The sequence below is a fragment of the Oncorhynchus mykiss genome, chromosome 4 (genome assembly GCF_013265735.2).
Source record: "Oncorhynchus mykiss isolate Arlee chromosome 4, USDA_OmykA_1.1, whole genome shotgun sequence".
NCBI classification, from domain to species: Eukaryota; Metazoa; Chordata; class Actinopteri; order Salmoniformes; family Salmonidae; genus Oncorhynchus; species Oncorhynchus mykiss.
Window position 1 is genome coordinate 4,114,356 of NC_048568.1, and position 72,089 is coordinate 4,186,444.

The following is a 72,089-nucleotide window of genomic DNA, read 5'->3' on the forward strand; positions in this document are numbered from 1 at the left end:
TCATGTTGGAGGGTGTTTCTACAGTACTATACTGTGGAAGCCCTTCATGTTGGAGGGTGTTTTGCCTTTGACACTTCAGCAACTGGTTACAGTGTGTGGCATGGAATGGAGATGGGTTGCATGGAAGTTTCTTTTTATAATGTGGAACTCGAATCTGATCTTATGTCTCATTCCGTTGTCATTGGAGTGAGGCCTAGCCTACCAGTGAAGGGGGTCTCATTCATATTGGGAAATGATTTGGCTGAAGGGAAGGTTGTGCCAAATCATGTCGTTTGTAAGGAACCCAGAATTGAGGAACCTGATGGGTTATCAGAAAAGTACCCTACAGTGTTCCCAGCATGTGCCGTTACACGTGCTATGTCTAAGAAAGTCGCCGGGGGCAAGAGTTGAGGATGTCTGCAACCCCACCATGGTCTGTCTGAGACATTTATGGGTGATCCTGATTTCGGGAAACCTCCTGAGTTGACCTCTCCTTTGAAAACCCAAAGGTGAGAGTTTGTAGAACCTCTGAATGAAGAGAGGATCCCTACAGTTGACACTTGGATGTCTAGGAAGCAGCCGATTGATGAACAGAGTAAAAATGTTTCTAGGAAGCAGCTATTTGATGAACAGAGTAAAGATGTTACTAGGAAGCAGCAGATTGCTGAACAGAGTAAAGATGTTTCCCTCTAGCCTCTTTTTGCTGAGATACATCCAGAGGAGGAGTTTAATTAAGTTTTTGTTGGTAATTTTGAAAGAGATGTTGTTCTAACGAGGAAATGGTGTTCTAACGAGGAAATGGTGTTCTAACGAGGAAATGGCATCCTAACGAGGAAACGGTGTTCTAACGAGGAAATGGTGTTCTAACGAGGAAATGGTGTTCTAACGAGGAAATGGTGTTCTAACGAGGAAATGGCGTCCTAATGAGGAAATGGCGTCCTAACGAGGAAATGGCGTCCTAACGAGGAAATGGCGTCCTAACGAGGAAATGCGTTCTAACGAGGAAATGGCGTTCTAACGAGGAAATGGAGTTCTAACGAGGAAATAGCGTCCTAACAAGGAAATGGCGTCCTAACGAGGAAATGGTGTTCTCTCGCCACTTCTGGGCAAGATGATTGGCCCAGTTTATCTCAAATTGTTGTTCCAGTTGCGCTTCGACAAGAGATACTGAGGTTGGCTCATGATGGTAGTATGGCAGGTCATCTTGGGGTCAATAAGACGTCCAAAACAGGATGTTGTGGCTCACGATGGTAGTATGGCAGGCCATCTTGGGGTCAACAAGACGTCTGAAACAGGATGTTGTGGCTCACGATGGTAGTATGGCAGGCCATCTTGGGGTCAACAAGATGTCCAAAACAGGATGTTGTGGCTCACGATGGTAGTATGGCAGGCCATCTTGGGGTCAACAAGACGTCTGAAACAGGATGTTGTGGCTCACGATGGTATTATGGCAGGTCATCTGGGGGTCAACGAGACGTCTGAAACAGGATGTTGTGGCTCACTGTAAATCCTGTGGCGTTTGCCAGCTTTCTTGCCAGGGAACGTCACAATGGATGTTAAAAAAACACTTTCCTACATTTCCACGCAGCAGGCCAAGTAGTTCTATGCTCAGGTGGGCTCCTCCACATTATCACGACAGAGAAACCAGACATGATCATTGCTCACATGAAGCACTCCAAACAAAGATAATGAAAAAATTGACAAATGTTGTAAATGATGGCTCTAAAATAAACCAAAACTGGTTTCTCACAAGTGTAGCAGGTTTTGAACAGATAACGTTTCCACTCCGAGAATGACAACGGTAAATGACTGTAATTAATACAGGCATTAGCAGAAATGAATGTAACCAAATGACAGGAAGTAACGGTACATTTACTACTGGTGACATTTGTAATGGGGAATTGATATAATAAACTCAATCTAAAGGCAATCAATTCACACAATGAAACAATGAAGGAGCAAGAATTGGTGGAAGCCAGCGGAGGACATTCTGAAGAGAGACTCACCTATATCTTCACCAGACAACCCTCCCCTTCTTCTTGACTCAACATTTTAAATTATATTCAAGAGACATTATCTTCACACATATTTGAGATAATTTTCACTGACAGCCGCAACTCAATAATCAGCCAGGCCTAATGCCACACACACTGCCCAAATAGGTATAAGCCAACAAGCAGTTGATTTGAACACAAAAAACACAGCATTTTTTTTTAAAAGACGCTAATTATCCCAGATTCCTCATTTGGGCAAATTTAATTTAATTTACTTCCGTATTGGACCCACCACTATGCCATTTCTCTCCTGTTCTATTGGACCCACCACTATGCCATTTCTCTCCTGTTCTATTGGACCCACCACTATGCCATTTCTCTCCTGTTCTATTGGACCCACCACTATGTCATTTCTCTCCTGTTCTATTGGACCCACCACTATGCCATTTCTCTCCTGTTCTATTGGACCCACCACTATGCCATTTCTCTCCTGTTCTATTAGACCCACCACTATGTAATTTCTCTCCTGTTCTATTGGACCCACCACTATGCCATTTCTCTCCTGTTCTATTAGATCCACCACTATGTCATTTCTCTCCTGTTCTATTGGTTTTCATATCAACTTTATTTTGTTGTCCAGAAGCCAAAGGCACAATCCTAGTTGTTGCAGCTTTAGACTCCCCCTCTTTCTAAATTTCTAACAGAGATTTTCATCTGTCAGATATGAACCTCTATCAGGTGGACTGTATAGAACGGTGTGTTCATCTCTGTCAGATATGAACCTCTACCAGGGGACTGTTTAGAATGGTGTGTAAAAAACAACACTATAGGAGTTGTCTCCAGATTGCCATGCATATTCATGTCATGAGGCTAGTAGCTTAGCATCTCTCTCCATTAGAGGTTGACCGGAATGGCCGATTAATTAGGGCCGATTTCAAGTTTTCATAACAATCGGAAAACAGTATTTTTGGTCACCGATTTGGCCATTTAAAAAATATATATATATTTCACACCTTTATTTAACTAGGCAAGTCAGTTAAGAACACATTCTTACTTTCAATGATGGCCTAGGAACGGTGGGTTAACTGCCTTGTTCAGGGGGCAGAACGACAGATTTTTACCATGTCAGCTCGGGGATTCAATCTTGCAACCTTACGGTTAACTAGTCCAACGCACTAACCACCTGCCTTACATTGCACTCCACGATAAGCCTGCCTGTTATGCGAGTGCAGTAAGAAGCCAAGGTAAGTTGCTAGCTAGCATTAAACTTATCTTATGAAAAACAATCAATCAATCAATCATAATCACTAGTTAACTACACATGGTTGATGATATTACTAGTTTATTTAGCGTGTCCTGCGTTGCATATAATCGATGCGGTGCGCATTCGCGAAAAAGGACTGTCGTTGCTCCAACGTGTACCGAACCATAAACATCAATACCTTTCTTAAAATCATTACACAAGTACAGTGGGGCAAAAAAGTATTTAGTCAGCCACCAATTGTGCAAGTTCTCCCATTTAAAAAGATGAGAGAGGCCTGTAATTTTCATCATAGGTACACTTCAACTATGACAGACAAAATGAGAAAAAAAATCCAGAAAATCTCATTGTAGGAGTTTTAATGAATTTATTTGCAAATTATGGTGGAAAATAAGTATTTGGTCACCTACAAACAAGCAAGATTTCTGGCTCTCACAGACCTGTAACTTCTTCTTTAAGAGGCTCCTCTGTCCTCCACTCGTTACCTGTATTAATGGCACCTGTTTGAACTTGTTATCAGTATAAAAGATATGACTAAATACTTTTTTGCCCCACTGTATACATTTTTAAACCTGCATATTTAGTTAATATTGCCTGCTAACATGAATTTCTTTAAACTTGGGAAATTGTGTCACTTCTCTTGCAGAGTCAGGGTATATGCAGCAGTTTGGGCCGCCTGGCTCGTTGCGAACTGTGTGAAGACTATTTCTTCCTAACAAAGACAGCCAACTTTGCCAAACGGGGGATGATTTAACAAAAGCGCATTTGCGAAAAAAGCACAATCGTTGCACGACTGTACCTAACCATAAACATCAATGCCGTTCTTAAAATCAATATTTTTAAACCTGCATATTTAGCTAAAATAAATCCAGGTTAGCAGGCAATATTAACCAGGTGAAATTGTGTCACATCTCTTGCGTTCATAGCACGCAGAGTCAGGGTATATGTAGCAGTTTGGGCCGCCTGGCTCGTTACGAACTAATTTGCCAGAATTTTACATAATTATGACATAACATTGAAGGTTGTGCAATGTAACAGGAATATTTAGACTTAGGGATGCCACCCGTTCGATAAAATACAGAACGGTTCCGTTTTTTACTGAAAGAATAAACATTTTGTTTTCGAGATGATAGTTTCTGGATTCGACCATTTTAATGACCTAAGGCTCGCATTTCTGTGTGTTATTATGCTATAATTAAGTCTATGATTTGATAGAGCAGTCTGACTGAGCGATGGTAGGCAGCAGCAGGCTCGTAAGCAATCATTCAAACAGCACTTTCGTGCATTTTGCCAGCAGCTCTACGCAATGCTCCAAGCATTGCGCTGTTTATGACTTCAAGCCTATCAACTCCCGAGATTAGGCTGGTGTAACCGATGTGAAATGGCTAGCTAGTTAGCGTGGTGCGCGCTAATAGCGTTTCAAACGTCACTCGCTCTGATACTTGGAGTAGTTGTTCCCCTTGCTCTGCATGGGTAACACTGCTTCGAGGGTGGCTGTTGTTGATGTGTTCCTGGTTCGAGTCCAGGTAGGAGCGAGGAGAGGGACGTAAGAACATCCAATAGTCAAAGGTATATGAAATACAAATCGTATAGAGAGAAATAGTCCTATAATTCCTATAATAACTACAACCTAAAACTTCTTACCTGGGAATATTGAAGACTCATGTTAAAAGTAACCACCAGCTTTCATATGTTCTCATGTTCTGAGCAAGGAACTTAAACGTTAGCTTTCTTACATGGCACATATTGCACTTTTACTTTCTTCTCCAACACTTTGTTTTTGCATTATTTAAACCAAATTTTATTTGAGGCTAAATTGATTTTATTGATGTATTATATTAAGTTAAAATAAGTGTTCATTCAGTATTGTAATGACCTGACTAGATCATAAAGGAACCATTGTCCAGACAGAGGATTGAGTTTATGAATTGCCGGTTTATTAAACCAACTTTACACAGGCTACTGTTTGGCCGTAGCCCACGCCAAATAAATGAAAGATAACCCACAAGCTAATCGTGACCTTCTCTTGTGAAGCCCAGACGTAAGAGAGAGAACAAAGGCTAAACCTGGTCTTAACTTCCAATGCTCCATCCCCCTGCCCAACCCCCCTCCACGCCACTCCACCAACCACCTAGATGCCGGGCATCAGAACATTCCAGGCATTCCCGTGATTGGCAGATAGCAGGTTTATTGGCATGTCGGACCCCGCGAACACTGGGTACTGGTAAGTACAACACAACCACCTACTAGCCTAACACATAACACACAGCTGTCTGTGCGGGTCGCTACAGTATTGCTGTAATTGTCATTATTACAAATATATATATATTTTTTTTCATCGGCTGATTAATTGGTATCGGCATTGAAAAATCATAATTGGTCGACCTCTACTCCCCATTGAATACAGGCGGTTGACGAAAACAACCCTCATAAAAAAAAATTAAAACATGATTACAATAATAAGAAGTATCCACCAATCCAAAGAAAGGATAGGCGGAAGCTAGACAACCCGCAGTGCCGCTTTATGGACAACGACTGCCCTTGTCAGGGCGGAGAGACTTCTTGTCAGTATATCCATAATCTTTGGTGTAGCCAACCCAACTCTCGCAAGGCACTATTGGGGGGCACGGTGTGTAGTAAATCATCACTACACGAAAATCATTACATGCCGTGCCCCCCAGTCTGCGGTCAGCAGATAGACCATTCTCAAATACACATTTTGAGTCACTTTTTGGAAACGGAACGGAGAAAACAAGGGGTAGCTTGTTCTCTACGTCGTCTGATTCTAGACATATGAGTCATCGTCCTTGTGCACCATTGTTCCTGTACCCAATCTTTTTTTATTTAACCTTTATTTAACTAGGGAAGTCAGTTAAGAACAAATTCTTATTTACAATGACGGCATACCCCGGCCAAAACCGGACAATGCTGTGCTTATTGTGCGCCGCCCTATGGGACTCCCAATCACGACCAGATGTGATTCAGCCTGGATTCAAACCAGGGACTGTAGTAACAAATCTCGCACTGAGATGCAGTGCCTTAAACTGTTGCGCCACTCTAGAGCCCGGAAAGCAAAGGTAACTGAACTAAATCACTATCGCCCTATAGCACTCACTTCCGTCATCATGAAGTGCTTTGAGAGACTAGTCAAGGATCATATCATGTATGTAATGTCTACCTTACCCGATACCCTAGACCCACTTCAATTTGCTTACCGCCTCAATAGATCCATAGACGATAGAATCACTATCGCACTGCCCTATCCCATCTGGACAAGAGGAATACCTATGTAAGAATGCTGTTCATTGACTACAGCTCAGCATTCAACACCATAGTACCCTTCGAGCTCTTCATTAAGCTTGAGACCCTGGGTCTGAACTTGGGACTTCCTGACGGGCCACCCCAGGTGGTGAAGGTAGGAAAAAACACCTCCACGTCGCTGATACCCACAAGGATGGGTGCTGAGCCCCCTCCTGTACTTCCTGTTCACCCATGACTGCATGGCCATGCACGCCTCAATAATCAAGTTTGCAGATGACACAACAGTAGTAGGCCTGATTACCAGCAATGATGAGACAACCCACAGGGCGGAGGTGAGGGCCCTGGGAGTGTGGTGCCAGGAAAATAACCTCTCGCCCAACGTCAAAAAAACAAAGGAGATGATTGTGGACTTCAGGAAACAGCAGAGGGAGCACCCCCTATCTACATTGATGGGACGCAATGGAGAAGGTTGAAAGTTTAAAGTTCCTTGTCGTACACATCACGGACAAACTGAAATGGTCCACCCACACAGAAACGTGGTGAAGAAGGTGCAACAGCGACTCTTCAACCTCAGGAGGCTGAAGAAATTTGGCTTGGCACCTAAAACCCTCACAAACTTTTACAGATGCACAATTGAGAGCATCCTGTCAGGCTGTATCACCGCCTGGTACGGCAACTGATACAGCCTGCAACTACCCCAGTGATGCGTTCTGCCCAATGCATCACCGGGGGCAAACTACCTGCCCTCCAGGACATCTACAGCACCCGATTTCACAGGAAGGCCAAAAAGATAATCAAGGACAACAACCACCCGAGCCATTGCCTGTTCACCCCGTTATCATCCAGAAGGTGTGGTCAGAACAGGTGCATCAAAGCTGGGACAGAGAGACTGAAAAACAGCTTCTATCTCAAGGCCATCAGACTGTTAAATACTGTTAAATAGCCATCACTAGCACATTAGAGGCTACTGCCTATACACATAGACTTGGAAACACTGGCCACTTTAATAATGTTTACATATTTTGCATTACTTATCTCATATGTATATACTGTATTCTATCCTATTCTACTGTGTGTTAGTCTATGCATTACTCATCTCATATGTATATATACTGTATTCTATCCTATTCTACTGTATCTTAGTCTATGCATTACTCATCTCATATGTATATACTGTATTCTATTCTACTGTATCAGTCTATGTCGCTCTGACATCACTCGTCCAAATATTTATATATTCTTAATTCCCTTCCTTTAGATTGTGTGTATTGTTAGATATTACTTGTTAGATATTACTGGACTGTTGGAGCTAGAAACACAAGCGTTTCGCTACACCGCAATAACATCTGCTAAACAAGTGTGTGTGCCAAATAGAATGTGATTTGATGTATAGAGGTTTGGTGTTGGAGATCATTCCACACTCTGTGTTCTACTACCCAGGTCTGGTGTTGGAGATCATTCCAAACTCTGTGTTCAACTACCCAGGTCTGGTGGTGGATATCATTCCACACTCTGTGGATCTCCTGCATGTATTTTCTGATGTTTAATCAGACCACTTGAATGAGAGTATCTCTTGTCACATTGATCACAGCTATAAGGTTTATCTCCTGTGTGTGTTCTCTGGTGTGATTTCAGGCTGTTTGACTGAGTAAAACTCTTCTCACACTGACTACAGCTATAAGGTTTCTCTCCTGTGTGTACTCGCTGGTGTACTACCAGCTGGCTTGATGTAGTAAAACTATCTGCACATACATCACAGCTATAAGGCTTCTCTCCTGTGTGTGTTCTCTGGTGTCCTTTAAGGTGTTCTATCTGAGAAAAGCTTTTCCCACATTGATCACAACTATAAGGTTTCTCTCCTGTGTGTGTTCTCTGGTGCTCTTTAAGGTGTTCTCTCCGAGAAAAGTTTTTCCCACATTGCTCACAGCTATATGGCTGCTCTCCTGTGTGTGTTCTCTGGTGTGAAACCAGGTTGGTTGACTGAGTAAAACCCTTGCCACACTGATCACAGCCATAAGGCTTCTCTCCTGTGTGTGTTCTCTGGTGTGATACCAGGTGGCTTGACTGAGTAAAACTCTTGCCACACTGATCACAGCTATAAGGCTTCTCTCCTGTGTGAATTCTCTGGTGTTTTTTAAGTTCTGATGAAGATTTGAAACGTTTCCCACAGTCAGAGCAGCAGTGAGGTTTCTTTCCTGTGGGTCTCTGATGGTGTTTCTTGAGGTGTCCTGATGTGGAGAGACTCTTCTCTGCCTCGTCAGCATCATGATGTTGTTGAGGCTCCCCAGAGGATCCACGATAGTCCCGTCTCTCTCCTGCGTGAACGTCAAAGTCAGACAGTTAATATAGTGAATGTTTAAATGTTTTTACAAACTTTGACAAATGTCTTCTAAGTCTTGTTTTAGTTTGATTTTGGTCCACTAGCCAGTGTGGTAGGCAGATGAAAGAATATACCAGCCACTGTAGCAGGCAGATGAAAGAATATACCAGCCACTGTAGCAGGCAAATTCAAGAAAATACACTCCACTGTGATTTTTTACCAGCCTCAATATTTTTTTGCCATGAATGATTACACCAAAAATTACAACAAGAAAATGAATGAGCAGCTTGGAAATGTTGGTAAAACAAGAAATTGAAGTAAGAAGTAATGTGGCCCGAGTCTTTTAACCAATGTGTTAAAATAAATCATTTAGATGCAATAGTAATGATGAACAGTGAACATCAAGAATCAACAAAGTGCCTCCATAACACATAACATAACACACTGTCCTGACAGATAAAATGCTACCTTATTATTATAGTTCAAATCAAATCAAAGTTTATTTGTCACGTGCGCCGAATACAACAGGTGAAGGTAGACCTTACAGTGAAATGCTTACTTACAGGCTCTAACGAATAGTGCGGAGGAAAAAAAGTATGTGTGTGTTTGTAGGTAAGTAAAGAAATAAAACAACTAATCCATAGATTAGGGCCTAATTAATTCATATCAATTGACTTCTATGAACTGTAACTCAGTAATATCTTTTAAATTATTGCATGTTGCGTTTATATTTTTGTTCAGTATAGTTAGAAACTGGGCAATTCCACGGTAACGGAATTACACCAGAATCTCATGTTTCACTTTAAAATGTATAAAAACAAAAACCATAGCTGCTTTAAAACCACGTTTGTGTACATCAGTTCAACCACTATAACGGAGTTTGTGCCCCGTTATTAAACATTAGTATTTACTGGTGTTAATCTGACCTTCTGTCTCCTCCTCCTCCTTCACTTCAAAAACTACATCCTCCTCTTTCTCCCCTTCTTTTACTGTAACATCCTCCTCCTCTTTCACTCTGAACACGTCTTCCTCTTCTTTCACTGTAACTTCTTTCTCTTCTTCTTTCACGGTAACAGCCTCACCCTCTACTTCTTGTTTTACTGTGACATCCTCCTCTTTCACGAAAACGTTCAGCCCCAGAGCTTCTTTCTCAGTCCAGCAGACTCCATGTTCTTTAGCAGGAGGGGAGAAGTTTAGTGAGCAACTCATGGTAGGGGATAATAGCTAGCTAGCATTAGCGTAGTGCTAGGCTAATTTATCAAGCCAACTAAATTAGCTGACTAACAACTACTTAAATATGAAATGAAAAGTAGATACAATATAATACTGGTAATTACACAGTGGCTATACACCGACACAGTCCAAATAACTTCAATGTTTCGGCTGTTTTGCCTAGCAAGGTACCAAGGTGTCTGACTAGCTGTTGTTGTTGAAGAAGCGTTCCGTCCACTAGATTATACGTCCCAGTGGCAGAATCACCTGAAAGACGCACGTCGCCATCTGCTGACTGGAGTTGGTATCACAGTTGAGAAAAAAGCGACTGCCCCTAAAAACCAACGACTCCCTTTGAAAACGGGCGATGTGGCATCAGAAACATTTATTATAGTGTAAAAATGTACTATTTCGCCCCAAAATAGTCATCCCATATTGGGCTGTGTATAACTATGTAAATGTCTCTCGGACAAGGTGACTTTTATCAATATACACTGTAAAAAGTAAAGGTTACTGGAGTATCCTTTAGGGGTTATTCAAATTAAAACTGTGGGGGAGCCACTAAAAGTAATTTGAATAACCTTTTGTGTGAACCCCTATAAGTTCCTCGAATAAGCTTATGGGGTTCATTTTTTTAAACCCCCCTGTCCACCCTTCCCCATTATGAAAAAAATATTTTAATAATAATAACAATATTGATTTAAATAATTAATTGTTAATTTAGTGGCACCACAAATCTGAATGAATATTTACAAAACAATTGACCAAACAAAACACCTTACAAAATTGCAACATTTCTGCAGACATCAGACCATAATAAATACTACATTTACTTTGTATAGTGCTTTTCATGACATTTACAACAAATTAAAAAATAATGATGTACAATAAAAACAACATACATTAAAAATGAATCATAGGTAAACTAACAATATTGTAGACTTGATGCTAAATACAGATTTTTCAGCTTTAGTGTGTATATCCTATCCACTTAGTTATGTTAGGAAGTTTGCCATCATTATGACCGGCCCTGGTAACTTCACCCCAACTTCTCTTATCCCCAGAACACCGTAACTTAAAACAACAAGTGTTTTTCTGACATTTTGGGGAAATTGAAGGGAAAATAAATAATACAGCCCTAGCAAAGCCCCAAGTCCCATGAGGATGTCCTCGAGGGCGTGGATGTTCCACCCATCAAAGGTCAGCGGGATTTCACTCTCATGATGAAATGGATTTCCGCCGATGTGTAGTAAAGCAGTGAAGAGCGGTGAAATCTGTGTCAACAAAAGTAAGAAAAGATGAATGCAGATTATATACAATTAACAAAGAACAGAACAAATGTTCAGCTGTAGTTTTATATAAGCATGCACACCTATGTTTATGAAGAAACAGATGATACATTGTCATAAAGTCCACATTGATACATTGACATAAAGTCCACTCGGGTCCTCATTGAAGAGGTAGGGCAAGAGCAGAATCGCTGCTGTGGTCTCCAGTCCTAGTAAAGTAAAGCAATGATCTTACTACACTTGCTAATTTTATTACAAAATACATTAGAAAAAGGGAAGGAATAAGAGCAAGTACCTCTTCTGTATTGTCCTTCAGGGACTGTCAAAATAGCAGGATGATGTCCTCACCCCTGCCTCACCTCTCTACCTCTGATAGTCCTTGAATTCTCTTTTTGTCTATATCCATTCCATGGACTTGATTCATTTCTGAGAACATCTGAAAAGATAATTTGCACACATTTGTATGCTAATAGAGTTCAGTTTGTATTGACTGCTATGTAGGTTAAATTGACACTTCAAATGCAGCTGTCCTACAACATATCTGTACCTTCTTGATCCCAATTGCATTGTGTCCATGTTCTGTCCTATAAGAATTTCAAAGGAAGAGAAAATGTGTCAAAGAATTACAAGCATTAAAATAATATATATATATTAAGTAAATATTGAAAGATAAATGGCATCGACATACAATTGAATGCAAAATAGAAGAACATATTGGAGAAAGCACTAGCCAATACAGTACTGCCACACAGGCCTAATATCACATTTCAAGATATCTTTGTACATAAATTGTTCAATATTTTATCAGGCTGACATGAAAGATTATACGCAACATTTTGCTGCGTGGCAATACTGTGTTTGGATTATGAAGGTAATTTATACAAAAGAGGAAGTCTATGCACTATTAATACCATTATGCATTTGAATCCCATCTACAGCTACCATCTAAACTGTTAATTTCCCTCCACAAGGGGGTGTACATGTAACGTTTCCAAAATGGGATAGTATTGTACATGTAACGTTTCCAAAATGGGATAGTATTGTACATGTAACGTAATGCCCCCTTGTAAGTTAATAGTATTGCATGCTGTAGCAGGCTATATAAAGAGGAAGACCTCCATTGACGATTCAGTTCGTTGTAACATCTCGTCTGGACAGGTCACCGTACTTTGTTAGTTAACACACCTAACCTTACCAAGCTTAACGAAGCTAACGTTAGCTAGTTCATTATCACAAAAGTGAGAACTGCTCTAGATTGGAAACATACGTTAATGAGTGTAAAGTCATGTCGGCTTTATGGAAACGATATACAATATATGGGAAATAATATAGTTCAGGAAATAATCCAAACCTAGTTCTGCCTAGTTAGGACATAATGTTAGCTAGCTATTATTATATAATATTATATCAATTATTTTATAATTTATTTCGATACATATTCTGAGCCAAACATTACCTTTTTAATTGTTGTCGCATCCAAACTTGCCACCAGCGTTTTCAGTTGTAATTGCGAAGTTTCCGGAAGAAGTCCAGCAACAACGGAGGTTCCTCGATGAACCCACCTTCTAACAAGTCATTTGAAGAACCTTTTGGGGTTGTTTTTCATTGACAAGAACCCTACGGTTCTTAGGGGATCTGAGAACAACTCCAGTTGAACCCTTCATTTTTAGAGTGTAGTCGGCTCTATTTACTCTCAGATTCAAATATGCTGATTAGCATCAACGATCAAGTCAGCTGCTGCTGCTCCAATACTGTATGAGGTGAGACGGTGAACTAACGTTGAACTGGGCAGTCAGTCATTCATTCTGTATTATGAGTCTGGTCTAACATTGTTACTGCGCATTGTGGTGGAAATTCTAACCAATCAGGGGAGACTTTGTCATTTCTTCAAACAATCAACCTTTATTTGATAATAATTGCAATAATGTAGCTGGTCAGCCCTACACTCTGGGGTGGAAGGCCGAGAGCTCGATGACACAAGGAGTTCAGAAGCCGTATATCGTCAAATTATCTTGTGCATATAGAAAACACATGATCTTGGAATGTGTACGTGTGTGGAGAACGAGACACAAACTAACTGTGAATTGGTCGTCTCGTTCTGTAGCAACAGCTAGTTATTCTAGTCATCTAGTGAGGTGTCAAAACAAAAGGAAATCACCCTAGACACAGTTCCTCTGAAGTCGATCAATGATTCCCTGAATTGGGCCAAGCAAGCGCCTTTGGCCTGTCTGCCCAGAGGGTGTGTGGTTGCACACCCACACAAACTTCTCAACCTTAAAAGAGATCCTTCAACACATTAGAAGTCATAAACTTAAAGAGGTTGACATAGATTTTTCCCTCACAACATTGGACAGAGATAAATAAGAACCAGACGGAACTGTGATGTAGTAGGGAGTTGTAGTTTCTCTAGAGATAAATCAGACCAGACTGAGCTGTGTGATGCAGTAGGGAGTTGTAGTTTCCAACAGGCCAATGCTCTAGTGCATAAATGTAATTAAGTACAATGACCATATTTCATTGCCTTGTCTGTGTTTCTGTTACACCTGCTATGTAAGAGAGACGGAAGAATGCACAATGGTCAATGCTATCTGGGATCCTTGGGACATCCCTATCCTAAACCCTACCTTAACCCTTTTAAATGTCAACTTCAATGGGCTAGTGATGTCCCAAAGATGTATCTCTACCTGAAAATACATGATCTAAGTGATGGATAGTTGGTATTCAGCAGTCATAAAGCCTAAATTACTTTAATGAACTACTAAAATAGTGATTAATTTGTCAGACAGCGTAAACAGCAGCTCTACACATTATTGACTGACTGATCCATTCATCTTTCCATCCCTTCTCAGCTTTCCTCTCCTCTGAAGACCCAGTGAGGGTGGAGCTCAGTCAGAGAGCTGTTGAGGGACTGGTTAGGAAGAACACTTCTACAGCCAGAGAGGTGAGAGGTCACACATGGTTTAGATGGTCAATATTTGTGTTCATCACATAATGTAAGCAAAAAGGAGAATGTTCCATCATCTGTTTATTTACATTAGTACAAATTATCCACTGATATTGGTGTAATTTCTCACCCCTTTTGGCTTTATGAAAGTTAATTTCCTCTCAGGCACACACATTTGTTCTTTGATATTATGAAGGTAATTTGTGTATAATGTACTTTTCCCCACCCATTCACCCCATCTATTTACACTGCTGATGCATATTTGGTGGCCTGACTGCATCCAGACTATGTCAAAGGCCCATCCTGGTAGATCTGAAACTAATGCAGCTTGGAGTGGTCGGATGACAGAAGTCACATTTAGGCCGTAGATGTGCCATATCCATTACTTTGAGTGTTTTATGACTAAATGTGTTTCTGTGTTGCAGGGGCAGTCAATAAATGGAACGGCAAGGCCACAGAACATGACATAATCAGAGCTGTGGGAGACCACCTCAAGCCCCTGGTAGAGCCGGGGGTGGTGTTTACCACTCCACCACGCCTTCAGCAGGCTTGAAATGTGGGATTGATACTGTTTTTCATACTAACATGGACCAAGAGTCTATTGATTGGTTAGTCATTGGGTTCATTTGACTTACAATATGTTCAAATCAAGCTTTATTTAAACAGCACATTTCAGACATGGATGCAACCCAATGGAAACAAGAAAAACAAAAGAAAAACCCACACCAAACTTAAAGACAGGAAGCAACCGCGCTATACGTGCTAAAGTCCAACCTCAAAATCTAAATGGAAAAACCAAAGCCTGTAACTACCTTCCCTCTTAAGACAACAAATATATCCTATATTTTTGTTGGACAAGTTTGCTTACCACCAACTGAAAACAACTTCCATTTCACATTCTAATCAACTACAATGCTTCACTTTCACCAATATCAACATGGTGTCTACTGGCTGTCAACAATTAAAAACAAGATAAAAACACGCACTTCTAAATAATACAATCGTATCTTTTCTCCCTTTTCTTTCTATAGAATCCGAGAACTCTCGTCTTCCTTAAACTCACTAGCTTCAAGAACTCTCATCTACCTACAACTCACTAGCTTCTATTCCACTTGGAACGAGTTCAAACAAAACTCATCTCCAATACGGAAAAACGTGCAGTCAAAATAAATTGTGATCAAATGTACAACCCTTTTATTATGTGTTGGCAATAATGAACTTAATGGTGAGGCATGGAATAATAAAAATGTATATTTTGTCAGCCAGAATATTTGAAATATGAGGTGATTTGAGTCATGCTTCTTCAGTTGTGGAATAAAGACAATTAGCACTTGAATGTTGTCAAGAAATACTGGAGTGACGTAAGATTGGTAATGAAATTGATTATAGAGCAATTTATTATACTGCTTCCATGTGTATTCATTTATTTTAACCTTCATTTAACAAGCTGACAAGGTAAAAATCTGTCGTTCTGCACCTGAACAAAGCAGTTAACCCGCTGTTCCCTGGTAGGCCGTCATTGTAAATAAGTCAGTTAAGACCTAATTATGTCTCACAATGACGGCCCAACGCTCTAACAACTAGAAGAAATTACTGAAATCACTGCAAAAACTACCCGAAAATACATATTTTCAACTTTTACTTTCAACCGAACGTATATTGGACGTCGGGAATAGTCTTCCTTTCAACGTCTTTTCAATTACATTTTGCTAGGTGGGAGAGCCCGATGTCAAAACACAGTTTTAACATGTCCAAATCAATAACCAATATGCAGAAACAGTTTGGGATAAATTGAAAACCTAAGCATAAAATGGGCTATAACCACAAACATCTGCAACAATAATCATATTACTTGTATTCATTTAAACAAGTTCCTTATAAACTGCACAAGCATCAGAAAAGCTGTTGTTTTGACAAGTAGCAATAAATCACTGATATCGATTAGGTTGTACGTGCTGTTGAAACTAACACAACTAAAAAAAAACATGGAAATGGGAGATGTATTTTACCTCACTGATTAGAGGATAACGTGCAGAAGACAGTCAGCTACATTTTGGAGTGATGCATTTAAACAAAGGAACGCAACACTTACGTCATTACTCATCGATATCACGTTGAAATCAATTGTGCGAGAGGAGGCAGATGAGGTTGCACGTCCTGTTAAAACTAACAGCTCAAAAACCACACGGAATCTGGGAATAATGTAAACATCACTCGTTAGAGGACAACTTGTGGTAAACAGCTAGCTGCATTTTGATTCCAGTGGGTCACCAACGTGTTAAGTGTAACACAACAACTTTCAATTCAGAGCCTGGAATTTTCCCCTGAGGCTAATATCCATATCATGTTGAAATCAATTGATAAAGGGGCAAACGTTTAGGGTTCTACATTGTGACATTATTAAAATACTCCTAGTACATTGTTAAAACATTTTGCATTGTGACATTAATTCATTGATATCATGAAACAACTCCTTCGTGTATGTACTTTCTGATATTTGATCTGCTAGCTTTTATCCGATTATCTATGGTCACAGCAAAGAGGTTTCTCTTCTGTGTGTGTTCTCTGGTGTTGTACCAGGCTGTTTGAGTAAAACTCTTCCCACATCGATTAGCTATACGATTTCTATTCTGTGTGTGTTCTTTGGTGTACTGTCAGACACTTAGATTAAACAAAACTCTTCCCACATTGAGTACAGCTAAAACATTTCTCTCCTGTGTGTGTTCTCTGGTGTACAGTCAGATTGGAAGATGGAGTAAAACTCTTCCCACATTGAGTACAGCTATAAGATTTCTCTCCTGTGTGAATTAGCAGGTGTGTTTTCAATGAATATGATCTAGAGAAACTCATTCCACAATGAGAGCAGTGTTACGGTTTTTCTCCTGTGTGGATTCTCTGGTGGATTTTAAGTTCTGATTTAGATTTGCAGTTCTTCTCAAAGTCAGAGCAGCAATAAGGATTATTCAATGTGGGTCTCTGCTGGTGTTTCTTGGGGTGTCCTGATCTGGAGAAACTCTTCTCTGCCTCTTCAGCATCATGATGTTGTTGAGACTCCCCAGAAGACCCAAGATAGTCACATCTCTCTCCTGTGTGAACGACAAAGTCAGACGGTTAAAGTCCCACAACAGCAGAAATACACTGTTTATTTGAGGTAAAAGGTGATGCCCAGAGTGTACCCATGAAGTTGTACAACAATTGACGCCTGTTAAATTATTTGACAATTGTCAATTGAGCAACAATAGTAATATATTTTGTCTTGTTTTCACATTAGTAGTAACATCGATAACTACTAAAAGATCCTAACAATAACATAGACCTACTGTAGACCCATAACTTCACCTAACAATAACATAGACCTACTCTAGGACCCATAACTTAACCGAACAATAACATAGACCTAATAACATAAACACTAAAGGAGAGTCTCACTCTTGAATCAAAATAATTTGCAAACGATTTCGACAGAGGAGAGGGCGTACAAAAATCAATAAATTATCTCTTTCAAGAACAGTTTCGCAAAAACCAAGCATTCTTGAATTTTTACTACCCTCTATTCAAAGTGCTGTGAACAAATGAAGGGAATCATTCACAAACATTGGCACATAAGATACGATGACAGTATCGGTAATGCGTTTACAGACCCTCCCTTGGTCGTATTCTCACGGGGCAGAAATCTCAGAGATCAATTGGTAAACTCTCATATACCACCCCAAAATACTCCTGCACAATGTCTATTTGCGCCTCTCCCGGATGGCAACTACAAGTGTAATGGCTGCGCTGAATGCAATGGCACTTACAAATATAGATCCTCCAAAAACACCCCCAAACAGGGAAACAGATCCCAATCAAAGGTGTTATCACATGCACCACTAAGGCAGTTATTTATCTTAGAACGTTTTGGAAGCGAACTCCTTGATTTCGTCCCTAAATTATATAGGCATCGAACACATCACCCTCCCTAGGAGAGGGGGTGACCTCAACAATTTATTGTTAAAACGTGAGGTTGTCTGGATCTTTAATTTAAAGAGCCTTGCCTCCGTCGGTCTCAACATAGCCATTATTGTAATATTGCTATTCATTGTAAATGTTTGTAGGTCTATGTAGCCAAATTGTATGCTATCCATGTATGTTTTTACACGTTCTACTTATATCTGTAAATTAACCAATGATATCAGGCCACACTCGGACATGATTACAGACACCTGTGTGTGTCCTTTGACACAAACCTGTTACCCGCAGTGTTTGTCATTATACCCTGATGAAGACAGCTTGTCTGTGAAAACATTGGTATCAGGTTATTAAATTATTGCATCTGAGCTCCTAGAGTGTGAGGTTCTCCTTTTCTTTTTCAGACCACCGCGGTCTGACAACTTGGATGGAAAATTACTGAGGATAATAGCAGATTAGGCAGCTGGTTAGGCAGTTTTCATGTTAGCCAGAGCGTTGGTGACTCTAACTGTACTGCTGGAAAACACTTCTTTGCTCCTTTTTGCCTACGTTTATTGACACCTGGACATTTTCAACGGGTGTTGAGCTAGTAAATTCATTATTCTGCTCTCTGGTACTCAGACGAGTGCTCTGAAATCGGAGTAGTTAGCCAGAGCTAATTTCTGAAAGCACCCAAATGTCCATTGAGAACGCACAACGACTATACCATTTAGCTAAGAATGACGGGAATAATCAAGTCAATAAACGTTGGGTAGTTAGTTAGATAGAATATAGTTAATATACTGGCAGGTTTGATGTTTAAGTAGCCAACTAACGTTAGGTAGCTAGTTAACATACCGGTACATAATGCTGTAATAACATGATAATAAATAGTTAGCAAAAATAACGTGTAAGGTAACTTATTTTAAAAGTTATTACTTTATTACATTGCTCAACCTTTTTTTAACATTTGTCATAATTGGTTAAAGCGATGAATTGGTATAGGCACTCGAACCTCAACCGCAAATTTTCCGCCATTTTCTTGAAATCTGAAAACTAGTTGAAGCCACGCCCATTTATGGAAGAATTGCATTATGGGCCCTAAAATACGTCATATTGTGGCGAATTTAGTACGACATCCGGGAACTTATGGCACACGAACCACATCATACTATGACCAATAAGCATAATATATACTCAATTCCCGTCACAAATAGTACGGTTAGTATGAGTATTCTAACACTGCTAATGACTTATAAACAGCTCTAACAATTTTACCCCCACAGGAAATCTACACTGGCAGTTATAGAAAGACCCAATTATTACATACCCATTGCTTCTTTAAGAATATAACTTATACATGCTTCAAATGTTTGTAAAAAAGCACTGTATAGCCTCAAAACCTGGTTAAAATGATCATTTTGACCTTTTTTATTTATATTACCTTTATTTAACTAGGCAAGTCAGTTATGAACAAATTCTTATTTTCAATGACGGCCTAGGAACAGTGGGTTAACTGCCTGGGCAGAACGACATTGTACCTTGTCAGCTCAGGGATTTGAACTTGTAGTTACTAGTCCACCGCTCTAACCACTAGGCTACTCTGCCGCCCCTTATGGATGGCCAGCCCTTGTATTTATAGTGAAGTCAATCAAGGGGTAGCCCTGAGCTGGACTGAAACCTGGGTCCAGCAACTGTCAAGCCAACACCTTATAACTGTTACGCCAAGATGTCTGAACTTTTTAACGAGGTCGCTAGGTTTTGAGTTACAGTTGCTACAATAGCTTTCTCTATGAATTTGAGAGTTGTTACATTTCTCCAGTCCTCATTCCTCAACTGTTTACCAAACCAAGTCTCAGGGCTGACAATTTTTCGCTATTTAAATCCTAGGTTACCCCTATAAAATAGCCACACATCTATCAAAGCCGTCATTCCACCACTGTTTTGGTAATAAGATGATGATGGGGCTGGAGAAATGTAACTACTCTCAAATTCATAGAATTACCTACGGATGCAAGGACTGACCATCCATGATATCAACATCGTTTTAACCATGTTGAGTGTTCACAGTGTTTGTTTATCATTTAAATTGTTTCTAAACATTGGGGTAAAAAAGCCTATTTGGGGTTCTGTTGGGGTAAAGAGTTGAACTAAGCTCATGAGGCATGTGTTATATTCTTCAAGAATCAATGGCTATAAATAATTTTAAAAGTCTAAGCCCCCCCCCCCCCCCCCGCCTCTTTCTCTTCCTCTTCTTTAACAGTAACATCCTCCTCCTCTTTCATCCTGAACGCGTCTTCCTCTTTTTTAACTGAAACGTCTTTCTCTGCTTCTTTCACTATAACAGCCTCACCCTCTACTTGTTTTTGTATTGTGACAGCCACCTCTTCCTCTTTCACGACAACGTTCAGCCACATTCCCTCTTTCTCCGTCCAACAGACCTCATCTTCTTTAGCAGGAGGATAGTAACTTAGTGAGCTCATGGTAGGAGATGTTAGCTAGCTAGGCTAATGCTAACTTAACAAGCCCGCTAGCTGACTAATAACAACAACACCGTATATATTACATTAAAACGGATAACTAACTAGACGACAGAAGTAGGTTTAAAACACAGTGGCTAAAATACACTAAAGAGCTTAATTGGTTCGGCTATTTTGTCTAGTAAGCTACTGAGGTGGCTGACTAACTGTGCAGTTGTTGAAAGAAGCGTTCCGTCCACTAGATTAGACGTCACACTAACAGCATCGCCTTAAAGCCCCACACCAGACCTAGTCTGTTCATTATATACATCTACATGATGTATTGTTACACCATGTAGGAGAAGTATATACCTAGTCTGTTCATTATATACATCTACATGATGTGTTGTTACACCATGTAGGAGCAGTATATACCTAGTCTGTTCATTATATACATCTACATGATGTATTGTTACACCATGTAGGAGCAGTATAGACCTAGTCTGTTCATTATTTATATACCTCTACATGATGTATTGTTACACCATGTTGGAGCAGTATAGACCTAGTCTGTTCCTTATATACATCTATATGAGGTATTGTTACACCTTGTAGGAGCAGTATAGATCTACTGTAGCTAGCTGCTAATTTAGATGTAGTATGACTTAATTAATGAAACTGCCTTAAAAATATGCTGTGGTAAACATGTTTTATTCGCACTAATCAATCAACACATTCCTGTCTTTGTATGTCTCAATATAATGGTATTATTTAATTAAATCCATTTAAAATAATCTTTGTCTGAAAATAAAATATGATCCTCAATTGCGTTTCCCACTCCAGTCAGCAGACGGCGATGTGCGTCTTTCGGGCGTTGCTGCTAGCGTGACGTATAATCTAGTGGACGGTTCTTCATAAACAGTTCGTCAAACACCTCGGTAGCTTGCTATCCAACATAGCCGAAATATTCCAGCTGTTTATACGCTTTCGGCGTATATTAGCTAATGTGTTTTAGACACACTTCTGTCGTATCTACTTGTTAACCTATTTAATTTAATATTACGTAATTGTTTATTAGTCAGCTATAGTAGCTGGCTGGGTAAGTTAGCACTAGCATGGTCACTAATGATAGCTGGCTAGCTAACATCCCCGAACATGAGCTCCCTAAACTTCTCCCCTCCTGTTAAAGAAGAGGAAGTCTGCTGGACGGAGGAAGAGGGTCTGTGGCTGAACGTTGTGGTGAAAGAGGAGGAAGAGGATGTCAAAATACAAAAACAAGTAGAGGGTGAGGCTGTTACAGTGGAAGAAGAAGAGAAAGGCTCGTTCAGAGTGAAAGAGGAGGATGTTACAGTCAAAGAGGAGGAAGAGAAAGAGGAGGATACAGTTTTTGGAGTGAAGAAGGAAGGGGAGATTACTATCACATTGAAAGATGAAGATGAAGAGGAGGAGATAGGATATCTGATTAACACCAGTAAGTACTTCCTTAAATCGGTATTTAACTTTGGATATTCGGTGTTGGCTCGTCAATACCTCTTCAATGAAGGACCCTAGGATGATGACCGATGTCTACAATCAGACGGCGCAGAGAGCAAGCTACCCCTTGTTTTTTCCGTTCTGTTTCCAAAAAGTGACTTAACATATATATTTAAGAAGGGTCTATCTGCTGACCGCAGACTGGGGGGCACGGCATGTAGTGATTTTTGTGTAGTGATGATTTACTACACACTGTGCCATGTGAGAGTTGAGTTGGCTACACCAAAGATTATGGATATACTAACAAGATGTCTCTCCGACCAAACAAGGGAAGTCGTTGTCCACAAAGCGGCACTGAGGGTTCTCTAGCTCCCGCCTCCCCTTTCTTTGGGTATACTTCTTATTATTGTCATCCATTGTAATCCACAGACATGAACACACCATTCTATACAGTCCACCTGGTAGAAGTTCGTATCTAACAGATGAAAATCTCTTTTAGGAACTTAGAAAGAGGGGGAGTCTACAGCTGCAAAAACTAGGATTGTGCCTTTGGCTTCTGGACAACGAAATAAAGTGGATATGAAAACCAATAGAACAGGAGAGAAATGGCATAGTGGTGGGTCCAATAGAACAGGAGAGAAATGACATAGTGGTGGATCCAATAGAACAGGAGAGAAATTACATTGTGGTGGATCTAATAGAACGAGAGAAAATTACATAGTGGTGGGTCCAATAGAACAGGAGAGAAGTGGCATGGTGGTGTGTCCAATAGAACAGGAGAGAATTGACATAGTGGTGGGTCCAATAGAACAGGAGAGAAATGGCATAGTGGTGGGCCCAAGAGGTAAATAAATTGAGATACATTTGCCCAAATTATATAATAACTCCTGTCTATACAGAAAGAAAGAAAATCCTTTACCAGAAAGTGTGACGTTGCCACAGAGGAATCAGGGATCATTAGCTTCTTTAAAAAAATAGCTGTGTATGGTTTCAAATCACAAGCTTGTAGGCTTATGCCTATTTGGGCAGTGTGTGTGGCAATAGGCCTCGCTGATTACGGAGTTGCGGCTGTCAGTGAAAAGCATCTCAAATAGGTATGAAGATAATGTCTCTTGAGTATAATTTAAAATGTTGAGTCAAGAAGAAGGGGTTGTGTGGTGAAGATATAGGTGAGTCTCTTTAGAAAAAGTGTAGTACTGTAGAAACACCCTCCGACATGAAGGGCTTCCCCAGTATAGTACTGTAGAAACACCCTCCAACATGAAGGGCTTCCCCAGTATAGTACTGTAGAAACACCCTCCGACATGAAGGGCTTCCCCGGTATAGTACTGTAGAAACATCCTCCGACATGAAGGGCTTCCCCAGTATAGTACTGTAGAAACACCCTCCGACATGAAGGGCTTCCCCAGTATAGTACTGTAGAAACACCCTCCAACATGAAGGGCTTCCCCAGTATAGTACTGTAGAAACACCCTCCGACATGAAGGGCTTCCCCAGTATAGTACTGTAAAAACATCCTCCGACATGAAGGGCTTCCCCAGTATAGTACTGTAGAAACACCCTCCGACATGAAGGGCTTCCCCAGTATAGTACTGTAGAAACACCCTCCGACATGAAGGGCTTCCCCAGTATTGTACTGTAGAAACACTCTCCGACATGAAGGGCTTCCCCAGTATAGTACTGTAGAAACACCCTCCGACATGAAGGGCTTCCCCAGTATAGTACTGTAGAAACACCCTCCGACATGAAGGGCTTCCCCAGTATAGTACTGTAGAAACACCCTCCGACATGAAGGGCTTCCCCAGTATAGTACTGTAGAAACACCCTCCGACATGAAGGGCTTCCCCAGTATAGTACTGTAGAAACACCCTCCGACATGAAGGGCTTCCCCAGTATAGTACTGTAGAAACACCCTCCGACATGAAGGGCTTCCCCAGTATAGTACTGTAGAAACACCTTCCGACATGAAGGGCTTCCCCAGTATTGTACTGTAGAAACACCCTCCGACATGAAGGGCTTCCCCAGTATAGTACTGTAGAAACACCCTCCGACATGAAGGGCTTCCCCAGTATAGTACTGTAGAAACACCCTCCGACATGAAGGGCTTCCCCAGTGTAGTACTGTAGAAACACCCTCTGACATGAAGGGCTGCCCTTGTGTAGTACTGTAGAAACACCCTCCGACATGAAGGGCTTCCCCAGTATAGTACTGTAGAAACACCCTCCGACATGAAGGGCTTCCCCAGTATTGTACTGTAGAAACACTCTCCGACATGAAGGGCTTCCCCAGTATAGTACTGTAGAAACACCCTCCGACATGTAGGGCTTCCCCAGTATAGTACTGTAGAAACACCCTCCGACATGAAGGGCTTCCCCAGTATAGTACTGTAGAAACACCCTCCGACATGAAGGGCTTCCCCAGTATAGTACTGTAGAAACACCCTCCGACATGAAGGGCTTCCCCAGTATAGTACTGTAGAAACACCCTCCGACATGAAGGGCTTCCCCAGTATAGTACTGTAGAAACACCCTCCGACATGAAGGGCTTCCCCAGTATAGTACTGTAGAAACACCCTCCGACATGAAGGGCTTCCCCAGTATAGTACTGTAGAAACACCCTCCGACATGAAGGGCTTCCCCAGTATAGTACTGTAGAAACACCCTCCGACATGAAGGGCTTCCCCAGTATAGTACTGTAGAAACACCCTCCGACATGAAGGGCTTCCCCAGTATAGTACTGTAGAAACACCCTCCGACATGAAGGGCTTCCCCAGTATAGTACTGTAGAAACACCCTCCGACATGAAGGGCTTCCCCAGTATAGTACTGTAGAAACACCCTCCAACATGAAGGGCTTCCCCAGTATAGTACTGTAGAAACACCCTCCGACATGAAGGGCTTCCCCAGTATAGTACTGTAGAAACATCCTCCGACATGAAGGGCTTCCCCAGTATAGTACTGTAGAAACACCCTCCGACATGAAGGGCTTCCCCAGTATAGTACTGTAGAAACACCCTCCGACATGAAGGGCTTCCCCAGTATAGTACTGTAGAAACACCCTCCGACATGAAGGGCTTCCCCAGTATTGTACTGTAGAAACACTCTCCGACTTGAAGGGCTTCCCCAGTATAGTACTGTAGAAACACCCTCCGACATGAAGGGCTTCCCCAGTATAGTACTGTAGAAACACCCTCCGACATGAAGGGCTTCCCCAGTATAGTACTGTAGAAACACCCTCCGACATGAAGGGCTTCCCCAGTATAGTACTGTAGAAACACCCTCCGACATGAAGGGCTTCCCCAGTATAGTACTGTAGAAACACCCTCCGACATGAAGGGCTTCCCCAGTATAGTACTGTAGAAACACCCTCCGACATGAAGGGCTTCCCCAGTATAGTACTGTAGAAACACCCTCCGACATGAAGGGCTTCCCCAGTATAGTACTGTAGAAACACCCTCCGACATGAAGGGCTTCCCCAGTATTGTACTGTAGAAACACCCTCCGACATGAAGGGCTTCCCCAGTATAGTACTGTAGAAACACCCTCCGACATGAAGGGCTTCCCCAGTATAGTACTGTAGAAACACCCTCCGACATGAAGGGCTTCCCCAGTGTAGTACTGTAGAAACACCCTCTGACATGAAGGGCTTCCTTTGTGTAGTACTGTAGAAACACCCTCCGACATGAAGGGCTTCCCCAATATAGTACTGTAGAAACACCCTCCGACATGAAGGGCTTCCCCAGTATAGTACTGTAGAAACACCCTCCGACATGAAGGGCTTCCCCAGTATAGTACTGTAGAAACACCCTCCGACATGAAGGGCTTCCCCAGTATTGTACTGTAGAAACACTCTCCGACATGAAGGGCTTCCCCAGTATAGTACTGTAGAAACACCCTCCGACATGAAGGGCTTCCCCAGTATAGTACTGTAGAAACACCCTCCGACATGAAGGCCTTCCCCAGTATAGTACTGTAGAAACACCCTCCGACATGAAGGGCTTCCCCAGTATAGTACTGTAGAAACATCCTCCGACATGAAGGGCTTCCCCAGTATAGTACTGTAGAAACACCCTCCGACATGAAGGGCTTCCCCAGTATAGTACTGTAGAAACACCCTCCGACATGAAGGGCTTCCCCAGTATAGTACTGTAGAAACACCCTCCGACATGAAGGGCTTCCCCAGTATTGTACTGTAGAAACACTCTCCGACATGAAGGGCTTCCCCAGTATAGTACTGTAGAAACACCCTCCGACATGAAGGGCTTCCCCAGTATAGTACTGTAGAAACACCCTCCGACATGAAGGGCTTCCCCAGTGTAGTACTTTGGAAACACCCTCTGACATGAAGGGCTTCCCTTGTGTAGTACTGTAGAAACACCCTCCGACATGAAGGGCTTCCCCAATATAGTACTGTAGAAACACCCTCCGACATGAAGGGCTTCCCCAGTATAGTACTGTAGAAACACCCTCCGACATGAAGGGCTTCCCCAGTATAGTACTGTAGAAACACCCTCCGACATGAAGGGCTTCCCCAGTATAGTACTGTAGAAACACCCTCCGACATGAAGGGCTTCCCCAGTATAGTACTGTAGAAACACCCTCCGACATGAAGGGCTTCCCCAGTATAGTACTGTAGAAACACCCTCCGACATGAAGGGCTTCCCCAGTATAGTACTGTAGAAACACCCTCCGACATGAAGGGCTTCCCTAGTATTGTACTGTAGAAACACCCTCCGACATGAAGGGCTTACCCAGTATTGTACTGTAGAAACACTCTCCGACATGAAGGGCTTCCCCAGTATAGTACTGTAGAAACACCCTCCGACATGAAGGGCTTCCCCAGTATAGTACTGTAGAAACACCCTCCGACATGAAGGGCTTCCCCAGTATAGTACTGTAGAAACACCCTCCGACATGAAGGGCTTCCCCAGTATAGTTCTGTAGAAACACCCTCCGACATGAAGGGCTTCCCCAGTATTGTACTGTAGAAACACCCTCCGACATGAAGGGCTTCCCCAGTATAGTACTGTAGAAACACCCTCCGACATGAAGGGCTTCCCCAGTATAGTACTGTAGAAACACCCTCCGACATGAAGGGCTTCCCCAGTATTGTACTGTAGAAACACCCTCCAACACCAACATGAAGGGCTTCCCCAGTATAGTACTGTAGAAACACCCTCCAACACCAACATGAAGGGCTTCCCCAGTATAGTACTGTAGAAACACCCTCCGACATGAAGGGCTTCCCCAGTATTGTACTGTAGAAACACCCTCCGACATGAAGGGCTTCCCCAGTATTGTACTGTAGAAACACTCTCCGACATGAAGGGCTTCCCCAGTATAGTACTGTAGAAACACCCTCCGACATGAAGGGCTTCCCCAGTTTAGTACTGTAGAAACACCCTCCGACATGAAGGGCTTCCCCAGTATAGTACTGTAGAAACACCCTCCAACATGAAGGGCTTCCCCAGTATTGTACTGTAGAAACACCCTCCAACACCAACATGAAGGGCTTCCCCAGTATAGTACTGTAGAAACACCCTCCGACATGAAGGGCTTCCCCAGTATCGTACTGTAGAAACACCCTCCGACATGAAGGGCTTCCCCAGTATTGTACTGTAGAAACACTCTCCGACATGAAGGGCTTCCCCAGTATAGTACTGTAGAAACACCCTCCGACATGAAGGGCTTCCCCAGTATAGTACTGTAGAAACACCCTCCGACATGAAGGGCTTCCCCAGTATAGTACTGTAGAAACACCCTCCGACATGAAGGGCTTCCCCAGTATAGTACTGTAGAAACACCCTCCGACATGAAGGGCTTCCCCAGTATAGTACTGTAGAAACACCCTCCGACATGAAGGGCTTCCCCAGTATAGTACTGTAGAAACACCCTCCGACATGAAGGGCTTCCCCAGTATAGTACTGTAGAAACACCCTCCGACATGAAGGGCTTCCCCAGTATTGTACTGTAGAAACACCCTCCGACATGAAGGGCTTCCCCAGTATAGTACTGTAGAAACACCCTCCGACATGAAGGGCTTCCCCAGTATAGTACTGTAGAAACACCCTCCGACATGAAGGGCTTCCCCAGTGTAGTACTGTAGAAACACCCTCTGACATGAAGGGCTTCCCTTGTGTAGTACTGTAGAAACACCCTCCGACATGAAGGGCTTCCCCAATATAGTACTGTAGAAACACCCTCCGACATGAAGGGCTTCCCCAGTATAGTACTGTAGAAACACCCTCCGACATGAAGGGCTTCCCCAGTATAGTACTGTAGAAACACCCTCCGACATGAAGGGCTTCCCCAGTATTGTACTGTAGAAACACTCTCCGACATGAAGGGCTTCCCCAGTATAGTACTGTAGAAACACCCTCCGACATGAAGGGCTTCCCCAGTATAGTACTGTAGAAACACCCTCCGACATGAAGGGCTTCCCCAGTATAGTACTGTAGAAACACCCTCCGACATGAAGGGCTTCCCCAGTATAGTACTGTAGAAACACCCTCCGACATGAAGGGCTTCCCCAGTATAGTACTGTAGAAACACCCTCCGACATGAAGGGCTTCCCCAGTATAGTACTGTAGAAATACCCTCCGACATGAAGGGCTTCCCCAGTATAGTACTGTAGAAACACCCTCCGACATGAAGGGCTTCCCCAGTATTGTACTGTAGAAACACTCTCCGACATGAAGGGCTTCCCCAGTATAGTACTGTAGAAACACCCTCCGACATGAAGGGCTTCCCCAGTATAGTACTGTAGAAACACCCTCCGACATGAAGGGCTTCCCCAGTGTAGTACTGTGGAAACACCCTCTGACATGAAGGGCTTCCCTTGTGTAGTACTGTAGAAACACCCTCCGACATGAAGGGCTTCCCCAATATAGTACTGTAGAAACACCCTCCGACATGAAGGGCTTCCCCAGTATAGTACTGTAGAAACACCCTCCGACATGAAGGGCTTCCCCAGTATAGTACTGTAGAAACACCCTCCGACATGAAGGGCTTCCCCAGTATAGTACTGTAGAAACACCCTCCGACATGAAGGGCTTCCCCAGTATAGTACTGTAGAAACACCCTCCGACATGAAGGGCTTCCCCAGTATAGTACTGTAGAAACACCCTCCGACATGAAGGGCTTCCCCAGTATAGTACTGTAGAAACACCCTCCGACATGAAGGGCTTCCCTAGTATTGTACTGTAGAAACACCCTCCGACATGAAGAGCTTACCCAGTATTGTACTGTAGAAACACTCTCCGACATGAAGGGCTTCCCCAGTATAGTACTGTAGAAACACCCTCCGACATGAAGGGCTTCCCCAGTATAGTACTGTAGAAACACCCTCCGACATGAAGGGCTTCCCCAGTATAGTACTGTAGAAACACCCTCCGACATGAAGGGCTTCCCCAGTATAGTTCTGTAGAAACACCCTCCGACATGAAGGGCTTCCCCAGTATTGTACTGTAGAAACACCCTCCGACATGAAGGGCTTCCCCAGTATAGTACTGTAGAAACACCCTCCGACATGAAGGGCTTCCCCAGTATAGTACTGTAGAAACACCCTCCGACATGAAGGGCTTCCCCAGTATTGTACTGTAGAAACACCCTCCAACACCAACATGAAGGGCTTCCCCAGTATAGTACTGTAGAAACACCCTCCAACACCAACATGAAGGGCTTCCCCAGTATAGTACTGTAGAAACACCCTCCGACATGAAGGGCTTCCCCAGTATTGTACTGTAGAAACACCCTCCGACATGAAGGGCTTCCCCAGTATTGTACTGTAGAAACACTCTCCGACATGAAGGGCTTCCCCAGTATAGTACTGTAGAAACACCCTCCGACATGAAGGGCTTCCCCAGTTTAGTACTGTAGAAACACCCTCCGACATGAAGGGCTTCCCCAGTATAGTACTGTAGAAACACCCTCCAACATGAAGGGCTTCCCCAGTATTGTACTGTAGAAACACCCTCCAACACCAACATGAAGGGCTTCCCCAGTATAGTACTGTAGAAACACCCTCCGACATGAAGGGCTTCCCCAGTATAGTACTGTAGAAACACCCTCCGACATGAAGGGCTTCCCCAGTATAGTACTGTAGAAACACCCTCCGACATGAAGGGCTTCCCCAGTATTGTACTGTAGAAACACCCTCCGACATGAAGGGCTTCCCCAGTATAGTACTGTAGAAACACCCTCCGACATGAAGGGCTTCCCCAGTTTAGTACTGTAGAAACACCCTCCAACATGAAGGGCTTCCCCAGTATTGTACTTTAGAAACACCCTCCAACACCAACATGAAGGGCTTCCCCAGTATAGTACTGTAGAAACACCCTCCGACATGAAGGGCTTCCCCAGTATAGTACTGTAGAAACACCCTCCGACATGAAGGGCTTCCCCAGTATAGTACTGTAGAAACACCCTCCGACATGAAGGGCTTCCCCAGTATAGTACTGTAGAAACACCCTCCGACATGAAGGGCTTCCCCAGTATAGTACTGTAGAAACACCCTCCGACATGAAGGGCTTCCCCAGTATAGTACTGTAGAAACACCCTCCGACATGAAGGGCTTCCCCAGTATAGTACTGTAGAAACACCCTCCGACATGAAGGGCTTCCCCAGTATTGTACGGTAGAAACACCCTCCGACATGAAGGGCTTCCCCAGTATTGTACGGTAGAAACACCCTCCAACATTAAGGGCTTCCCCAGTATAGTACTGTAGAAACACCCTCCAACATGAAGGGCTTCCCCAGTATTGTGCTGTAGAAACACCCTCCAACATGAAGGGCTTCCCCAGTATAGTACTGTAGAAACACCCTCCAACATGAAGGGCTTCCCCAGTATAGTACTGTAGAAACACCCTCCAACATGAAGGGCTTCTCCGGTATAGTCCTGTAGATACACCCTCCAAGGATAATTTGTCTTTCTGATTTTGAATTGTAAGACAAAATTATTAGTCCATACTGCTGTAACCCATAGTAACATATTAGATAACATTCACAACATGGAACAACAGTAACCTTAGTAACACATTGGATAACACTCACATGGAACAACAGTAACCATAGTAACATTTTTTCCCCAAAAAAATCTAAAGGAAGTTTGTTCTGAAGTGTCTGTCCTCTATCTGAGAGAGAATAAAAAATGTTTTTAACCCCTTATTTATGTCACTAAAGTCTTTTCACATTTTGTTACGTTACAGCCTTATTCTACAATGGATTAAATAAATACAAATCCTCATCAATCTACACATAATACCCCATAATGACATCACAATACCTCATAATAACAAAGTGAAAATAGGTTTTTAGAAATAAAATCACATTTAATATAAAGAAAAAACAAATACCTTATTTACGTAATTATTCAGTCCCTTTGCTATGAGACTTGAGTTCTTGACTTGAGTTCAGGTGCATCCTGTATCCATTAATCATCCTTGAGATGTTTCTACAACTTGATTGGCGTCCACCTGTGGTAAATTCAGTTGATTGGAAATTATTTGGAAAAGCTCACACCTGTCTGGCTACCACAGCATTCTGCAGCATTTTGCTACACTCGCATTAACATCTGCTAACCATGTGTATGTGACAAATAAAATTTGATTTGATTTTGAAGCGATACGCCATCCCATCTGGTTTGCGCTTAGTGGGACTATCATTTGTTTTTCAACAGGACAATGACCCAATACACCTCCAGGCTGTGTAAGGGCTATTTGACCAAAAATGAGAGTGATGGAGTGCTGCATCAGATGACCTGGCCTCCACAATCACCCAACTTCAACTCAATTGAGATGGTTTGGGATGAATTGGACCGCAGAGTGAAGGAAAAGCAGACGAGTGCTCAGCATATGTGGGAACTCCTTCAAGACTGTTTGAAAAGCATTCCAGGTGAAGCTGGTTGAGAGAATGCCAAGAGTGTGCAAAGCTGTCATCAAGGCAAAGGGTGGCTACAAATATATTTTGATTTGTTTACCACTTTTTTGGTTACTACATGATTCCATATGTGTTATTTCATAGTTGTCATGTCTTCACTATTATTCAACAATGTAGAAAATAGTAAAAATAAATCAAAACCCTTGAATGAGCAGGTATGTCTGTAACCGATGTGAAATGGCTAGCTAGTTAGCCGTGGTGCGCGCTAATAGCGTTTCAATTGGTGACTTCACTCGCTATACTGTTACATTGATGCTGTTGACCCAGATCACTGGTTGCTGCGGAAAAGGAGGAGGTCAAAAGGGGGTGAGTGTAAACGATGCGATATGGCTAGCTAGTTTGCGGTTCTGCGCGCTAAAAGCGTTTTAATCGATGACGTCACTTGCTCTGAGACCTTGAGATAGTCGTTCCCCTTGCTCTGAAAGGGCCGTGGCTTTTGTGGAGCGATGGGTAACGATGCTTCGTGGGTGAATGTTGCTGATGTGTGCAGAGGGTCCCCGGATCGGGCGAGGGGACAGAAGCTATACTCTTACATGTCCAAACTTTTGACTGGTACTGTATATCTCATTAATGTTTTAACATTCAGTTACAAAAAGTAACTTTCTTACCACTTCTTCCATAGTCAAACATGTAAGGAAAGATTGTTTTTAAATCAAAAGGGATGCTGTAAAAATTGTTTTGAATTCAAATGGATTTACCCAGCCTACAAAGCACTACAGCCACTCTGTGATGACCAGTTCTGCTCTTTTATTGAGGGATATAGTCTAGATTACACCTCATAGGAAGATACTAGATACTGTTTGTCTTTGGCAGGAGAGAGACCAGACTCTCACTATGACAGCAGGAAGAGTCCTTCAGGGAAACAAGACCCAGAGACACCCAAACCAGCGAGACAACACCACTGCTCCCATTGTGAAAAGAGTTTGCTGGTTAGGGAACCTAAAACGCCATGAGAGGATACACACAGGAGAAAAGCCATACCACCGCTTCCAATGTGAAAAGAGATTTTCCAGATCAGGGGACTTAAAAGCTCATGAGTGAATTAGTGAATAGACACAGAGCTTAATGTGAGTTTTCTTGAGTAGCACTCCTGATCTTGCGCTGATAGTGCACTGTAATATTCAGAATACATTGTAAAAATCTAAATTCTTCGCTCACCATTTTTGCTCCAGGCAGATATACTACATCCATAACTAGCGGTTTCCTCATCAGGAGGGAGGTGTTTCTGCAATCAAATTGTGTGCGCATCGCCCTCGTGCTGCAATTTTAGCAAACACAGAAAGGGGCCGATATTGGAGACCAAAAGTCGTCTGGCACAGTGCTTAGGATTTCAACAACTTGAATAACTTATTTCTGGCCTACAATCATCGATGTTACTACTAATTTGAAAACAAGACAAACTAGAACTTTCTCACTTGACTGTCTTAAGACAATTGTCAAATAATTTTAACATTCATTACAGACGTCAATTGTTGTACAACATGGCTACGCTTTTCTACCATCTGCCTGACTCTGTTCACACAGGAAAGAGAAGTGTCTATCTTGGATCCTCTGGGGAGCCTCAACAACTTCATGATGGTGACGAGGCAGAGAAAGGTCTCTCCAGATCCGAACTCCTCAAGAAGTACAAGCAGAGACCCACAGGGAAAAAATCTCACTGCTGCTCTGACTGTGGGAAGAGATTCACCTCCTCAGCAGGCATTACAATTCATCAAAGAATCCACACAGGAGAGAAACCTTATAGCTGTGATCAATGTGGGAAGAGATATCTCACATGTAGCAGTCTAACTAAACACCAGAGAACACACACAGGAGAGAAACTTTTTAGCTGCTCTGACTGTGGAAAGAGTTTTGTTTCTTCAGGATGTTTAGAATCACACCAGAGAACACACACAGGAGAGAAACCGTATAGATGTGATCAATGTGGGAAGAGTTTTGTTACTTCTAGCAGTCTGACTAAACACCAGAGAACACACACAGGAGAGAAACCGTATAACTGTAAACAATGTGGGAAGACTTTTAGTCAGTCATTCAGCCTGATATCACACCAGAGAACACACACAGGAGAGAAACCTTATAGCTGTGATCAATGTGGGAAGAGTTTTGTTACTTCTAGCAGTCTGACTATACACCAGAGAACACACACAGGAGAGAAACCTTATAGCTGTGATCAATGTGACAAGAGATACTCTAGTAAAAGATCTCTGATCAAACATCAGAAAAAACATACATGAAGGAGTTGTTTCACGATATCAATGAAATAAAATCTCAAAATGTAGAATGTTTTAACATTGTAGTAGGAGTATTTTAATGAAGTCACAATGTAGAACCCTAAACGTTTGCCCCCTGTTCAATTGATTTCAGTGTGATATGGATATTAGCCTCGGGAAAAATCCAGGCTTTGAAATGGAAGAGTACTATTTATGTGGTCTAACAAAAAGTGACTAACAAAAAAAGAGTGGTGTTGCACTTAACGCGTTGGCGACCCACTTGAATCAATATGTAGCTAGCTGTTTTCTACAAGTTGTCTTCTAACCAGTGATGTACACATTATTCCCAGATTCCGTGTGGTTTTTGAGCTGTTAGTTTGATGAGTAATGACAAATAAGTGTTCCATCTCTCCAAAATGTAGCTGACTGTCTTCTGCAGGTTGTCCTCCAACCAGTGAGGTAACAGGTAACTAATTTCCAGGTGTTTTTTGTTTGTTGTGTTAGTTTCAACAGCAGTACAACCTGATTTCCCCACTAATCGAAATCAGGGATTTATTGCTACTTGTCAAAACAAGTGTTTCTGGTGCTTGTGCAGTTTATAAGGTGCTTGTTTAATAAATAAAAGTAATATGGTTATTGTGGCAGATGTGTTTATATTGTACATTTCATGTCTAGGTTTTCAATATATCACAACCTGTTTCTGCATGTTGGTTATTGATTTGGACACGTTAAAACTGTATTTTGACATTGGGACTATCTGTTGCAGGGATTAAATTCCTATATGTTTTAATACCCAATTAAAATGAAACACTGTCAATTTCTAAGACTCTTATTTGCATAAAATGGACAGAGACCAGTCTCAAAATCAATCAGCAGCGTTTATTCTCGAGTACTGAACATGATACAGTTTACCACAGGTTATAAACTGAAAATTACGTCATTAGTTTCCGTACTTTCCCGTCTCATCTCCACTCCAGTACAATGGCTGTACAGTTCTCAAGCCTTCCCACATCGTAGATGAGCATTCTAGCCAGTCTGACTATAAGTTCATTCATTTCTACCAAGGAACAGACAGTCATTGTTCTAATTCTTGATTATATTCAGTACAAGGATTAAAAGAAAATTCAGACATCTATACAGTAACATAATAGTATTCTGATTAGTCAGTCCTGATTGAAATGTATACATAATTAGTCATTATTGATAAAAAATCCCTTAACACTATCCCACCAAAATAGCTAAATGTTGACCAATATACGTTCGGTTTTAGTTGAAAAGATGTAATTTTGTCAATGACTTTAAAACAACTTCATTTCAACGTACTTGCAGCCTATACACATGGACCCAGAATAATACATTTGCCAATAATCAATTTTATTAAGAAACTTATGTCACTCCAGTATTTCTTGACATAATTCAAACGCAAATAGTCTTCAGGGAAGTCTGTTGTACAACTGAATGAGTCTTCCGCATTTAACCCAACCCCTCTGAATCAGAGAAGTGTGGGGGGGTTGCCTTAAATCGACGTCCACGGCGAGATAACTGCCTTGCTAAATAAACAACAGATTTTTTACCTTGTCAGCTCCGGGATTCAGATCCAGCAACCTTTCGGTTACTGGCCCAACGATCTAATACACCTGCCTCATATTTCAAACATTCAGCCTGACAAAAGATACATGTTTTTATTATTCCATGCTGCACCATACCACGGGACGGTTGAGCTAACCTAGGCTAATGCGATTAGCATGACTTTGCAAGTAACAAGAACATTTCCCAGGACATAGATATATCTGATATTGGCAGTTTGCAGTTAGATTAACAATAATTTAAGCTATGTCCAATTTACAGTAACTTTTAAAGTGAAATAATACCATGCTATTGTTTGAGGAGAGTGTATAATTTTGAACATAAACTTATTAATAAACATATTAGGCACATTTGGGCAGTCTTGATACAACATTTTTACAGAAATGCAATGGTTCATTGGATCAGTCTAAAACTTTGCCCATACACTGCTGCCATCTAGTAGACAAAATCTAACTTGCACCTGGGCTGGAATAATACACTATGGCCTTTCTCTTGCATTTCAAAGATGTTGGTACAAAAAAATACAAAAGAACGGTTGTTTTTTCTTTGTATTATATTTTACTATTCTGTTATATTCTCCTACATTCCTTTAACATTTCCACAAATTTCAAAATATTTCCTTTCAAATAGTACCACGAAAATGCATATTCTTGTTTCAGGCCTGAGCTACAGGCAGTTAGATTTGGGTATGTCATTTTAGGTGAAAATTGAAAAAAGGGGTGTATCCTAAGTGAATTATTGCCAATACATATGAACAAAGGGGTGTACATTTGGTGTTGATATTTTATATTTACAATTCATGTAATATTTAGCAATCATGATTATTTATGTAACCAACTGACAATTTTTGGGTACAAATTATATTGACATTGTTGCCCTGCTTTTAGAATATCAGGGTTCATTCTCAGATATGCCAACCCAAATGTACTAGAGCATGACATTGGGGACTGGGCCCCGATCCAACAACATACCTATCTAGTGAACCCTGAAAAGAGAGAGAAGCTGTGCAGTGAGGTGGAAAGTTACTACAGATATTGCAGGAGTTCCCTCTTGAAATCAGACCGTGGTAAGGACAACTTGGTTGCACAAATTCTCAATGGTGGGCAGTCAAAAATGTTTTGTGTTTAGCTAGTGCGTTGCCATGGATCACAATTTATTTTGACTGCACGTTATTCCGTATTGGAGATGAGTTCTAGAAGCTAATGTGATTTAGGAAGAAGAGAGTTCTAGAAGCTAGTGAGTTTTTCAAAAAATAAGATTATAGAAAAATAAAAAATATTACAAAAAAAGCTTTTTCTTGTTTTTAATTGGTGACAGCCAGGAGAAACCATGTTTATATTGGTGAAGCATTGTAATTGATTATAATGTGAAATGGAAGTTGTTTTCTGTTGGTAGTGAGCAAACTTGTCCAACTAAATATAGAATATATTTGTTGTCTTAAGGGGGAAGGTGTTACAGGCTTTGGTTTTTCCATTTATGTTTTGAGGTTGGACTTCAGCACGTATAGCTCGTTAGCACGTATAGCTCGTTAGCACGTATAGCTCGTTAGCACGTATAGCTCGTTAGCACGTATAGCTCGTTAGCACGTATAGCTCGTTAGCACGTATAGCTCGTTAGCACGAATCTCACCGTACCTTCTCCGCTGTGCAATCTGGTTTCCGAGCCGGGCACGGGTGCACCTCAGCCACGCTCAAGGTACTAAACGATATCATAACCGCCATCGATAAAAGACAGTACTGTGCAGTCGTCTTCATCGACCTGGCCAAGGCTTTCGACTCTGTCAATCACCAAATTCTTATCAGCACTCAGTAGCCTCGGCTTTTCTAATGACTGCCTTGCCTGGTTCACCAACTACTTTGCAGACAGAGTTCAGTGTGTCAAATCGGAGGGCATGTTGTCCGGTCCTCTGGCAGTCTCTATGGGGGTGCCACAGGGTTCAATTCTCGGGCCGACTCTTTTCTCTGTATATATCAATGATGTTGCTCTTGCTGCGGGCGATTCCCTGATCCACCTCGACACAGACGACACCATTCTGTATACTTCTGGCCCTTCCTTGGACATGTGCTATCTAACCTCCAAAACGAGCTTCAATGCCATACAACACTCCTTCCGTGGCCTCCAACTGCTCTTAAACGCTAGTAAAACCAAATGCATGCTTTTCAACCGCTCGCTGCCTGCACCCGCACGCCAGGCTAGCATCACCACCCTGGATGGTTCCGACCTAGAATATGTGGACATCTATAAGTACCTAGGTGTCTGGCTAGACTGTACACTCTCCTTCCAGACTCATATCAAACATCTCCAATCTAAAATCAAATCTAGAGTCGGCTTTCTATTCCGCAACAAAGCCTCCTTCACTCACGCCGCCAAACTTACCCTAGTAAAACTTACTATCCTACCGATCCTCGACTTTGGCGATGTCATCTACAAAATAGCTTCCAATACTCTACTCAGCAAACTGGATGCAGTTTATCACAGTGCCATCCGTTTTGTTACTAAAGCACCTTATACCACCCACCACTGCGACCTGTATGCTCTAGTCGGCTGGTGCTCGCTACATATTTGTCACCAGACCCACTGGCTCCAGGTCATCTACAAGTCCATGCTAGGTAAAGCTCCGCCTTATCTCAGTTCACTGGTCACGATGGCAACACCCACCCGTAGCATGTGCTCCAGCAGGTGTTTCTCACTGATCATCCCTAAAGCCAACACCTCATTTGGTCGCCTTTCCTTCCAGTTCTCTGCTGCCTGTGACTGGAACGAATTGCAAAAATCACTGAAGTTAGAGACTTTCATCTCCCTCACCAACTTTAAACATCTGCTATCTGAGCAGCTAACCAATCGCTGTACTGTACATAGTCCATCGGTAAATAGCTCACCCAATCTACCTACCTCATCCCCATACTGTTTTTATTTATTTACTTTTCTGCTCTTTTGTACACCAGTATCTCTACCTGCACATGACCATCTGATCATTTATCACTCCAGTGTTAATCTGCTAAATTGTAATTATTCGCCTACCTCCTCATGTCTTTTGCACACAATGTATATAGAGACTCTTTTTTATTTTTTTCTACTGTGTTATTGACTTGTTTATTGTTTACTCCATGTGTAACTCTGTGTTGCTGTCTGTTCACACTGCTATGCTTTATCTTGGCCAAGTCGCAGTTGTAAATGAGAACTTGTTCTCAACTAGCCTACCTGGTTAAATAAAGGTGAAATAAAAAAAAATAGCTAGTTAGCGTGTGTAGCTCGTTAGCGCCTATAGCTCGTTAACACGTAGGACGTACTGATTGGTGTTAGTCAGTATGTGTTACACCTGTGCTAGCTTGTCCATCTCGTTAGTGGGAAGATGTTTCACCTGAGCTGGTCCAGGTGCTATTTAAGAGGGCCTGGCCCAGTGGTCCAGTTGTCTTGATAGATGTGGAGAGTCAACACCTTTAGTTGCTCCACCTTTTTGGTTAAAGATGTTTTCATTTCAGGTTGAAGCTTCTTTCTGAAGAGAGCTTATTTTTTGAAGAAGAAAAATGAATACAAACAAGCAAACCTGGTCGGTTCCGGGGATTGGTATAGCAAATACCGTAAGATTTTCATGGACTGAAAAGGAGATGGAACCTTGGGGCAGGGAAACTTTTGGAAGGACCATATTGATGGGATGCCTCAGGATAGAGGTGAAGGAAGTACTCTGCCTTCAAGGCAACCCAAATGAAAAGGGTTTTGATGTGACGTTTCACAAGCAAGAGAAACATGATGATGTATTGAAGATGGCAAAGGAAGCGGAAAGAAAAGGACCCCTGTGCCATTATGCGGTGACCAGCCTGGCAAAGAACAACTTCAGGGTGGTCACCGTAAACATGTACAATCCGCACGTGAAGGATGAAGAAGTGAGGGCCTTTCTGGGGAGATACATGGACAATGTCTCCTCAGCGAGGTACCTCAGGGACTCCCTGGGTTTCTGGAACGGGAGGAGAGGGTTCCAGGCGTTACTCAGGGAGTCCCTGAGGTACCTCGCTGAGGAGACATTGTCCATGTATCTGAGTGTGGATGGCTACCTCCATCCTCCGGCGATGTTCTCCCTGGGGGCTGACAGGGGAACACTCTACTATGCACGTCAGCCCCCGTTCTGCAGGCGTTGTATGGCCTACGGCCATATCCTGGCCTCGTGCAGCGCCAAGAAATGTCGTTTTCGTGGGTCGGAAGAGCACGAGGCCAAGGAGTGTGACGAGCCCAAGGCTTGCCACGGGTGTGGCTCAAGAGCACACCTGTGGCGTGATTGCCCGGCTCGTCACAGGTCATACGCGTCTGCAGCTGGGGGGGGGAGCGGGGGATGGGGGGAGGAAAGAAAGGACGCGTGCGGATTGCATGGATGGCACAGGGGAAAAGACGGCGCAGGAAGAAGATGGGAAGAAGGATGAGGTGGGAAGAAAGAGGCGAGGAGAAGAAAATAATGGAACAGAAGGAGAGAAGAAAAAGGGGACGGAAGAAGGTGGAGGAGCTGAGAAGAGGGAGAAGGGGACAGTGGTACGAGAAGGAGTGGAAGAGGGAACGGGGACAGTGACGGAGAAGGAGGGAGGAGTGGAGGTGGGAGGGGAGGGGGGGGGGGATGGGGGGAAGGAGTGGGGGGACAGCCTGCCAGGCTTCCTCGAGGTCGAAATGAGGGATTTGGTGGAGGGGTTAGTGGGGATGGGACGTTGTGTCTCCCCGCTACCTCCTTCACCAAAGAAGAAAGGGATAAAGAGGGGGAGCTTGGCAGGAAGTGAGAGGGAGGGGGGGGTTAAGAGAGTGGCGGGGGGGGAGGGGAGGGTAATTTGTCCTCCCGGTTTGCCTCAGCCCCTTGCATTTTAGTGGATGACTCCAGTGAGGGGTCGGTGGGTTGTTTGCTAGAGGGATCCCAACTCCTGTTTGGGGAGATGGGGTCCCCTATATGCAGCCCAGAGGCAAACAGGGAGGGGGGGATGGTGGGTGGGGAGGGAGGACCCAACACACTGCCTGGATCATGGGTTGGGATGGAGGACGGGGGGGGCGTCAGGAGAGGAGAGGACGTCCCCGCCGGTGGAGATGGACCAGGGGAGCATCGGGTGAGTCTCCTGGTTTTTCTTTGGGTTTTGGGGTTTTTATCTGTTGTAAATAATTAAATTAATAGTTCTGTTTCTTTTTTTAGTCTAAATGTTAGGGGGTTAAGGGATAATGTTAAAAGGAGGGCGGTTTTTTGTTATTTAGAGGGTGTGGGGTTTGATTTCTGTTTTTTACAGGAGGCTCACCTGAGGGATGGTGGGGATGTGTGTAGATTTAAGAGGGAGTGGGATAAGGGGGAATCTTTTTGGGGCATAGGAGGGGTGCACTCAACAAGAGTAGAGATTTTGTGTGGGCATAGAGAGGTTAAAGTAGAGAACACTTTTGTAATAATGCAGGGTAGAGTTTTGGGGATAGATGTTAAGTTTAGAGAAGCTAGATATAGGTTAATTGGGGTGTATGGGCCACAGGTGGCGGCAGACAGGAGGGGGATGGTGGACTGTCTGGCGCCCCTGTGTGTTACAAACAGGCACTTGGTGATAGGAGGAGACTTTAATATAGATTTAGGGTTAGGCGGTGATAGCAGTGCAGGTGCCATCTCTGGGCTAATGGCTTGCCATGGTCTGGTTGATGGTGGCCTGCACACTACTCCGGCAATGGTCGGTCCTACATGGCGCAACTCCAAGGGGGTTGCGCGGAGGCTCGACTACATTTTTGTATCCAGGTCTTTGGGTCAGTTGTCTGGGCGGCTGTTGCCTGTTTCCTTCACGGATCACGACGGGGTGTTCCTGCAGGTGGGGTCGCCAGTCTGCCTCTTCGGTAGGGGGTACTGGAGGAGCAGGCTTTCGTTGATGCATTTTTTTGTTTCTTTCGGAGGCTTGACGGCCTCCGGTCCATGTGCGAGGGGGTGTTAGAGTGGTGGGATTTAGTCAAGGGGAGGATAAGGGCTTTTATAATAGGATATTGTAGAAGGAAAAAAAGGGAGGAAAGGAGGGAGTTGGATCGTATCCAAAGGTTAATTGAACTCGAGTACGAGGCAGGCAACCTCGGCGGGTTGATTGACTGGGAGAGATTCGCAGCCCTAAAGGAGCAGCTCGGGGAGCTGCAGGAGCAGAAGGCTCGAGCTTTCCTGGAGCGTGCGCATAGTGGCTTTCTAGAACATAATGAGACTTGTTCCGCTATGTTCTTTAAGTCTGTTAGGGCCAGACAGAGTAGGAAGGTAATGAAGGGAGTTAGGGAAGAAAATGGTAGTATAGTAAGTAAACCAGAGGAAATGGTCAGGGTGACAACTGATCATTTCCAAGGTTTATTTAAGGAAAGGGAAATAGATGTAGAGCAGGGAAACGTGTTTTTAGAACACTTGTCCCGGCGGTTGCCAGAGGACATTAGAGACGTGATGGAGGCCCAGATCTCACTAGAAGAGGTTGAGAGCGCTCTTAGGAGGATGGGAAAAGGGAAGGTGCCTGGGATGGATGGGCTGCCGGCTGAGTTTTACCTCAAGTTTTGGGGTATACTTGGACCAGTGGTTCTCGAAGTCTTGAAGGCCATCCTTGAGACGGGGGTCCCGGGGGGATCAATGGCTGTTGGTGTGCTGTCACTTCTTTATAAGAAGGGGGAAGCAACTGACCTTGGCAACTGGCGGCCATTGACCATGCTGTGCGTAGATTACAAGATTCTTGCAAAGGTTTTAGCAGACCGGTTGCGCACAGCCCTTCCCTACGTGGTCCACGAGGATCAGACGTGCGGGGTAGAGGGCCGCTCTATAAGATGGAACCTACAGTTGATCAGGGATTCCATCGCTTGGGTTGAAGATAGAGGGCTGCCTTTAATGGTAGCAGCGCTAGATCAGGCGAAAGCTTTTGATCGCGTGAATAGATATTTTCTATTCAGGGTGTTAGGTAGATTAGGATTTGGGGAGAAGTTTATAGGATGGATCCGTACTTTATATGTCGGAGCGGGGTGTCGAGTTAGTGTAAATAGTCACTTAGGTGACGTTTTTGACCTCTCGTCTGGGGTCAGGCAGGGATGCCCACTCTCGGCTCTCCTCTTCGTTCTGTACATGGAGCCTCTGGGGGCTGCCATTAGGGCAGACACAGGGGTGGAAGGTACCACATTTCCCCCTCAAGCTGGACGCCATTTTTGTTTCTTTCTTGTTGACGGAGCTTGCTCGTCCGGTTATACACCCGTCCGGTTACCTCCTGCGGGTGTTCTTCTCGTATAAGGCGAGAAGCGTAATGGTGTGGTCTAACGCGGGTCATCGGGCGGAACAGCTGCCGTGGCATTTTGGCCATGCGGAGGTTGAAGTTGCCCGAGTAGGTTTAGACCACAGGCACCTGTACGAGGAGGTCAGGCAGGCAGGGAGTCCTGCGCCTGTAGCGGGCATCTCGTCAGTGGTCTGGGAGGGAGTGCAGGCGCGGGGCCTGGACAATAGGCTCAAGGACCTGAATTGGTTGGGCCTCCATAAGTGCTTGCCGGTACGTGCCATCTTGTACCGGTATAGTTTGGTGCAATCCCCCACCTGTCCAAGATCCTCTTGTGGCAGGGAGGAGACTTTGCGCCATGCCTTTTGGGACTGTGCCTTTTCCGGACTAGTCTGGGCTAGGGCACGGGTAATGCTAGGTGTGGTTAGGAGTGATTTTGTTTTGACATGGGCTAGGCTAGAGAGAGGCGTAGGGAGAGCAAAGGGAACGGATAGGGACAGGTTTCTGCTGTGGCTTCTCATGAGTCTCTTTAAAAAGGGACTGTGGGAAGCCAGGCAGAATTTAGTCAAGACAGGGGGAGATTGGGGGGTGGAAGGGATAGTGAGAAGGGTGGAAGGTGATTTGAGGGGGAAGATGAAGAGGGAGGAGAGGAAGTGGGGGAAGCATGCGGCACGGGAGAGGTGGAAAGGGGGTTTAGGGCTGGGAGTGTTAGAGTGAGTTTGGTAAGGGGATAGATTAGGGAAGGGGAGATAGGGAAAGGGTTAGGTATTGGTTAGGTATGACGGGGAGGGACGATGCTCCCCTGAGGTTTGTTTTTGTTTGATGTTTTTGTAAATACAATTAATTAAGAATGAATGAGAATTATGATTTTGTAATAGTATGAATGGTATTGATTGTAATAAATTATTTTAACCACCTTTTTGGTTTGCTTCCTGTCTTTAAGTTTGGTGTGGGTTTTTCTTTTGTTTGCCAATTCTTGGGCAGATTTAGTGGGTCTCATGGTGGGTGTCTTTTGGGTCCCAGTTGTTGTTACTAGTGAACTTTTAGTGGACACCCCCATAGTGTCTTTCAGAGCCCCTCCTAAAAAACAAGCATATATTTTGGGTTGGATATTGCATCCAATTAATATTTTAAATCAATGGCATTTCCTTGGGGTGCTCATTCGTCTTTCAGTTTAAAAAAAAAATCATTTTATGTTTTTTGTGTACTAAATATTCCTCTTTATTTTAATTGTTTTTTCCCCCCTGTGAAGCCAATGTGTTGCATCCATGTCTGAAATGTGCTGTATAGATAAAGCTTGATTTGAACATAAAACAAATTAACCCAGTGACTGACCAATCAACAGACTCTTGGTCCATCTTAGTATGAAAAACCGTATCAATCCCACTTTTCAAGACTGCTGAAGGCGTGGTAAACACCACCCCCGGCTCTACCAGGGGCATGAGGTGGTCTCCCAGAGCTCTGCTTATGTCATGTTCTGTGGCTTTGCTGTTCCATTTCTTGACTGCCCCTGCAACACAGAAACACATTTAGTCATATTATATACAACACTCAAAGTAATGGATATGGAGCATCTATGGCCTCAGTTACACCTGGCACCTAAATGTGAATTCTGTCATCTGATCACTCCAAGCTGCATTAGGTTCAGATCTAGCAGGATGGGCCTTTGACAGTCTGGATGCAGTCAGGCCACTGAATATAAATAAGCAACGTGAATGAGTGGGGAAAAGTACCTTCTACACAAATTACCTTCATAATAGCAAAGAACAAATGTGTGTGTCTGAGGGGAAAATAACTGTCATACAGGTGAAAGGGGTGAGAAATTATACCAATATCAGTGGACAATTTGCACAAATGTAAATATACATAGATGGAACATATTCCCTTTTGCTTACGTGATGAACCACTAAGGGGACATAAAGATTTACCATCTAAACTCGGTGTGACCTCTCACCTCTCTGGCTGTAGAAGTGTTCTTCATAACCAGTCCCTCAACAGTTCTCTGACTGAGCTCCACCCTCACTGGGTCTTCAGGGGAGAGGAAGGCTGAGGAGGGATGGAAGGATGAATGGATCAGTCAGTCAATAAAGTGTAGAGCTGCTGTCTATGCTGTCTGACAAAATCACTATTTTAGTAGTTCATTAACGTACATGAGGCTTTATGACTGATGAATACCAACTATCAATCACTTAGATCATGTATTTGCAGATAGAGATACATCCCTGGGACGTTCCCAGCCCATTGAAGTTGACATTAAAAATGGATAAGGTAGGGGTTAAGGTTAGGGTTTAGGGTAGGGATGTCCCAAGGATCCCTGATAGCATTGACCATCGTGCATTCTTCTGTCTATTTTACATAGCAGGTGTAAAAGAAACACAGCCTAGACAAGTAGGCACGCAATGGATTATGGTCATTGTAGTTCATTACGTTTTATGACCTAAACTATGTTGGAAACTACCACATCACACAGTTAAGTCTGGATCTGATTTATCTCTAGAGAAACCACAACTCCCTACTACATCACACTTATCTCTAGACACTCGCTTGTTTGCCCCAATTCGGGTAACCGTTGATCTACTTCAGAGGAACTGTGTCTAGAGTGATTTCCTGTTGTTTTGACACCTCACTAGAAGACTAGAATAACTAGCTGTTGCTACAGAACGAGCCAACCAATTCACAGTTAGTCTGTGTCTCGTTCTCCACACACGTACTCATACCAAGATCATGTGTTTATCACGTGTCTATATGCACAAGATAGTTTGACTATAAAAGGATTCTGAACTCCTTGTGTCATCGAGCTCTTGGCATTCCACCTCAGAGTGTAGGGTTGACCAGCTACATTATTGCAATTCTTATCAAATAAAGGTAGATTGTTTGAAGAAATGACAAAGTCTCTCCTGATTGATTAGAATTTCCACCACAATGTGCAGTAACAATGTTAGACCAGACTCATAATACAGAATGAATGACTGACTTCCCAGTGCAACATTAGTTCACCATCTCATACTGTTTTGGAGCAGCAGCAGCTGACTGCCCGGTTCAACGTTAGTTTACCGTCTCACCTCATACTGTATTGAAGCAGCAGCAGCTGACTGCCCGGTTCAACGTTAGTTTACCGTATCACCTCATACAGTATTGGAGCAGCAGCAGCTGATTTGATCGTTGATGCTAATCAGCATATTTGAATCTGAGCGTAGATAGAGCCGACTACACTCTAAAAATGAAGGGTTCAACTGGAGTTGTTCTCAGATCCCCTAAGAACCGTAGGGTTCTTGGTCAATGAAAAACAGCCCAAAAGGTTCTTCAAAGAACTTGTTAGAAGGTGGGATCATCGAGGAACCTCCGTTGTTGCTGGACTTCTTCCGGAAACTTCGCAATTACAAATGAAAACGCTGGTGGCAAGTTTGGATGCGACAACAGTTAAAAAGGTAAGTTGGGTTGATGTTTGGCTCTGAATATGTATCGAAATAATTTATATAATAACATACTAATAATGAATAACGAAGACAATGATGGTTTCCTGTGAATAGCTTCCATAACGTTACTTTAGCTAATTAACGCAAATATTAGAAAGCCGGGTTTGACCTGTCTTCGTTGTATGAGCTACAGTACAGTACCGTTAGTTAGCTAGCTAACGTTATGTCCGAACTGTCTTGTTTTGCACACTATATGAATATTACACTAACTAGGCAGAACTAGGTTTGGATTATTTTCTGAACTATATTCTTTCCCATATATTGTATATCGTTTCCATTAAGCCAACATGGCTTTACACTCATTAACGTAAGTTTCCAATCTAGAGCATTTCTCACTTTTGTGAGAATGAACTAACGACGGTGACCTGTCCAGACGAGATAATACAACGAACTGAATCGTCAATGGAGGTCTTCCTCTTTATATAGCCTGCTACAGCATGCAATACTATTAACTTACAACGGGGCATTACGTTACATGTACAATACTATCCCATTTTGGAAATGTTACATGTACAATACTATCCCATTTTGGAAACGTTACATGTACAATACTATCCCATTTTGGAAACGTTACATGTACAATACTATCCCATTTTGGAAACGTTACATGTACAATACTATCCCATTTTGGAGACGTTACATGTACAATACTATCCCATTTTGGAAACGTTACAAGTACAATACTATCCCATTTTGGAAACGTTACATGTACAATACTATCCCATTTTGGAAACGTTAAATGTCCGCCCCCTTGTGGAGGGAAATTAATAGCTTAGATGGTAGCTGTAGATGGGATTCAAATGCATAATGGTATTAATAGTGTCTAGACTTCCTCTTTTTGTATAAACGCCCTTCAGAATCCAAACACAGTATTGTCACGCAGCAAAAGTCAGCCTGATAAAATATTGAACAACTTGTGTACAAAGATATATTGACATGTGATATTAGGACTGTATGGCAGTACTGTTACTGTATGTCAGTACTGTATTGGCTAGTGCTTTCTCCATTATGTTCTTCTCTTTTGCATTACATGTCGATGCCATTTATCTTTCAATATATATATATATATATATATAAAAATAATGTTTTAATGCTTGTAATACTATTCTTTGACACATTTTCTCTTCCTTTGAAATTCTTATAGGACAGAACATGGACACAATGCAATTGGGATCAAGAAGGTACAGATATGTTGTAGGACAGCTGCATTTGAAGTGTACATTTAACCTACTTAGCAGTCAATACAAACTGAAGTCTATTAGCATACAAATGTGTATAAATTATCTTTTCAGATCTTCTCAGAAATGAATCAAGTCCATGGAATGGATATAGACCAAAAGAGAATTCAAGGACTAGCAGAGGTAGAGAGGTGAGGCAGGGGTGAGGAGACCATCCTGCTATTTTGACAGTCCCTGAAGGACAATACAGAAGAGGTACTTGCTCTTATTCCTTCCCTTTCTCTAATGTATTTTGTAATAACATTAGCAAGTGTAGTAAGATCATTGCTTTACTTTACTAGGACTGGAGACCACAGCAGCGATCCTGCTCTTGCCCTACCTCTTCAAGAGGACCCGAGTGGCCCTTATGTCAGTGACAAGGTATGCCTATGCACAAATCATCTGTTTCTTCATAAACATAGGTGTGCATGCTTATATAAAACTACAGCTGAACAGTTGTTCTGTTCTTTGTATGTGTATTAATCTTTTCTTACATTTGTCGACACAGATCTCACCACTCTTCACTCCGTTACTGCACATCGGCGGAAATCCATTTCACCATGAGAGTGAAATCCCGCTGGCCTTTGATGGGGAGAACATCCACGCCCTCGAGGACTTGGGGCTCTGCTACGACTGTATTTTTTTTTTTAAATCCTTTAAATTTCCCAAAATGTCAGAAAAACACATATGTTCTAAAGTTACTGTATTCTGGGGATAAGAAAAGTTGGGGTGAAGTTACCAGGACCGGTCATAAAGATGGCAAAATTCCGAACATAACTAAGTGGATACGATATACACACTAAAGCTGAAAAATCGGTATTTAGCATCAAGTCTACAATATTGTTAGTTTACCTATGATTCATTTTTAATGTATGTTGTTTTTATTGTACATTGTTATTCATATATATATTTTAAATGTCATGAAAAGCACTATACAAAGTAAATGTATTATTTATTATGGTCTGACATGTCTGCAGAAACTTTGCAATTTTGTAAAGTGTTTGTTTGGTAAACTGTTTTGTAAATATTAATTCATATTTGTGGTGCCACTAAATAAACAATTCATTGTTTAAATCAATATTATCAATATTGTTATTATTATTATATATTTTTTTATAATGGAGGGTGGACAGGGAGTTTAAAAAATTAACCCTAAAAAGGTTATTCGAGGAACCGTTACACTTGGAACAACGGAAAGGTTCTTCTCCTGTGTGTGTCCACTCATGAGCTTTTAGGTCCCCTGATCGTGAAAATCTCTTTTCACATTTGGAAGCAGTGGTAAGGCTTTTCTCCTGTGTGTATTCTCTCGTGCCTTTTCAGGATAGCTAACAGGGTAAAAAGCTCTCTACACTGGGAAGGCTTTTCTTCTGTGTGTGTCCACTCATGGCGTTTTAGATTCCCTAACCAGCTAAAACTCCTTTCACAGTGGGATCAGTGGTGTCGTCTCGCTGGTTTGGGCGTCTCTGGGTCTGGTTCCCCAGAAGGACTCTTTCTGCTGTCAGAGTCTGGTCTCTCTCCTGCCAAAGACCAACAGTATCTAGTTAAACAGATACCTGAATGAAACCTCCACATGATAAAACTGTCTTCCTATGAGGTTTAATCTAGACTAGATCCCTCAATAAAAGATCCGAACTGGTCATCACAGAGTGGCTGTAGTGCTTTGTAGGCTGGGTAAATCCATTTGAATTCAGTACATTTTTGACAGAATCCTTTTTGATTTAAAAAAAGCTTTCCTTACATGTTTGACTATGGAAGAAGTGGTAAGAAAGGGACTTTTGTAACTGAATGTAAAAACATTCATGAGATATACAGTACCAGTCAAAGGTTAGGACACACTACTCATTCCAGGGTTTTTATTTATTTTTTACTATTTTCTACATTGAGGAAAAATAGTGAAGACATCAAAACTATGAATTTAAACATATGGAATCATGTAGTAACAAAGTGTTAAACAAATCGAAATATATTTTATATTTGAGATTCTTCCAGTAGCCACCCTTTGCCTTGACAGCTTTGCACACTCTTGGCATTCTCTCAACCAGCTTCACCTGGAATGCTTTTCCAACAGTCTTCAAGGAGTTCCCACATATGCTGAGCACTTGTTGGCTGCTTTTCCGTCACTCTGCGGTCCAATTCATCCCAAACCATCTCAATTGGGTTGAGGTCGGGTGATTGTGGAGGCCAGGTCATTTGATGCAGCACTCCATCACTCTCCTTTTTGGTCAAATAGCCATTACATAGCCTGGAGGTGTGTTGGTTCACTATCATGCTGAAAAACAAATGATAGTCCCACTAAGCCTAAATCAGATGGGATAGCGTATCGCTTCAGAATGCTGTGGTAGCCACAGACAGGTGTGTGCCTTTCCAAATCATGTCCAATCAATTGAATTTACCACAGGTGGACTCCAAGTTGTAGAAACATCTCAACGATGATCAATGGAAACAATATGCACCTGGAGGTCAATTTCAAGTCTCATAGCAAAGGGTCTGAATACTTATTTCACAGTGGTGCTGTAATAAGGTATTTCTGTTTTTTATTTTTAATAAATATGACATTTTTTTCTCCAAACCTATTTTCTCTTTGTCATTATGGGGTATTATGTGTAGATTGATGAGGACTTTTATTTATTTAATCCATTGTAGAATAAGGCTGTAACGTAACAAAATGTGTAAAGACACATTTTGTGTGGGAAAAAAGGGGGTTAAAGACATGTAAAAAAAATATACATATCATTTTTTCTCTCTCTCAGATAGACAGACACTTCAGAACAAACTTCCTTTTGATGTTTTGGGGGAAACAATGTTACTATTGTTACTGTTGTTCCATGTTGTGAATGTTATCCAATGTGTTACTATGGGTTACAGCAGTATGGACTAATCATTTTTTGACATGAATTAACTCATGACATTTTTTTGTTGATACTTCTATTGGTTTTACAATTCAAAATCAAATAGCAAAATTATCCTTGGTATAACCTTATAACAGTACTATACTGGGGAAGCCCTTCACGTTGGAGGATGTTTCTACAGTACTGTACTGGGGAAGCCCTTCACATTGGAGGGTGTTTTACTTTTGACACTTCAGCAACTGGTTACAGTGTGTTAGTAAAAGGCGTGGAGAGGGATTGCATGGAAGTTTGTTTCTATAATGTGGAACTCGAATCTGATCTTATGTCTCATTCCGTTGTCGTTGGAGTGAGGCCTAGCCTACCAGTGAAGGGGGTCTCATTCATATTGGGAAATTATTTGGCTGGAGGGAAGTTCTGCCAAATCCTGTCGTTTGTAAGGAACCCAGAATTGAGGAACCTGGAGGGTTATCAGAAAAGTACCCTTAGAGTGTTCCCAGCATGTGCCGTTGCACGTGCTCTGTCTAAGAAAGTCACCGGGAGCAAGTCTAGCTACCTATCCTGATTTCGGTAAACCTCCTGAGTTGACCTCTCCTTTGAAAACCCAAAAGGTGAGAGTTTGTAGAACTTCTGAATGAAGAAAGGATCCCTACAGTTGACACTTGGATGTCTAGGAAGCAGCTGATTGATGAACAGAGTAAAGATGTTTCCCTCTAGCCTCTTTTTGCTGAGATACATCCAGAGGAAGAGTTTAATGAAGTTTGTGTAGGTAATTTTGACAGAAATGGCGCTCCAGCGAGGAAACGGAGCTCTAATGAGGAAATGGCATTCCAATGAGGAAATGGCATTCCAATGAGGAAATGGCATTCCAATGAGGAAATGGCATTCCAATGAGGAAATGGCGTTCTAATAACATTCTAATGAGGAAATGGTGTACTAATGAGGAAGTGGTGCTCTAATGAGGAAATGGTGCTCTAATGCGGAAATGGTGCTCTAATGAGGAAATGGAGCTCTAATGAGGAAATGTGGTTCTCGCGCCACTTCTGGACAAGGCGATTGGCCCAGTTTATCTCAAATTGTTGTTCCAGTTACGCTTCGACAAGAGATACTGAGGTTGGCTCACGATGGTAGTATGGCAGGTCATCTGGGGGTCAACAAGACGTCTGAAACAGGATGTTGTGGCTCACTGTAAATCCTGTGACGTTTGCAGCGGACAGGTAAACCGAACCAAGCCGTACCGGTTGCACCTTTGCAGCCTACGCCTGCTTTTGACAAACCTTTCAGCAGGGTTCTGGTGTACTGCGCTGGTCCTTTGCCCGAAGCCAAGAGTGGTAAGTATTTCAGTTAACTAGCGATAGACTATTTATAATGCAGACATGATATAGTAGTTCATATGTATTACTGGTTGAGTGTACTCTTCTGTTTGAGAGACATTTTTGGCTTTCTTGCCAGGGAACGTCACAATGGAAGTTTCAAAAAAACACTTTCCTACATTTCGGCGCAGCAGGCCAAGTAGTTCTATGCTCAGGTGGGCGCTCCCTCAACGTTATCAGGACAGAGCAATCAGACACGCTCATCGCTCAAGGAGCACTCCAAACAAAAGGACTATGAAAAAAATACAAGACAAATCTTGTAGATGACGATTATGAAATAAACCAAAAGTTGTTTCTCACAAATGAAGCAGGTTTTGAACAGACAACGTTTCCACTCCGAGAATGACAACGGTAAATGATTGCAATTAATACATGCATTAACAGAAATGTATGTAAACCTATTGATATAATAAACTCAATCTAAAGGCAATCAATTCACACAATGAAACAATAAAGGAGCAAGAATTGGTGGAAGCCAGCGGAGGACATTCTGAAGAGAGACTCGCCTATATCTTCACCAGACAACCCTCCCCTTCTTCTTGACTCAACATTTTAAATTATACTCAAGAGACATTATCTTCACACATATTTGAGCTGATTTTCACTGACAGCCACAACTCAATAATCAGCTAGGCCTATTGCCACACGCGCTGCCCAATAGGCATAAGCCTACAAGCTTGTGCTTTGAAACCATAACAGCTATTTTTTTTAAGAAGCTAATGATCCCCGATTCCTCTGTGGCAACGTCATGCTTTCTGGTAAAGTATTTTATTTATTTCTGTATAGACAGCAGTCATTATATCATTTGGGACAATGTATTTACCTGTTGGACACACCACTATGCCATTTCTCTCCTGTCCAATGTGACCCACCACTATGTAATTTCTCTCCTGTTGTATTAGACCCACCACTATGTAATTTCTCTCCTGTTCTATTAGACCCACCACTATGTAATTTCTCTCCTGTTCCATTGGACCCACCACTATGCCATTTCTCTCCTGTTCTATTGGACCCAGCACTATGCTATTTCTCTCCTGTTCTATTGGTTTTCATATTCACTTTCTTTCATTGTCCAGAAGCCAAAGTAGAAGTCTCACGTCACTTGACTTGTGGTAGAATGTTCTATTTTCGTCGCGGAAATTTGCAGAGTTACTCCTTTTCTCTGTGTCGTCATAGCGACTACCAATCTGACACCATGTTATGTTTGTTCCTTATATAATGACAAACAGGGGCGTAGGTTTAACTACTTTTAATGATCATATTCTTCAGCTAGAAAACTCCATGTTTAGCCATGCAAGGCATTCTTAACCATAATCCAAACCTAGTTCTGCCAAGTTAGGACATAACGTTAGCTAGCTAGCCAACGGTACTGTACTGTAGCTCACACAACGCCGACGGTCAAACCGTTTCTAATATTTACGTTAATTAGCTATAGTAACGTTATGGAAGCTATTCACAGAAAACCATCATTGTCTTCGTTATTCATTATTAGTATGTTATATTATTATATAAATAATTTCCATATATATACATTCAGAGCCAAACATCAACCCAACTTACCTTTTTAACTGTTGTCGCATCCAAACTTGCCACCAGCGTTTTCAGTTGTAATTGCGAAGTTTCCGGAAGAAGTCCAGCAACAACGGAGGTTCCTCGATGAACCCACCTTCTAACAAGTTATTTGAAGAACCTTTTGGGCTGTTTTTCATTGACAAGAACCCTACGGTTCTCAGGGGATCTGAGAACAACTCCAGTTGAACCCTTCATTTTTAGAGTGTAGTCGGCTCTATTTACTCTCAGATTCAAATATGCTGATTAGCATCAACGATCAAGTCAGCTGCTGCTGCTCCAATACAGTATGAGGTGAGAAGGTGAACTGACGTTGAACTGCGCAGTGAGTCATTCATTCTGTACTATGAGTCTGGGCTAACATTGTTACTGCACATTCTGGTGAAAATTGTAACCCATAAGGAGAGACTTTTCTTCAAACAATCAACCTTTTTAATAATAATTGCAATAATGTAGCTCTCTCGATGACACACGGAGTTCAGAAGCCTTATGTAGTCAAACTATCTTGTGCATATAGAAAACACGTGATCTTGGTGTGTGGAGAACAAGACAGACTAACTGTGAATTGGTCATTTCGTTCTGTAGCAACAGCTATTTATTCTAGTCTTCTAGTGAGGTATCAAAACAACAGGAAATCACTCTGCACAGTTCCTCTGAAGTAGATCAACGGTTCCCGAATTGGAGCAAGCAAGCGCCTTTGGCCTGTCTGCCCAGAGGGTGTGTCTAGAGCTAGTCTGGAGATAAATCAGATCTAGGCTGAACTGTGTGATGTAGTAGGGAGTTGTAGTTTCCAACAGGACAATATGTGACATAGTTTGTCATATAAAACGTAATTAACTACAATGACCATAATCCATTGCGTGCCCACTTGTCTTGTTTCTGTTTATTTTACACCTGCTATGTAAAAGAGACAGAAGAATGACCCCAACTGTAACCATTTTAAATGTCAACTTCAATGGGCTAGGGACATCCCAAGGATGTATCTCTACCTGAAAATACATGATCTAAGTGATTGATAGTTGGTATTCAGCAGTCATAAAGCCTAATTTACTTTAATGAACTACTAAAATAGTGATTTTGTCAGACAGCATAGACAGCAGCTCTACACTTTATTGACTGACTGATCCATTCATCCTTCCTCAGCCTTCCTCTCCTCTGAAGACCCAGTGAGGGTGGAGCTCAGTCAGAGCTGTTGGGGGACTGGTTAGGAAGAACACTTCTACAGCCAGAGAGGTCACATGGTTTAGATGGTAAATATTTATGTTCGCTTAGCAATATCTATGTTCATTTACATTAGTGCAAATTATCCACTGATAGTGGTGTCATTTCTCACCCCTTTTGGCTGCATGAAAGTTAATTTCCCCTCAGGCACACACATTTGTTCTTTCCCGAACCACTACCTGTTTAGCCCGCTATCATCCAGAAGTTGAGGTCAGGACAGGTGCATCAAAGCTGGGACCGAGAGACAGAAGCTGTTTTTCAATCTCAAGGCCATCAGACTGTTAAATAGCCATCACTAACACAGAGAGGCTGCTGCCTACATACAGACTTGAAATCATTGGCCACTTTAAGGAAGGGAACACTAGTCACTTTAATAATGTTTACATATCTGGCATTACTCATCTCATATGTATATACTGTATTCTATCCTATTCTACTATATCTTAGTCTATGTATTACTCATCTCATATGTCTATAATGTATTCTATCCTATTCTACTGTATCTGTCTATGCCGCTCTGACATTGCTCATCCATATATTTATATATTCTTATTCCATTAGATTTGTGTGTATTAGGTATTTGTTGTGAAATGGTTAGATATTACTGCACTGGTGGAGCTAGGAACACAAGCATTTCACTACACCCGCAATAACATTTGATTTGATTTATTATGAAGATCACTTGTGTAAAATGTACTTTTTTCCACTCATCTTTTGACATTGCTTATGCATATTCAGTGGCCTGACTGTGTCAAAGGCCCATCCTGGTAGATCTGAATCTAATGCAGTTTGGTGTGATCAGATGACAGAAGGTGAAGGCTATAGATGCTCCATATCCATTACATTGAATGTTTTATATAATATAACTGTGTTGCAGGGGCAGTTAAGAAATGGAACAGCAAGGCCACAGAACATGATATAATCAGAGCTGTGGGAGACCACCTCAAGCCCCTGGTAGAGCCGGGGGTGGTGTTTACCACTTCAGCAGGCTTGAAAAGTGGGATTGATACTGTTTTTCATACTAAGATGGACCAAGAGTCTGTTGATTGATCTGTCATTGGGTTAATTTGTTTTGCAAAATGTTCAAATCAAACTTTATTTATACAGCACATTTCAGACATGGATGCAACAATGGCTTCACAGGAAAAAACAATGAAAGAGAAATATTTAGTACACAAACACAATTAGATAAAAACAGAAGAATAACAACTGAAAGACTAAAGAGCATTTTAAGGAAATGCCATTGATTAAAATATTAAAACTATGATGCTAAATCCAACCCAAAATATAACTTGTTTTTTAGGAGAGGCTCTGAAAGACACTATGGGGGCATCAACTGATAATTGACTGGTAACAACTGGGACCTAAAAGACATCCACCACGAGACCCACTAAATCTTCCCAAGAAGAGGCAAACAAAAGAAAAACCCACACCAAACTTACAGACAGGAAGCAAACCAAAAAGGTGGAGCAACTAAAGGTGTTGACTCTCCACATCTATCAAGACAACTGGAGCACTGGGCCAGACACTCTATATAACCTGGACCAGCTCAGGTGAAACACCGTCCCACTAACAAGATGGACAAGCCAGCACAGGTGTAACACATATTGACTAACGAGGTGACACCAATCAGTGCATCATACGTGCTAACGAGCTATACGTGCTAAAGTCCAACCTCAAAACAAAAATGGAAAAACCAAAGCCTGTAACACCTTAAGAGAACAAATATATCCCATATTTTTCTTGGACAAATTTGCTCACCTCCTACAGAAAACAACATTTCACAATATAATCAACTACAATGCTTCACCAATATAAACATGGTGTCTACTGGCTGTCAACAATTAAAAACACATCTAAATATATATATTTTTTCTACAATCTTATTTTTTGAAAAACTCACTAGTTTCTAGAACTCTCATCTTCCTAAAACTAACTAGCTTCTAGAACTCTCGTCCCCTTGGAACGAGCCCAAACAAACATCATCTCCAATACGGAAAAACATGCAGTCAAAATAAATTGTGATCAATGGCAACGCACTGACGAAACGCACACAACAAATCTTTTTGACTGCCCACCCCAGAGACAATCAGCAACCAAGTTGTCCTTACCACAGACATGTCTGATTTCAAGAGGAAACTCCTGCAATATCTGTAGTAACTTTCCACCTCACTGTGGAGATTCTCTCTCTTTTCAGGGTTCACTCGACAGGCATGTTGTTGGATCAGGGCCTAGTCCCCAATGTCATGCTCTAGTACATTTCGATTTGCACATCTGAGAATGAACCCTGATATTCTAAAAGCAGAGCAACAATGTCAATATAATTGTACCCAAATATTGTCAGTTTGTTACATAAATAATCATGATTGCTAAATATTACATGAATTGTAAATATAAAATATCAACACCAAATGTACACCCCTTTGTTCATATGTATTGGCAATAATTCACTTAATGGTGAGGCATGGAATAATAAAACATGTCTTTTGTCAGGCTGATGTTTGAAATATGAGGTGATTTTAGTTATGCTTCTTCAGTAGTAGAATAAAGACAATTTCCACTTGAATGTTGTCAAGAAATAGTGGTGTTGTAAGATTGTTACTACAATTGATAATAGACCAATTTCTTATACTGCGTCCATGTGTATAGGCTGCAAGTACGTTGAAATTAAGTTGTTTTCAAGTCATTGAAAAAACGACCAGAAAAACATCTACATTTTCACTTTCAACTACAACCGAGCATGTATTGGGCATAGTCTTATTTTCAACGTCTTTTCAATTACATTAAGTGGGGTGTCCAAATCAACAACTAATATGCAGAAACAGTTTGTGATAAATTGAAAACCTAAACATTAAATCTACTATTTACACATATTACCTTTTAAACTGCACAAGCACCAGAAACGCTGTTGTTTTTGACAAGTAGCAATACATCCCTGATATCGATTGCGGGGGAAATCAGGTCTACATGCTGTTGAAACTAACACAACTAAACAAAAACAGATGGAAATGGGAGATATCTTTTACCTCACTGGTTAGAGGACAACCTGCAGAAGACAGTCAGCTACATTTTGGAGTGATGCATTTAAATGTAGGGGTCGCTAAACAAAGGAACGCAACACTTATTTGTCATCACTCATCGAGATCACGTTGAAATCAACTGCGCGAAAAAGGGGGAGATGAGATTGCACATCCTGTTAAACCTAACAGCTCAAAAACCACATGAAATCTGGGAATAATGTGTACATCACTGGTTAGAGGACAACTTAGTAGAAAACAGCTAGCTACATTTTGAAGTGTTGCATTTTGATTCAAGTGGGTCACCAACATGGTAAACAGCTAGCTACAGTTGAATTTTTTCAACTACTCAACACATTTCTTGATAACAAACTATAGTTTTGGCAAGTCGGTTGGGACATCTACTTGGTGCATGACACAAGTCATTTTTCCAACAATTGTTTACAGACAGATTATTTCACTTATAATTCACTGTATCACAATTCCAGTGGGTCAGAGGTTTACATACACTAAGTTGACTGTTCCTTTAAACAGCTTGGAAAATACCCGAAAATGATGTCAAGGCTTTAGAAGCTTCTGATAGGCTAATTTATATAATTTGAGTCAATTGGAGGTGTGCCTGTGGATGTATTTCAAGACCTACATTCAAACTCAGTGCTTCTGCTTGACATCATTGGTAAATCAAAAGAAAGCAGCCAAGACCTCAGAAAACAATTGTAGACCTCCACAAGTCTGGTTCATCCTTAGGAGCAATTTCCAAATGCCTGAAGGTACCACGTTCATCTGTACAAACAACAGTACGCAAGTATAAACACCATTGGACTACGCAGCCGTCACACCACTCACACACCACTGTCTCCTAGAGATGAAAGTACTTTGGTGTGAAAAGTGCAAATCAATCCCAAAATAACAGCAAAGGACCTTGTGAAGATTTTGGAGGAAACAGGTACAAAATCATTTATATCGATTGTAAAATGAGTCCTATATTGACATAACTTGAAAGGCCGCTCAGCAAGGAAGAAGCCACTGCTCCAAAACCGCCTTAAAAAAGCCAGACTACGGTTTGCATCTGCACATGGGAACAAAGATCGTACTTTTTGGTCTGATGGAACAAAAATAGAACTGTTTGGCCATAATGACCATCGTTATGTTTGGAGGAAAAAGGGGGAGGCTTGCAAGCCAAAGAACACCATTCCAACCGTGAAGCACGGGGGTGGCAGTTTCATGTTGTGGGGGTGCTTTGCTGCAGGAGGGACTGGTGCACTTCACAAAATAGATGGCATCGTAAGGAAGGAACATTTGGTGGCTATATTGAAGCAACAAGACATCAGTCAGGAAGTTAAAACTTGGATAGAGCACCTGCCCAGGACAGAGCTCAAGCTTGGTCGCAAATGGGTCTTCCAAATGGACAATGACCCCAAGCATACTTCCAAAGTTGTGGCAAAATGGCTTAAGGACAACTAAGTCAAGGTATTGGAGTGGCCATCACAAAGCCCTGACCTCAATCCTATAGAAATTCTTTGGGCAGAACTGAAAAGGTGTGTACACGCAAGGAGGCCTAGAAACCTGACTAAGTTACACCAGCTCTTTGACGTGGAATGGGCCAAAATTCACCCAACTTATTGTGGGCAGCTTGTGAAAGACCACCCAAAACATTTGACCCAAGTTAAAACATTTAAGGGCAATGCTACCAAATACTAATTGAGTGTATGTAAACTTCTGACCCACTGGGAATGTGATGAAAGAATTAAAAGCTGAAATAAATCATTCTCTCTACTATTTTTCTGACATTTCACATTCTGAAAATAAAGTGGTGATCCTAACTGACCTAAGACAGGGAATTTTAATTAGGATTAAATGTCAGGAATTGTGAAAAACAGAGTTTAAATGTATTTGGCTAAGGTGTATGTAAACTTCCGACTTCAACTGTACATTTTGAAGTGTTGCATTTTGATTCAAGTGGGTCACCAACGTGGTAAGTGTAACAACTCTTTTTGTGTTAGTCACTTTTTGTTAAATCATATAAATAGTACTCTTTCAATTCAGAGCCTGGATTTTTCTGTGAGGCTAATATCCATATCACGCTGAAATCAATAGAACAGGGGACAAACGTTTAGGTTCTACATTGTGACATTATTAAAACAACGCTTTCATGTATGTATTTTCTGATGTCTGATCAGAGATCTTTTATCAAAGTATCGTTTGTCACATTGATCACAGCTATAAGGGTTCTCTCCTGTGTATGTGTTCTCTAGTGCGATTTTAAATCACTTAAGCTAACAAAACTCTTGTCGCAGTCAGAGCAGTGTTAAGATTTCTCTCCTGTGTGCGTTCTCAGGTGTACTTTCAGGCAGCTTGCCTGTATAAAACTCTTCCCACATTGAGTACAACTATACGGTTTCTCTCCTGTGTGTGTGCGCTGGTGTAATATCAGTCCATTTGGCTGAGTAAAACTCTTCCCACATTGATTACAGATATATGGTTTCTCACCTGTGTGTATTCTCTGGTGCATTTGCAGGGAGCTTGACCGGGTAAAACTCTTTCCACATTGGGTACAGCTACAGGGTTTCTCTCCTGTGTGTGTTCTCTTGTGTACCTTCAGAGAGCTAGATGTAGTAAAACTCTTCCCACATTGATTACAGCTAAATGGTTTCTCTCCTGTGTGTGTTCTCTGGTGTACTGTCAGAGAGCTAGCTGTAACATAACTCTTATCACATTTATCACAGCTGTAAGATTTCTCTCCTGTGTGTGTTCTCTGGTGTAAAGTCAGATAGCTAGATGTAACATAACTCTTCCCACATTGATCGCAGCTATAAGGTTTCTCTGTTGTGTGTGTTTTCTGGTGTTTAGTCAGATTGGAAGATGTAGTAAAACGCTTTCCACATTGAGTACAGCTAAAAGATTTCTCTCCTGTGTGAATTAGCAGGTGTGTTTTCAATGAATATGATCTAGAGAAACTCATTCCACAATGAGAGCAGTGGTACGGCTTTTCTCCTGTGTGGATTCTCTGGTGTATTTTAAGTTCTGATGAAGATTTGCAATTCTTCTCACAGTCAGAGCAGCAGTAAGGATTTGTCAATGTGGGTCTGTGCTGGTGTTTCTTGAGGTGTTCTGATCTGAAGAGACTCTTCTCTGCCTCTTCAGCATCATGTTGTTGTTGAGACTCCCCAGAGGACCCAGGATACTCACATCTCTCTCCTGTCAACTCCCCAGAGGATCCACGATAGTCCCGTCTCTCTCCTGTGTGAACGACAAAGTCAGACAGATGGTTAACCTGTTGAGTGTAGGGGGCAGTATTTTGATGTTTGGATGAAAAACGTACCCAAATGAAACTGCCTATTTCTCAGGCCCAGAATCTAGGATATGCATATAATTGTCAGATTAGGATAGAAAACACTCTAAAGTTTCCAAAACTGTCAAAATATTGTCTGAGTATAACAGAACTGATATTGCAGGCGAAAACCAGAGGAAAATCCAAAATCCAGGAAATGCCTAAGAGAAACGAATCTCCCTGTTCCATTGCATGCCTCCCCTCCATTTAAAGGGATATCAACCAGATTCCTTTCCCTATGGCTTCCACTTGGTGTGAACAGTCTTTAGACATAGTTTCAGTCTTTTATCCTGAAAAGTGAGCGAGAACGATCACATCGCGTCAGTGGATGGGTGCCAGCAGAGTTTTGCATGCGCAACAATTTGGAGCAGACATTTTCTCTCTCTCCTATTGAAAAGGCTACGGTCCGGTTGAAATATTATCAATTATTTATTGTAAAAACAACCTGAGGATTGATTATAAAAAACGTTTGACATGTTTCTACGAACTTTACGGATACTATTTGGAATTTTTGTCTGCCCGTCATGACCAGCACGAGCCTGTGGATTTCTGAACAAAACGCGCTAACCAAATGGAGGTTTTTGGATATAAAATAATCTTTATTGAACAAAAGGAACATTTATTGTGTAACTGGGAGTCTTGTGAGTGCAAACATCCGAAGATCATTAAAGGTAAGCAATTCAATTTATTGCTTTTCTGACTTTCGTGACCAATCTACTTTGCTGTTGTCTATGTTTTGTCTGCTGAGAGAGATGTCCTAACATAAACGCTCGGATAGCTTTTGCTGTAAAGCTTTTTTTGAAATGTGACACGCCAGGTGGATTAACAACAAGGTACGCTGTGTTTTGCTATATTGCATTTGTGATTTCATTCAAATTAAATATTTTTTAGTAATTTACTTTGAATTTTGCACTTTGCAATTCAGCGGATGTTGACGAAAATGATCCCGCTAACGGGATGGGTGCGCCAAGAAGTTAAAGTCCCACAACAGCAGAAATCCACTGTTTAGTTGAGGTAAAAGATGATGCCCAGAGCATACCCATGAAGTTGTACAACAATTGACGTATGTTAAATTATTTGACAATTGCCTTAAGACAGTCATGTGAGCAACAAGTCATATTTTGTCTTGTTTTCACATTATAGTAACATCGATAACTACTGGAAGATCCTAACAGTAACACAGACCTACTGTAGGAGCCATAACTTCACCTAAGAACAACAGACTCTAAAGGAGAGTCTCACTCTTGAATCAAAAGAATTTGCAAAAAAACAATTTGACAGAGGTGAGGGGGTACAAATATCAAGACATTCTCTCTTTCAAGGACAGTCTCGCAAAAACCAAGCGTTCTTGCGTTCTTACTACCTGCTACTCAAAGTAGAGGTCGACCGATTATGATTTTTCAATGCCGATACAGATTATTGGAGGAGCAAAAAAGCAGACACCGACTCAATCCTGGGTCCAGCGACTGTCAAGCCAACACCTTATAAATGTTACGCCAAGATGTCTAAACTTCTTGACGAGGTCGCCAGGTGTTGGGTTACAGTTAGAGGTCGACCGATTATGATTTTTCAACACCAATACCGATACCGATTATTGGAGGACCAAAAAAGCCGCTACCGATTAATCGCCCGATTTTTAAAATGTATTTGTAATAATGACAATTACAACAATACTGAATGAGCACTTATTTTAACTTAATATAATACATCAATAAAATCAATTTATCCTCAAATAAATAATGAAACATGTTCAATTTGGTTGAAATAATGCAAAAACAAAGTGTTGGAGAAGAAAGTAAAAGTGCAATATGCGCCATGTAAGAAAGCAAACGTTTAAGTTCCTTGCTCAGAACATGAGAACAGAAAGCTGGTGGTTCCTTTTAACATGAGTCTTCAATATTCCCAGGTAAGAAGTTTTAGGTTGTAGTTATTATAGGAATTATAGGACTATTTATCCCTATACGATTTGCATTTCATATACCTTTGACTATTGGATGTTCTTATAGGCACTTTAGTATTGCCAGTGTAACAGTATAGCTTCCGTCCCTCTCCTCGCTCATACCTGGGCTCGAACCAGGAACACATCGACAACAGCCACCCTCGAAGCAGCGTTACCCATGCAGAGCAAGGGGAACAACTACTCCACGTCTCAGAGCGAGTGACGTTTGAAACTCTATTAGCACGCACCCCGCTAACTAGCTAGCCATTTCACATCGGTTACACCAGCCTAATTTCGGGAGTTGATAGGCTTGAAGTCATAAACAGCGCAATGCTTGATTCATTGTGAAGAGCTGCTGGCAAAACACACGAACGTGCTGTTTGAATGGTGCTTACCATCGCTCAGTCAGACTGCTCTATCAAATCATAGACTTAATTATAACATAATAACACACAGAAATACGAGCCTTAGGTCATTGATATGGTCGAATCCGGAAACTATCATCTCGAAAACAAAACGTTTATTCTTTCAGTGAAATACGGAACCGTTCCGTAAGTCATCCATAAGTCTAAATATTCCTGTTACATTGCACAACCTTCAATGTTATGTCATAATTACGTAAAATTCTGGCAAATTAGTTCGCAACGAGCCAGGCGGTCCAAACTGTTGTGTATACACCGACTCTGCGTGCAATGAACGCAAGAGAAGTGACACACTTTCACCTGGTTAATATTGCCTGCTAACCTGGATTTATTTTAGCTAAATATGCAGGTTTAAAAATATATACTTCTGTGTATTGATTTTAAGAAAGGCATTGATGTTTATGGTTAGTTACAGTCGTGCAACGATTGTGCTTTTTTCGCAAATGCGCTTTTGTTAAATCATCCCCGTTTGGTGAAGTTGGCTGTCTTTGTTAGGAAGAAATAGTCTTCACACAGTTCGCAACGAGCCAGGCGGCCCAAACTGCTGCATATACCCTGACTCTGTTGCAAGAGAAGTGACACATTTTCCCTAGTTAAAATAAATTCATGTTAGCAGGCATTATTAACTAAATAGGCAGGTTTAAAAATATATACTTGTGTATTGATTTTAAGAAAGGCATTGATGTTTATGGTTAGGTACACGTTGGAGCAACGACAGTCCTTTTTCGCGAATGTGCACCGCATCGATTATATGCAACACAGGACACGCTAGATAAACTAGTAATATCACCAACCATGTGTAGTTAACTAGTGATTATGATTGATTGTTTTTTACAAGATAAGTTTAATGCTAGCTAGCAACTTACCTTGGCTTCTTACTGCATTCGCGTAACAGGCAGGCTCCTCGTGGAGTGCAATGTAAGGCAGGTGGTTAGAGCGTTGGACTAGTTAACCATAAGGTTGCAAAATTGAATCCCCGAGCTGACAAGGTAAAAATCTGTCGTTCTGCCCCTAGTTAACCCACCGTTCCTAGGCCGTCATTGAAAATATGAATGTGTTCTTAACTGACTTGCCTTGTTAAACAAAGGTGCTAAAAATAAATATATATATATATATATATATATATATATATATATATATATATATATATATATATATATATATATATATATTTTTTTTTTTTTTTTTTTTTTTTTTTTTTTAATCGGCCAAATCGGTGTCCAAAAATACCAATTTCCGATTGTTATGAAAACTCTAAATCGACCCTAATTAAATCGGCCATTCCGATTAATCGGTCGACCTCTAATTCAAAGTGCTGTGAACAAATTCAGGGAATAGTTCACAAACATTGGCACGTAAGATACAATGACAGTATCGGTAATGTGTTTTCAGACCCTCCCTTCATCGTATTTCGTATTACAAGTGTAATGGCTGCGCTGAATGCAATGGCACTTACAAATATAGATCCTCCAAAAACACCCCCAAACAGGGAAACAGATCCCAATCAAAGGTGTTATCACATGCACCACTAAGGCAGTTATTTATCTTAGAACGTTTTGGAAGCGAACTCCTTGATTTCGTCCCTAAATTATATAGGCATCGAACACATCACCCTCCCTAGGAGAGGGGGTGACCTCAACAATTTATTGTTAAAACGTGAGGTTGTCTGGATCTTTAATTTAAAGAGCCTTGCCCCCGTCGGTCTCAACATAGCCATTATTGTAATATTGCTATTCATTGTAAATGTTAGTAGGTCTATGTAGCCAAATTGTATCTATGACCGTATGCTATCCATTTATGTTTTTACACATTCTACTTATATCTGTAAATTAACCAATGATATCAGGCCACACTCGGACATGATTACAGACACCTGTGTGTGTCCTTTGACACAAACCAGTTACCCGCAGTGTTTGTCATTATACCCTGATGAAGACAGCTTGTCTGTGAAAACGTTGGTTATTAGGTTATTAAATTATTGCATCTGAGCTCCTAGAGTGTGAGGTTCTCCATTTCTTTTTCAGGCCACCGCGGTCTGACAACTTGGATGGAAAATTACTGAGGATAGCGGACGACATTGCCACTCCTATTTGCCATATCTTCAATATAAGCCTACTTACTGGAAAGTGAGAAAACCCTACCTTGTCACAACACAACTGATTGGCTCAAAAGCATTAAGGAAAGAAATTCCACAAATTAACTTTTAATTATGAATTTTATGTGATGGTGAATGGTGAATTAGTTATTGATTTATACCATTTTAAATGGCTTTTGGCCAATGTCTGTTGAACGTCTGAATGTGTGACTATAAATCCAACTTTACCTCAGTCTTAACTTTCATTGTCTAGGTCTCATTTTTAGCCATCTTACTCATTGCTATAGCCAGGACATTGTGTTTGATTAGGAAACTATGAGAACCACACAAAGTCCAGGGGGTGATCACGCTCTACCACTAAGGGTCAGTTTAGTTGGAGCAACTTAAGACCGTCTCATGTTCCAATTGTTTGTTTTAGTAGTATAAATTGTTCCTGTTCACACCGAGGTGAAGAGCGGAATAATTGAAGGAATGAATCTGAGCCTGACGCTCATCACCTGTGGAATGCGGGACTTCCAGCCAGGCGTGGATTTCATTGGCCTTTTCAGGTGTGATTTTAGATCCTTCAACCGAAGTCACGACTCCCCATAGTATGTTGTACCAAAGTTGACTGACCCTTAAGGGAACTACACTGCCATAAATACAAGGAAAGTCAAGTAGTATTATATAAAAAAATATATACAAATCCGGCAAGGAACCAACATTGAGAAGGGTTGAAAACAAAGGTTTCAAACAATTCATAAATGTTATTGAATATAGGTATTTTTCACCTTTAATGTAATGGCATTGAAAAAAGGCAAATAGCTGTGATTGAATACCCATGCTAACATACTGTAACTACATACTTAATGAGTATACACTACATACTATTAGTTAATTGTAGTATTTTGTAAATTAACCGTATCCTTTCAGTTGAGCGCTCTTCTCCTGTCTACCTGAAGTTTATGCTGTTGCTATGCAACCTCTTGCTAGCTAGTTAGCATAACACATTACTAGTTAGACATTTTATGACTTCGGGTGTGTTTTTAAATTCAATCTTGAATGCCAGAGTGCTTCATAAATTCAGAGCGTTGTCAGATTGTCTGTTTGTAAATTCAGCCCGTTTCGCTCTCGGAGCCACTGGACGCTCCGGCCGAGGAGTTGGGTTGATTTGACCGTTCTGACCTTAGCTTGCTAGCTACTTCCAGACACATCCGGGAACTTTTGGCATACTAACTACATCAATCATACTATATGACCAATAAGCATACTATGTTCTCAATTAACATAACAAATAGTACAGTTAGTATGAGTATTCTAACACAGCTAATGACTTATCAACAGCTCTAACAATTTGACCCACACAGGAAATCTACCCTGGCAGTTATAGAAACACCCATTTACTATATAATCATTGATTCTTGAAGAATATAACTTATAAATGCATCAAACATAAGCTCTTATAACACCACTGTTTGTAAACAAGCACTGTATAGCCTTAATCTTGCTAAAACTATCATTTTGACCTCATGGATGGCCAGTCCTTGTATTCATAGTGTAGTGTATTCAGGGGGTAGCCCTGAGCTGGACTGAAACCTGGGTCCAGCGACTGTCAAGCCAACACCTTATAACTGTTACGCCAAGATGTCTGAACTTCTTGACGAGGTCGCTAGGTTCTGGGTTAACGTTGCCACAACAGCTTTCTCTATGAATTTGAGAGTGGTTACATTTCTCCTGTCCCAATCCTTCAGCTGTTTACCAAACCATGTCTCTGGGCAGCCATTTTGTTGCTGTTAACATCCTAGGTTGTCCCTTTAAAAAAGGCCACAACCAATCTGCAGTTGAAACAATAACAGAGCTGTAATTCCACCACTGTTTTGGTAATAAGATGATGGATGGGACTGGAGAAATGTAACTAGTCTCAAATTCATAAACAGACATACGGATGCAAGGACTGACCATCTATGATATCAACATTATAGTTTTAACCATGTGTTGATTTACATTGTTTCTAAACATTGGAGTAAAAAACGCTTATTAGAGTAAAAAAAACACGCTTATTTTCGGTTCTGGTGTGGTAGGGCAGTTGAACTAAGCTCATGAGGCGTGTTATATTCTTCAAGAATCAATGGCTATAAATAAACACAAAGTCTAAACATGGATGTAGCTATTGCATATTTCCCCTTTAACACCACACATCAGCTCAACAACTGCAGAGTTTGTGCCTCTGTTTTTAAGACAGTACTTACTAGTATTAATCAGGGCCCGTTCAACGTTAGAACCATTGGATGCCTTAACATGCCTTTGGGAAACCGAGCCCAGATATCCAGTTTCCTCCTCTTTTTTCAATGTGACAGTCATCTCCCCCTCCTCCTCTTTCACTCGAAAACATGCATCATCCTCCTCCTCCTCTTCTTTTACTGTAACATCCTCTTCCTCTTTCACTCTGAACGCGTCTTCCTCTTCTTTAACTGAAACGTCTTTCTCTTCTTCTTTCACTATAACAGCCTCACCCTCCACTTGTTTTTGTATTGTGATATCCTCCTCTGCCTCCTCTTTCACAACAACGTTCAGCCACAGTCCCTCTTTTTCCGTCCAGCAGACCTCCTCTTTTTCAGCAGGAGGGGAGAACCTTAGTGAGCTCATGGTCGGGAATGTTAGCTAGCGAGGCTAATGCTAACTTAACCAGCCCGCTAACTGACTAATAACAACAGCACCGTAAATATGAAATTAAATCGGATAACTAACTAGACGAAGGAAGTGGGTTTAAAACACAGTGGCTAATATACACTAAAGCGTCTAAATAGATTTATTGGTTCTGCTATTTTGTCTAGCAAGCTACCGAGGTGGCTGACTAACTGTTGCTGCTGTTGAAAGAAGAGTTCCGTCCAATAGATTATACGTCATACTATCAGCATTGTAACACTATCACCAGTGTAACAACACAGTGTGGATTAGGACTTAGTTGTAACTTGTAACTTAGTTGTAGTCACGATCTGGTTACCTATAAGTACAAGCAGTTATGTTTTTGAATTATTACATATTTCTTAATTTATTTCTGAATATCTTCTAAACTACCCACGATGCACTTTTTCTCAACGTCATATGGATGATTTACTCTGTGCTGCGGAGTTTGTATGCTGGTTTAGTGTCAAGCTCAAGCTTGCAAACGTAGCCACACGTCATGCTTTTCATGAACTGTGTGGTTGTGTTATCGAGTGGGAACTCGTAAGCACTGTAGGCTCTGGTGCCTTCTTGCCATGGGCTCAAAATGAAAGGTAGCGTGTCATTCTGTATGTCTCTGCTCTTTTGTTCTGCAGTCATGTTTTAGTTGGGTTTTGTAAGTTAGGTTCAAACTGGTCTCCGATAGTTGGGCTCCAGCTCGCTGAACATAGCTAGTTGTCTAAATAGCTCATGTTAGCTGGCTGGCTAAGATAACTGCATATAGCAAACATTCTTTGATATTTGGTTAGATGGCGTTATGTATTTCCAAAACGTCGGGTTACTTGAATCACTCATGTCATGAGTGTAAACGATTGGTTTAATTTGAAGTTCTACATTTGAAGTTATTTCTGTTGTAGTTTACATCATAGGGAATAGGCTGATCCTCCATATTACTTCCCACCTGACTTTGGCATTCTTCTGAATTCTGAATGGTTTTATGTAATGACTCCAAAAATAGAACAGTGAGGTGTTACTTTGCATTGGGAATAAAACAATTCATATATTCTTTGATATTTTATAAACAATACTAAACATACAAATGACAACACCATAAAAACATGAACTACATCAGTGATTGCAACTGTTAAAAAAAAACAACCTGAAATATCACATTGATGTACAGTACAGTTTGGACACACCTACTCATTCAAGGGTTTTTCTTTATTTTTACTATTTTATACATTGTAGAATATTATGAAGAAATCAAAACTATGAAATAACACATGGAATCATGTATTAACCAAAAAAGGGATTAAACAAATCCAAATATATTTTATATTTTTGAGTCTTCAAAGCAGCCACCCTTTGCCTTGATGACAGCTTTACAAACTCTTGGCATTCTCTCAACCAGCATCATAAGGTGGAACCTGGAATGCATTTCAATTAACAGATGTGCCTTTTGAAAGTTAAAATTCAGGGTCTGAATCAAACCAAATTCCACCTGACACACTGGCAGGGTCTGTATCAAACCTAATGCCACCTGGCACAAGGCAGGGACTGTATCAAACCAAATGTGAAGGGGAGGGAAGATTGGTCAAGAGGGTGATGATTATTGTTGTTCTACTGCATGATTGTTATGCAAAAGCTTTGTTAAATAACAATAACTGTTATTCACTGCTTTAATTGACAACTTTTCAATCCAAAATGGATCTCCGTCAGGTGAAACAGACTGAGTGCTCACATCCCAAAATATACACATTTCACCTCACATGACCATTATGCACATGACCACATGACGCATGGTGGGGGCTAAAACAATCTAGTAATGTGATATCAATGAGATGGGCACATGTAGTAGTTCCAGACAATAATATACTGTATATGTATAAAATGACCAAGTGGAGACCTGCAAGGAAAGACACATCAACGTGACATATTCATGTTAGAAATAGTCTGTTATCAAACTGTTGGTTCAGACCTCTAGGAGACATGGTCCACAAATGGTCTGATATCAAACTCTTGGTTCAGACCTCTAGGAGACATGGTCCACAAATGGTCTGATATCAAATTATCTTCTCAATTATAGATTATCAGTATCTCTCCCCCCACCCCCCTCCTTGGAGTCTTAATAACATGTTCGATACCAATGTATCTCAGGGAGCTGATGTTGTGACGAGCCTCCATGAAATGCGCAGCCACAGGCTTTCTCTGGTCAAGGGTCCTGATATTTTTCCTGTGTTCTGCTATCCTTGTTTCTCTGGTCAAGATCCTGATATTACTCCTGTGTTCTGCTATCCTTGTTTCTCTGGTCAAGGGTCCTGATATTACTGCTGTGATCTGCTATCCTTGTTTCTCTGGTCAAGGGTCCTGATATTACTCCTGTGTTCTGCTATCCTTGTTTCCCTGGTCAAGGGTCCTGATATTACTCCTGTGTTCTGCTATCCTTGTTTCTCTGGTCAAGGGTCCTGATATTACTCCTGTGTTCTGATATCCTTGTTTTCAGAGCTCGTTTAGTTTTTCCTAAACAGCATAGACCACAAATACACTTGATCAGGTGGATCACATTTTTTGTGGAACATGTAATGATGCCCTTAATCTCAATGGTCTGGCCTGTAATATGATGATTTCACTCTGTACATTAGTTGGTAAAGTTACACTGGGTACATGGGCCACATCTATAATTATCATCTGGCACATTGTCTAGGAAGGTACTACGTGGGAGTGGTGGAAGATCAGACCTCACCACCATTTGACTGATGTTGGGGGCGTGTCTGAAGACTACCCTCTGGGGTTCTTTAAACGTCTTCTCCAGTTGTGGATCAGTGATCAAGATGTACCAGTGTTTTTAATGATGTGGTCAAACTGTTTACCAAGTGGGGAGTACTGAAGGAAGCATTGAACGTGTTGGTCTGGAGGGAGGGGAGGATTGGGTAGTACTGAAGGAAGCATTGACCGTGTTGGTCTGGAGGGTGGTTTGGGGAGTACTGAATGAAGCATTGAACGTGTTGGTCTGGAGGGAGGGGAGGTTTGGGTTCCAGGATGAATTGTTAGGGCTGACAAAGACTTTCTTCTCAAACAACCCATCTACTTGTCTTGTCTTTGTTTCTTTTACACCTGCTATGTAAAAGAGACAGAAAAATTCCCAATGGTCAATGCAATCTGGGATCCTTGGGACATCCCTACCCTAAACCCTGACCTTGACCCCTACCTTAACCATTTTAAATGTCAACTTCAATGGGCTAGGGACGTCCCAAGGATGTATCTCTGAAAATACATGATCTAAGTGATTGATAGTTGGTATTCAGCAGTCATAAAGCTTAATTTACTTTAATGAACTACTAAAATAGTGATTTTGTCAGACAGCATAGACAGCAGCTCTACACTTTATTGACTGACTGATCCATTCATCCTTCCATCCCTCCTCAGCCTTCCTCTCCTCTGATGACCCAGTGAGGGTGGAGCTCAGAGAGCTGTTGAGGGACTGGTTAGGAAGAACACTTCTACAGCCAGAGAAGTGAGAGGTCACACATGGTTTAGATGGTAAATATTTATGTTCCCTTAGCAGTTCATCACCTAAGCAAAAGGGAATATGTTCCATCAGCTATGTTTATTTACATTAGTGCAAATTGTCCACCGATATGGGTGTACTTTCTCACCCCTCTTGGCTGTATGAAAGTTAATTTCTCTTCAGGCACACACATTTGTTCTTTGATATTATGAAGGTCATTTGTGTCAAATGTAATTTTCCCCACATCTCTTTACATTGCTTATGCATATTCGGTGGCCAGACTCAAATTCCGAACGCAATGCCCATCCTGGCAGATATTAACCTAATGCAGCTTGGAGTGATCAGATGACAGAAGTCACATTTTTGCT

At 41.6% G+C, this 72,089-nt stretch overlaps 3 protein-coding genes and 1 long non-coding RNA gene across 6 annotated transcripts; 1 reads left to right on the forward strand and 3 right to left on the reverse strand.

The window, feature by feature from the left end:
• Positions 1-7,334: 7,334 nt before the first annotated feature.
• LOC110521945 (zinc finger protein 239-like) lies at positions 7,335-13,112 on the reverse strand. Of its 2 annotated transcripts, XM_036975493.1 has the most exons (6): positions 12,773-13,112; positions 11,864-11,900; positions 11,612-11,752; positions 11,400-11,525; positions 9,742-11,301; positions 7,335-8,810 (listed from the first exon to the last, which is right to left on the reverse strand). In XM_036975493.1, exons 5-6 carry the CDS (start codon positions 10,022-10,024, stop codon positions 7,996-7,998), a joined length of 1,098 nt encoding a protein of 365 aa, XP_036831388.1. In that variant the 5' UTR covers positions 10,025-11,301; positions 11,400-11,525; positions 11,612-11,752; positions 11,864-11,900; positions 12,773-13,112; the 3' UTR covers positions 7,335-7,995. The 2 variants fall into 2 exon arrangements, with proteins under 2 accessions (XP_036831388.1, XP_036831389.1); XM_036975494.1 differs by lacking the exon at positions 11,400-11,525.
• Positions 13,113-14,885: 1,773 nt separating this feature from the next.
• On the reverse strand, positions 14,886-20,908 carry LOC110521944. Its single transcript, XR_002473241.2, has 2 exons — positions 20,541-20,908; positions 14,886-17,346 (listed from the first exon to the last, which is right to left on the reverse strand). It is a non-coding gene; the product is annotated as an uncharacterized LOC110521944 (long non-coding RNA).
• Positions 20,909-21,210: 302 nt separating this feature from the next.
• Positions 21,211-35,080, forward strand: LOC110521941 (gastrula zinc finger protein XlCGF17.1). 2 transcript variants are annotated; one of them, XM_036975496.1, is made up of 2 exons: positions 21,211-22,117; positions 31,794-31,852. In XM_036975496.1, exons 1-2 carry the CDS (start codon positions 21,802-21,804, stop codon positions 31,799-31,801), a joined length of 324 nt encoding a protein of 107 aa, XP_036831391.1. In that variant the 5' UTR covers positions 21,211-21,801; the 3' UTR covers positions 31,802-31,852. The 2 variants fall into 2 exon arrangements, with proteins under 2 accessions (XP_036831391.1, XP_021455592.2); XM_021599917.2 differs by lacking the exon at positions 31,794-31,852 and adding an exon at positions 33,578-35,080 and having other exon boundaries at positions 21,227-22,117.
• Positions 35,081-59,629: 24,549 nt separating this feature from the next.
• LOC110521938 (zinc finger protein 180) lies at positions 59,630-68,466 on the reverse strand. The gene is made up of 2 exons (XM_021599912.2): positions 67,799-68,466; positions 59,630-61,023 (listed from the first exon to the last, which is right to left on the reverse strand). The coding sequence occupies exons 1-2, from the start codon at positions 68,193-68,195 to the stop codon at positions 60,092-60,094; spliced, it is 1,329 nt and encodes a 442-aa protein (XP_021455587.2). The 5' UTR covers positions 68,196-68,466; the 3' UTR covers positions 59,630-60,091.
• Between the last annotated feature and the right edge of the window lie 3,623 nt (positions 68,467-72,089).

Bases quoted from the DNA above. Each gene is read 5' to 3' on its own strand.
- LOC110521945 (XM_036975494.1), bottom strand. From the start codon at position 10,024: ATGAGTTGCTCACTAAACTTCTCCCCTCCTGCTAAAGAACATGGAGTC. The intron at 8,811-9,741 runs GTCAGATTAACA...ACGTTCACGCAG, and splicing joins GGAGGAGGAGGAGACAGAAG to GAGAGAGACGGGACTATCGT.
- LOC110521941 (XM_021599917.2), top strand. From the start codon at position 21,802: ATGAGCTCCCTAAACTTCTCCCCTCCTGTTAAAGAAGAGGAAGTCTGC. The intron at 22,118-33,577 runs GTAAGTACTTCC...CTGTTCACACAG, and splicing joins AGGATATCTGATTAACACCA to GAAAGAGAAGTGTCTATCTT.
- LOC110521938 (XM_021599912.2), bottom strand. From the start codon at position 68,195: ATGAGCTCACTAAGGTTCTCCCCTCCTGCTGAAAAAGAGGAGGTCTGC. The intron at 61,024-67,798 runs GTAAGTACTGTC...TCGTTCACACAG, and splicing joins ACGGGCCCTGATTAATACTA to GAGAGAGACGGGACTATCGT.